Source organism: Oncorhynchus keta, chromosome 32 (assembly GCF_023373465.1).
Source record: "Oncorhynchus keta strain PuntledgeMale-10-30-2019 chromosome 32, Oket_V2, whole genome shotgun sequence".
Taxonomy (NCBI): domain Eukaryota; kingdom Metazoa; phylum Chordata; class Actinopteri; order Salmoniformes; family Salmonidae; genus Oncorhynchus; species Oncorhynchus keta.
In genome coordinates this window covers 6472274-6544362 of record NC_068452.1, presented here as the reverse complement: position 1 = coordinate 6544362, position 72089 = coordinate 6472274, and the positions used below count along the sequence as shown (strand labels likewise).

Sequence of the window (72089 nt, the reverse complement as noted above, 5' to 3'; positions counted from 1 at the left end):
TTTTAATAGTCGCCGTGGGTACAACATCACCGATGCACTTGCTAATAAACTCGCTCACCGAATCAGTGTATACATCAATGTTGTTGTTCGACGCTATCCGGAACAAATCCCAGTCCACGTGATCGAAGCAATCTGGAAAGCGTGGAATCAGATTAGTCAGACCAGCGTTGAACAGACCTGAGCACAGGCGTTTCCTTTTTTAGTGTCTGTCTATAGGCTGGGAGCAACAAATTGGAGTCATGGCCAGATTTGCTGAAAGGAGGGCGAGGAAGGGCTTTGTATGCGTCACGGAAGTTAGAGTAAGAATGATCCAGGGTTTTACCAGCCTGGCTCGCGCATTCGATATTCTGATAAAATTTAGGGAGCCAGATTCAGATTAGCCTTGGTAAAATCTCCAGCTACAATAAATGCCGCCTCGGGATATGTGGTTTCCAGTTTACATAGAGTCCAATGAAGTTCTTTCAGGGCAGTCAAGGTGGGGGGGGAGGGGGGGGGGGTAATTATCTTACGATAATGATCTTGGTAGATAATGCGGTTGGCATTTGATTGTAAGGAATTCCAGGTCAGGTGAACAAAAGGACTTCCTGTATGATGTATGATGTTATGATCACACCACGTCTCGTTAATCATAAGGCACACGCCCCCGCACTTCTTCTTACCAGAGAGATGTTTGTTTCTGTTGGCGCGATGCGTGAAGAAACCTGGTGGCTGTACTGACTCTGATGACGTATCCTGAGTGAGCCATGTTTCTGTGAAACAGGGAATGTTACAATCTCTGATGTCTCTCTGGAAGGCAACCCTTGCTCGGATTTCGTCTACTTTGTTGTCAAGAGACTGGACATTGGCGAGTAGTATACTCGGGAGAGGTGGGTGTGACGAGTGGCTCATTCTAGTTAGTCTAGTTAGTCCTTTCTAGCTATAGAAACTAGCCAAATGTTCCATGAGGTTTACAGCTACACAACAAACCATCCCTGTCCACGCAGGGAAAGATCCTACCCACCCTGGGGCTTTTATCAGTCTGCTCCAGAAGGTTGCTGTTCTGTTCTAATGTTCTAATCAGCAGGGCAGGAGTAATGGCAGACAGGAGGGGGTGCCCCGTGCCCGGAATAAAGCAGGGATCAAAGGAGGCACACTCCTCATCACTCACTCACTGGTGATTGGCCTCCACAGAGGGAGGGAGAGCGCTCTCAGCTACAGGCAGACAGACAGACACCCGGTCAGCCCCAAAACTTTAAGCAGAGAGTGAACAGTTCCACCACAACCACCCCTTCTCACACATAGCCCTGCTGATGATTAGAGTTGAATTGGAAAGGAGAGGAGAGGAGAGGCATGTAAATGCACCATGGTAATCAATGGAGCTGTGCTCTGGCTTTGCTTTAGTTTAGTCGGCAACTCTTGACTTTAGGGAACATCATTGTTTTGATCATTTTTAGTTTCACTCCAAAGTATACCTTTATTAAATGGATTCTGTGATGATTAAGTGTTATTGATATGATTGTTAAACACAGGGAATCTAAGGTAAATGTTGGTGGTGATGACGATAATGATGATGATGAAGCAGGGCTAGTGCTGCTGATCTCAGAACTGGCAATCTTCTTGGGACGATAGTAGTTCCATGTGATCTGGAGGGACAACCATTTCAATGGTCCATCCGTCAATCATCAAAACAACAGTCTTTAGAAGGACTTTTTCATTTACAAGTTCTCTACATAAAATGGTGTAGGGCTCCATCTAGTGGCTATTTTGTTTTAGAATTTACAGGAGACAGAAGTTCAATGAACAGTGATCTATTTTTGGCACGAGTTTCACTCACAATTGCTTACTTGATATGGATGTGCAATGTGATTGCTACATGATGCACTCAACAATAAGAAGTTCCCATACAGGAAAATATGGTTACTAATTGTTTATTTCATTTCATAGACCACATGACAAATGGATAAAATATACATAATGCAATAGGCTACCCTTGTGAACCTGCTACGCTTCTACGCATGATCTCTCTGAGTGCAGGAATAAAGACGGTGTTATATAACCGGGTATTCTAAATGCCTAACCAATGAAAATAGCTTTCTCTACATTTTTCTTGTGGTCAGAATGTGTAGCAAACATAGAAATTTGAATTACATTTTGGATTCCTGGGAACACTCCGACCTGTCAGCCCAAGAAGTAGCCTAGGCCATAACGTTCTAGAGATGACCCATGGTCACTGTTATATAACTGACCATGAATTGAGGTTCTCCTCTCATTAAAGAATAAGAGACTGATGTAACTGAGTGAAGATGAACTAGCTACTACTACTACTACTACTGTAGCTTGTGAAATGTAATGATATAGAAGTATGGCTATAGGGTTGTCAAGACTTGATGAATGAAACCACAAACGCAGCATATTGCTTCATCCATATGTCTTATTGGTTTAATACAGAAGAAAGGCATCATCCCAGAGCCAATAAGAAGAAAGGGTGTGGGGATGGGGTTGAGGGGTAAAAAATAAACAACAAAAAAAGCTTCTTAGCAAAGTGCAATTTCTCAAGCAAGAATTTTTCCTGGGAGTGGTCTGAGTAGGGAAGGGGAGAAAATCTGTTATTGGCAGAGAGGTTTGGAACTCTTTCTTATTGGTCTATGACCTAATCTACCACTTGGTGATGTAACCAGGCAGGCCAAAACAGTCTGAAATTTCAGCCAGCCTTTTCAAACAGCTCTTACACTAAAAGGGCATTATCATAATTTTCACAATTTCACAGTATTTTTCTAACCACATATGTGGAAATATGTACTGTCGTGTCTTTACTATGATTAAATGAGATGACATACTATTTTCAAATTGATTACCTAACGTTTAATTGTTTGATTCAATTAATCAGGCAATAACTAACTCATTGGGAATCCGGGGCACCACGGAAGCATTCGTTTATATAGAGTGGCTATCTTCCGAATCCACTCTGAAGATCTTTTATATCAATAGCAGTCAATCATTGATTATTCTTTATTATCCTTCTATCAGTCTCATCTGAATGTCGTAAAAATGATTCTTTAGTGAGCTAATCACCTTGTTCACCTTTGACTCAGAAACCTCCCTTATGATGAAGACAGGTTGAGCATCATTTACTAGCACTGAGCCCAAGAAACCAGTGGAGGGGTTCTGTCAGTATCCTGACAGAGTCAATAAAGTAGGAAATGAACGCTATTGCTATTTCGACTGCATCCTGTGTTAGATTGTTATTCACCATGATTTCTAGTCTTTTTGCAGTGTTACTATGGTCTTCCCCTGTTAACGTTTTTAGATTCTCCCAGATCAGTTTAGAATTTCCCTTTGCTTCACCAATTATGTAAATAAAAACATTTGCCTTGGCTTGTATGTTTTCTTTCATCACCTTATTTCTCAACATGGTAAACCTACGTCTGTCATGCTCTAATTTGGATCTTGGATTTTTAGAGCAGAATCTCGTTCTTTCATCAATTTCCAGATTTCAAAAGAGTGCTCTTTTGGCCAGGTTTGGATTTGATTTTCTTTAGGAAACCATTTATTGTAGTCTGCATTGTGGATAGAAAAACCTGACTATCAGCTTCCACGTCTGTATAGGACAAGAGATCATTCCAGTTCATTCCCTTAATTGCGTTTTCAAAATAGCTAAATTCACTCTTAGGTGTTCTTAGTTGATCCGGCTTTCTAACAGTAGAGAGGTTAAGCCTGTGGGGGGTGAGCCACGATCGACACCCAGAAAGGGCCACTTCGTTGCAATACAAAACACAGGGAATTTTGGTTTTTGATTCCATCGGGCCTTTAATCTTCTCTTCAATCTTCTTCTGAAGGCAGCAACACCCCACCTATTGCGCTGAGCATCTGAAAGAGAGCATAACGCATTATAATCACAAATTGGCTTGTGGCACAATGAACATAAACAGGCTAACTCTTTACCTAACAAATGACTTTGGTTTATCTCAATCAAATCTTCAAAGCAGTGATTTCTCTGCAGACTGCCGCTGGGCTGCCAGAGTCTGCCCATCTCCTTCTCCGCTTTCACCAGCTTTGTGGATAGCTCAGTGCCGGCCCCAGGCTCTTTTCGGAAATGCTGCTCTTCCTCCATTATTGCCATCTTGCCCTCCAGCTCAGCCTTGAGCTGCTCAAAGGAGATCCTCTTCGCCTGCCACTGCTCCACTTTGTTCACATTAGCCTGGATCTCCCTCCTCAGCTGGGTGCAGATCGTCGAGCCTGTTTCACTTTCAGCCAAGTTATTCTCCAGCTAACTCTTCTTCTCCTCAATTTTCCCTGGCTCACTCCTTAGCTCGTCGCAGGCGTTCTGCTCCTCTTTCAAAGCTCTGGCCAGCTGAGAGGCCCTGCTCTCCTCGCCCTGCAGCCTGGCCTCCATATCTGCCATCTCCTTCTCCAGCTGGGAGGCCCTGGTCTCAGACTCCTCGCTGATCTTAAGTCTGTCGTTCAGAGCCTTCTCTAGCTGGGAGGCCCTGCTCTCCTCGCCCTGCAGCCTGGCCTCCATATCTGCCATCTCCTTCTCCAGCTGGGAGGCCCTGGTCTCAGACTCCTCGCTGATCTTAAGTCTGTCTTTCAGAGCTTTCTCCAGCTGGGAGGTCCTGCTCTGGTCTCGCTTCAGTTGATGACATGTCTCTCCAGGGTCTCTCTCCATCCACAAGGCCCTGACTTCCACCTCATCCAACTTCCTCTGCCGCTCCTCAATGGGTCTCTGCTGCGTGGCCCCACTGAGCTAGCTCCTCTTCAGGATGGCCTTGACGCTCTGCAGCTCCCAAAAAACGTATTTGAACATTTCATGGTTGGTGTTCTGCTATAGATACGTTTCAACACAGATCCCAAAAATGATTGTACGCGATTGAGGAAAACAGTAAGTAATGAAAGATATGATGCAACACAGAGGATAAACATGTATTATAGCATACATACCTGTCTTATACAATCTATTGTATACCACCTTATAGAATTACATTTGAGTCATTTAGCAGCGCTCTTATCCAGAGCAAATTACATTTAGTGCATTCATCTTAAGATAGCTAGGTGGGACAACCACATATCACAAGCATAGTAAGTACACCTTTCCTCAATAAAGTAGGTATCAGCAAAGTCAGAGTTAGAAAGGGGGGGGGGGGGGGTTAATTGTAAGTGTTGGTTCAGGAAAGTTGTTATTATTTATCCAGTACAGTATATTCCTTTGACTCTTTATAACGTATTACTAAATGAACAAATCACAAAAGTTTTCATAATATTGACACCAGTGGAGGCTGCTGAGGGGAGAACGGCTCATAATAATTGCTGGAATGGAGTCAATGGAATGGTATCATATATATTGAAGCAATAATGCACGAGGCGGTGTGGTATACACCACGGCTAAGGGCTGTTCTTAAGCACGACGCAACGTGGAGTTGGCCATCCACCACAAACCTCCGAGGTGCCTTATTGCCATTATCAACTGGTTACCAATATAGTTAGAGCAGTAAAAATACATGTTTTGTCATACCCGTGGTATACGGTCTGACAAGCATTTCGCTACACTTGCATTGACATCTGCTAACCATGTGTATGTGACAAGTACAATTTGATTTGATATACAACAGCTGTCAGCCAATTAGCATTCAGTGCTCGAACCACCCAGTTATAAATATATATATATATATACTGTATATAAAATATATTGTAGAAACCTTTGAGACCAACCTTGAGCAGGACATACCCTCTTGGTAGGTGTTTGAATTTCAATCGGTTAGCATATCAGACATACATTTGTTGGTTAGGTCATACAGGGACATACCATCCATGAAGTGCATACTACACTGAATGTACAATACTGTACATTAGGAACACCTTCCTAATATTAAGTTGCACCCCCGTTTGCCCTCAAAACAGTCTCAATTTGTCGAGGGATGGGCTCTAAAAGGTGTCAAAAACGTTCCACAGGGATGCTGGTCTATGTTGACTCCAATATTTCCCACGGTTGTGTCTAGTTGGCTGGATGTCCTTTGGGTGGTGGAACATTCTTGATACACACGGGAAACTGTTGAGGGTATTAAAAACAGCATCGCAGTTCTTGACACACTCAAACCAGTGCGCCTGGCACCTACTACCATACCCGTTTCAAAGGCACTTACATCTTTTGTCTTGCCCATTCATCCTCTGAATGGCACACACGCAATCTATGTCTCAATTGTCACAAGGTTTCAAAATCCTACTTTAACCTGTCTCCTCCCCTTTGTCCACACTGATTGAAGAGGATTTGACAAGTGACATCACATCCAGTAAGGGATCTTAGCTTTCACCTGGATTCATCTGGTCAGTCTATCATGGAATGTTTCCTAATGTTTTCCAAATGAATTAAGTATTTTTTATTGGGCATGTAGTCCCTACAATACTGTAGATAATGTAAATATATATACATAAAGTTAGAATACACATTACTACGTTAGATTTTTTTTTGCCAACCTGGAGGATGATGGTATTACCAATGGTGTATTTAAAAAGGAGGTTCAGTGTTTTAAAACTTTATGTTAGATGGTCCAGGCAAGGTAATTAACAACAAATTCCTATTTACAATGACAGCCTGGCCAGTGACGACTGAGAAGTGCAGAGCGATGCATAAAATAACAAAACAACATTGAAATCACAGGACAAGACAGACAGAAGGACAGGGACATATGACAAAACACAAAAGTTACAGCACAAGGAGAACAGATATCACAACCCAACGGAACAGGAACACATGGCCACAACACAACACAACACAACACAACACAACACAACACAACACAACACAACACAATGGGACAGGAATACATGGCCACAACACCGGCCTACTAGTCTACTAGCTTTTCCTCCCCCTCCTTGTCTGTTTGTTAGTTACACCTGTTGTTAATTAGGTTTATTAGTTGGGCTTTATTAGCCAGCTGGCCCGCCTGCTGGGTGTGCGGGATTGTTTTATGTGCACTCATTATACACGCCTGTAAGTCACGGTTGTTCGTGTACGTGAGTTGTTTTTGGGACTGTTTAGTTCCCCTGTGTTTTTGGGGCATTTGTTTTGAGTGGCGTCTGTTTTCACCTGGTTGGTGAATAAAGACGTTGCGCTACTCTGAAACTCTCTGTCTACTGCGTCTGACTCCTTCCTCCGCTACACAGCGGAGGAAGCATTACAATGACACGTTTTCAGTGAAAGTGTCTATGAATGACATGATTCTGCAGAGTAACAAGTTAGTCAGTGAGAATGACCATGAATGACATGATTAGATAGATAGGTTGCTGTGTATCCAGGTGGAACCCAGACCCGGGGCGTTGAGTGACCAGCTGATGGAGTGGAGGCCACCGTGGAAATGCGGGACCGGGGAATGCAGGAACAGGCTTGGACTAAGCAGCTGGGCAGCAGGCAAATGCCGGGACCTCAGAGGGGACGGTCGTCATGTAGCCACAGGTAGCGGGTGTGAGGAGCTGCGATTCAGTTTGTTGACAATCACTAATTAGGATCAGAAATCGTATCTAATCCTAAAGAAGCTCCAACCAAATCCTGAAGCTGCTCCAATGGCCATGGTGTGACTGTGAAGCCTCCCTTTTCCTCCTCAGTCTGTTAAAGAACTTGTTTAAAGATGTGTTTTCTCCTCTCTAGAGATGGGACCCCTTAAAGGATGTCGCCTATAGGAAGTCCATGGAGTTTCCTCTTTGGCTACATTCTTCCGCGTCCAGGTTAAAGTATCGTCAGCCAAGTATTGGTTCATGATGAACATGATGATGATTACAGAGTATGCCGTGTACTTGTCTTGGATAATTTGCAGGTCCTCCCCGGTGGTTCAAAGTACTCCTGACATGAACCTGAACCACACCTCTCAAGAGATGAATGCTCCATCCAGCGATGATGTCCTACAGCCAAACCCCTCGGACTACAAACTTATCGATAGCCCTCCTGACAATGAACCACCACTCTGTGACAACATACAGGCCTTCCCTCATGGGAACCAAAAAAAAAAGCCACTTGAACTCGAAGACGTGAAGGACTCTTTAGACGGTGATACTGCTCCCCGACCGTTGCCTGCAGGTGTCCTCACAGATCACCGCCACGTCCACCGTTTACATGGAAGCTTCACTGAAGGTTGCAAACACCACCTATGTGAACCAGCTCCAGGTCGGCACACCCCTCGTCAACGAGCAGCGGTGTCAGTTGGTGCGGCGCCTGTGTGGACAAGCTACAGCCCTGTCAGATGGGTGAAAGAGTCCGAAGTACCGTACTCAGTGCTGCTGGGAAAACACCTTGAGGCAGATCCAGGAGGACTTGCGGAGGGAAGGTGCAAGCAGTTTGCTGTCAGCCCAGCCACCCTCCCCTTACCTTACCTTGCCCATGCACACACCTGGGGAGAAGAGAGAGAGAAGAAGGAGAACAAGGCCCGTAAACTCCTTTCCTACAGAAAACATACAGATATCCAACCATGTCCCCACAGATGATGAGAAGCCCATTTCACGGGACAAGGTTTGGAGTGAGGTATAGACCTCCACCCATGTCGAATGGCCAGGACAACACTACCGAAGCTACCAATACAACGGAGGATGAGGATGCCATTTCAACAAGGAACAAGGTTTTGGAGTGAGATACGACCCTTCCATTACTCCTGTCAGACCATCGCCATTCCACGCAGGCTATTGCTCTCGCCATTGCCATTAGGCAGTCCCCAAAAGTCAACGCCCCACTTCCCAATGACGCCAGCTCATTTGCCCCAAAGACTGAGGGGTGTTTCGGCCACCTTTTTCATAGGAGGAATGGGGACTCTGCTGGCTCTCCTAAAGGAGTCAACATGAGTGCAGGTGATTGTTTTAGTCAACACGAGGTTTAACTCTAATACTGTCAGCCACCGTGTTACACAGCTTTACACAGTCATTATCTTCATTTCTTGACCTTGTATTTGTTATGAAGAAGATGATGTTGTGTTTTTCTTCTCATGTAGTAATTGACTTTTCTTTCTCAATCATTTAACCCCAAAATCAGGAGGTCTCTGGGCATGGTCAGCAGCAGCATCTTCAAAGGCATCTTTGAAATGTTCAAGACAACTTATGAAACAGCTTCTTCAAAACTTAATAAACACAAGATGTATTCAGGATAATCCTACTCTCAGACATTTCTTCGGAATAGGTCAAGTTTGAAGTAGTATTTTCTTCTGATTTTACATGGCCATTGACTATTCCATGGGCCATGACTTATTTTGAATTATTTTGGTCAATTGTGTCTCACTCCTTGGGCTACATTTCCCTCTTCAATAAAAATGGTAGCCTTTTGCAAGAATTTCTCTCATTCTCAGAGGTGCCTAGTGAGTGTGCAGTGATGTCCTCTGCACTTGTCCAGGCGTGAGATCTCTGGGGTATTTTTAGTGCAAGGGGGAGGGGGGGGCCTCGGGGGGGCCTCCCCAAGACTGAGAAACTGAGACAACAGCTGCACAGTGATACAGAAGAAGAGGACCCGACATGTGGTCTCAAACCACAATTCAGTGCACATACACACCCACATCCTCGGATGGGGCCACAGTGTCTCCTGTCCCCTCCTGTCTCAGCCTCCAGTATTTATGCTGCAGTAGTTTGTGTCGGGGGGCTAGGGTCAGTTTGTTATATCTGGAGTACTTCTCTGTCCCTGATTCCTCTCCTTCTTTCTTTCTCTCCTGAGCCCAAGGACCATGCCCCAGGACTACCTGACATGATGACTCCTGTCCCCAGTCCATTCGGTGGCCTGTGTGAATCTAAGTGTGGCCATGTTCTCTAATGCCTTCTCTCCTTCATTTTCATTTCATCTCTCTCGGAGGACCATGCCCCAGGACTACCTGACATGATGACTCCTTGCTGTCCCCGGTCCACCTGACTGTGCTGCTGCTCCAGTTTCAACTGTTCTGCCTTGTTATTATTCGACCATGCTGGTCATTTATGAACATTTGAACATCTTGGCCATGTTCTGTTATAATCTCCACCCGGCACAGCCAGAAGAGGACTGGCCACCCCACATAGCCTGGTTCCTCTCTAGGTTTCTTCCTAGGTTTTGGCCTTTCTAGGGAGTTTTTCCTAGCCACCGTTCTTCTACACCTGCATTGCTTGCTGTTTGGGGTTTTAGGCTCGGTTTCTGTACAGCACTTTGAGATATCAGCTGATGTACGAAGGGCTATATAAATACATTTGATTTGATTTGATTTTACAAACATGTCTGCGTCCCAAATTATGACCTCTACCCTTTATAGTACACTACTTCTGACCAGAGCACTGGTCAAAAGTAGTGTCCTATAGAGGGAATAGGCCATATGAGATGCATAAACATTCAGATAGATGACACAGGGGGGTGATAATAAAAGTAGTCTGTGATGTTCTACTCCAGATCATGATTCAGCTTGCTCATGAGTGGAGAGCGTGGGGAAACAGAGAAGATGTCTTTTCTGTTGAGTTTTGATGTAGAGTCTTTGCCAGATAAGGTTAAGTAGGGAGTGTAAGTTATCCCATGCGAGTGTTTGTTCCTAAAATACTTAGGTGTTTTGGGTGTCAGGTTTATGGTCATGTTGCAGCAGTGTGTAGGAGGGAGAGTCCTAGATGTGAGAAGTGTGCAGGAGGGCATGGGACGAAGGAATGTGTAGTTTTGGTAGAGAAAGTTGTGTGTGTTAGTTGTGGGGGTGCCCACGTGGCTGAAGATCGGACGTGTCAGGTTGAGGTTGCTAGGGTCAGAGTAGTACATGAAGTGTTGTATGCTGCACATCGGACGTGTCAGGTTGAGGTTGCTAGGGTCAGAGTAGTACAGGAAGTGTTGTATGCTGAAGATCGGACGTGTCAGGTTGAGGTTGCTAGGGTCAGAGTAGTACAGGAAGTGTTGTGTGCTGAAGATCGGACGTGTCAGGTTGAGGTTGCTAGGGTCAGAGTAAGGGAATCAGTCAATTTAAATAAATGCATTAGGCCCTAATCTATTGATTTCACATGACTGGGCAGGGGTGCAGCCATGGGTGGGCTTGGGGAGCCAGGCCCAGCTAATCAGAATGAGTTTTTCCCACAAAAGGGCTTTATGATAAACATAAATACTCCGTTTCATCAGCTGTCTGGGTGACTGGTCTCAGACAATCCCACAGGTGAAGAAGCGGGTGAAGAAGCTGGATGACGAGGTCCAGGGCTGGAGTGGTTACACGTGAACTGCAGTTGTGAGGCCGGTTGGACATACTGCAAAATTCTCTAACATTATTAATATTAAATTCTCTGGCAACAGCTCTGGTAGACATTCCAATTGCACACTCCCTCAAAACTTGCGACATCTGTGGCATTGGGTTGTCATGACAAAAATGCACATTCTAGAGTGGCCTTTTATTGTCTGCAGCACAAGGTGTAATGATCACGCTGTTTAATCAGCTTCTTGATATGCCACACATGTCAAGTGGATGCTTTAACGTGGCAAAGGATAAATGCTCACTTACAGTGATGGAAACAAATTAGTGCACAACATTTGAGCGAAATAAGCTTTTTGTATGGAACATTTTTGATATATTTTATTTCAGTTCATGAAATGGGACCAACACTTTACATGTTGGGTTTATATATTTTTGTTCAGTATTGGTAGGTCGTGAATGGTCTCTCTCCAGTACAGTAGGTGGCAGTCTATGCAGCTTAAATTGGATGCGCTCCGCTAAAGCAATCCAAAAGAAGATGTATTTTTGTCCTCGTCTGAGGCGGCAAACGAGCAAAGTGGAGCTCCTTTTTTAAAAACTTTTGTTAAAACCTTACATGTTGCTATGTATTGACTAAAGGAGATGATTGGCATGGATGGAAATTACCGAAACGAATGGTAAGAAATATGTTCTTGCTAACCTGCCGGTCAAAAGCTAACGTTAGCTAGCTTTGCTTGTTAAACGTCCAAGCAGGCCAAACAAGTGACGGGGTCCAATTTGTAAAGAAAAAAAGGGGGTACTTGTTTCTGGTAACTGTATTTATAACATGTGTATCCGTTCCAAATGTCACCCTATTCCCTATTTTGACCAGGGCACTTAGGAAATAGGGTGCCATTTGTCACGGTGTAGCGGTAGCTAAATCTGGTTTTGGACAGGTGATGTAGTGTAGCCATCAATAGCCGTAGGCTGCAGCGTGTTAAAATCTGGTGACTCACGTACACACTTTAAACCACCTATACTCCTTTGAGACCCCTCTTTCAAAGATGCCAATCTCTTCTAGTCATGGTAGTGAAAATAATAGGCGACTTGGCATGTTTATACATGACCCAAAGCATTATCGGTCCCTTCCCTCAATTGTTTTGTGTTACTCTAAAATGCTGTAATGTATTTACTATTCAACTAGATTCGTTTTCACTAGCCAGCTATCTAACTTCAGTGGCAAAGGGGTACTATAGAAAATAGTGTAGGTTTAGCTAGTAGTCTACTGCCATAAAGATTTCCCTGTTGCTGGTAATGATACCTCTTGTCCAGTAGAGGGAGTGCATGCTCGGATAAGATCAATGCACATGAGGGACAGAGAATATTCTGTCTAATATATTAAACCAATGTTTATCATCTCAACAATAAACTGCTCTACTAAAACACTGATCTCCTACCTTTCCCCATCCTGTAGTGGTTCAGCATATCTCAACGAGTCTGGTGTCCTTGAAGTCAAGAGATGCATGCTGACAATAAAGGTGCAAACATTATTTGTGGTAGCAAGATCATGGATCCCTCACCTTTGCTTTTGAATGTGCATGCTTTTGATAATCTGGTCTTGGGCAGGTGCTGCATTTTGGCTGTATGCTGCAGCGTGCCTTTTTGGACCTAGACTATAACAGGGGGGGTCTGTGAAGCCTTCCCTAGCAGTTGCAGGTGTGAGCATGTATACAGCAGTTTGATGCTCTTGTATGATACTGCAGACAAACTCTGTTGATAAAATAAGTGTCCCTTCTATCTTTTTTTTGTGTTGAGATGATGCTGTAGATGTATTTACAATTCAATTAAGCTAGATTGGCTTTTGCCAACTGACTTCAGTGGGAAAGGGGTACTGTAGAAGAATATACAGGTTTAGTAGTCTAGTGCAGGGGTGTCACTCATTCCATGCCTTTTTTTATTTCCTTTTCAATGTGTGTGCAATAAAGACCTAAACAACCAGGTGACTGGAGTTTAAAACTAATCAATGAGCTGAATTGATCACGGGAGCAGAGCGAAAACCCGCAAGCGCTTGTCCCTCAGCGGAATGACTTTGACACGTGGTCTAGTGACAGATTTCCCTGTTGGTGATAACGTTGTCCAGTAGAGGGCACACTAGAGTAAGATCAATAAACTCATAAGGGACCGCTCAAATATTGTCTTATAAATTGAACTGTCTGACATATGAAACCAATGTTCATCAGATCAGCAAACTACTGTACTAAAAACGTATCTTCTGTTTCTCACCTGTAGTGGGTTGGCATCTCATCGTGTCCGATGTCCTTGATGAACTCACATGATGGGGCGTCTTGAGACCAGATACATGACGACAATGAAGGGGCAAAGCATAGAAATATATTGACAGATTCTATTTCTGTTAGAAATATATCCCTCTCACCTCTGCTGTAATTAGCCTACCTGGTAAGTAGGCCTTATTGGCTTGGCCTATAGTGCATCTGTCCCAAATGACTCCCTATTTGATGCAGTGCTTTTGACCTGGGCCCATATGGCTCTGGTCATAAGTGAACTACATAGGGAATGATGTGGTGTTCTGGACGTGCATGCTTTTGATAATCTGGTCTTGGGCAGGTGCTGCAGTGTAGCTGTCGTGGCTGTATGCTGCAGCGTGCCTTGTTGGACCTAGACTATAACAGGGGGGTCTGTGAAGCCTTCCCTGGCAGTTGCAGGTGTGAGCATGTATACAGCAGTTTGATGCTCTTGTATGATACTGCACACACGTCTTTAGAAAACAGATTTATCCCTTCCTTATATATTTTATGGTGGTTAAATGAGGTTGGTTTATTGTGCAACTCCTAGCTTTATTTCCTCATTGCATGTGTCATGCTGCGTAGGCTACGCCCACCATTTTCAACATCTTGTATGAAGATTTGTCAATTACATAAGGGATAATCAAGGGGCTATGTGTTCTGTGGAAGGCGACGTGCTAGCGGAGTGGAACTTACCTCCCAGGGAGTTGAATAATTTTCCAGCGAACACATAGAACCCCCGTGTTGGTTATCCGTTTTGTACCATGGCTATAATATGGCACATTTACCAGGAGATATGTGTTCCAAATCCACTGAATCTCGAGCGAAAAATGTGTAATGTTGTACTTGTTGACGAAATTCATGCTAATGTTTTCGTCCACATTGACTCCCCTTCACTCCCTGAAGGAGAGCTTTCCTTGTCCCAGAAAGCACCGCACGGCCCATTGACGACACATGGGCAACTTACACAATGGCCGTTAATACGATTCCAATGGAATTTCCCCTTATCCTCAAAAGTATCTCTGACCAACCCAGCAGTCCTATTTTGCTATTTTGAAAATTTTTTATTTTACAATGCCATGGTATAAAGTAGGGGGCATGAGAGCTACTAAAAAAATGAAGTGTAATTTATTTTTATGGCTTTCAAATGGGCCTGTTCTTTTTGTCAATATAACTGGTGAAATAATGGTTTATACACAACTAAGGGGGCCCCATAAAATGTATTCAGGATTTTTTTTTTTGGTTTAAATGTTACACTCAGTAGGCTTAATATAAATTATATATTGAAAAATGATGGTCGGGGGGACTAACAAATTAGAGTTGAATTCTCTATGCATTAATCAAGGGAATGTCTGCTGCAGCACAGTTTGCTAAACAAGGGCTACCCAATTGAGACAAATAATCATATTTTTTTCGGGTAAGCCTGCTAATGTTAATGTGGTGTTGATTGGATAGCAGCCGGGAGCTTTTTGTTTATGACCGTCTGCGATAGAACTCATTAAAAAGCATCTCTTTTCAGAATTGTTGGAGAAAAAAAGTTTCCAACGCCATCTGTTTGAACCCCCAGGTGGTGATGCCCCTCTGTGCTCCTCTTCAGCCCAGTGGGTTCTGACTCATCAGTTGATGCACTTCCTCTCTTGTGTTAGGTTTCGTACCAATTCCTGGTTCCAACACTTGTCCTGATGGAGTGACGGAGCAGAATCAAACTAACCGTTGATGTTTTGACTGATGTATATTCATAGAAATAGATTACATGTAATCTATAGTGGTGTATTGTCATCAGGAGAACCATTTGTCAAAGATTCAGTGAAGTATGATATTATCCACTTCCTCAAGGAGAAGGTAGCAAGCTATAAGCATGAGAATGCTCTTGCAGGGGGCTCTGTAACGCCCATATCACATTTGTATGAATGCATTTCTGGAATATACTGTTCTCTTAGTGGCGTAAACTAATGTGGCATAATGTCAGAACTAATTTAGCCTTACATTTGTCCATGATTATCAATAAAACTAGTAAACAAACTTGTACCAATGTCAATCTATTCCTTTTTAATACAGCAAACATTAAACCAAATGAAGACATTTTGCACCACCTACTGTAGTTTTAGCCCTGGTGGGTTTGATGGTAGACTTTGGTTTGGGGCTGAATGTTACTAGTTTGCCTTTGAAATGTGATTGCCTCCATTCTATCAGCACTCCCCATCTGTGCCAAATGTCTTGCATACTTAGTGTGTAATTCCATGGCCTGAAGAATAAGCTTCGTCCCAAGGCTGCTGCTTATGCCCAGAAAGCCTTGTTATTGATGGCACTGTTATGAAATATGACCTAAAAATCCCTACGTACTCAGAATGGAGAGGATAGAATGACATTGCCCCGTGTGGATCTTAGAGGATTATCTTAAAGTTGTTCTACTTATATTGAATATCCGAACTCTGCATGATTCCACGTCCATGTGAAATGTTTCCATATTGAGGCTGAACGCAAATGATTCATACCTCTTAATATCCCTGCTGGGATTTGGTCTTCTCAACTGGTTATTCAACAGGAAGCCCTGCCCTAGGGGAAGTGGGTAGTTGTGAGACTACACATGTAACACGCAACAGTTCACGCTGTGACATAATGTCCTAAATTGATCCAAGGGAATGTTGATAAAGACATTTTTTATTTTTTTAAATTTTATTTCACCTTTATTTAACCAGGTAGGCTAGTTGAGAACAAGTTCTTATTTGCAACTGCGACCTGGCCAAGATAAAGCATAGCAGTGTGAACAGACAACACAGAGTTACACATGGAGTAAACAATTAGCAAGTCAATAACACAGTAGAAAAAAAAATGGGCAGTCTATATACAATGTGTGCAAAAGGCATGAGGAGGTAGGTGAATAATACAATTTTGCAGATTAACACTGGAGTGATAAATGATCAAATGGTCATGTACAGGTAGAGATATTGGTGTGCAAAAGAGCAGAAAAGTAAATAAATAAAAACAGTATAAAAACGGTATGGGAATGAGGTAGGTGAAAATGGGTGAGCTATTTACCTATAGACTATGTACAGCTGCAGCGATCGGTTAGCTGCTCGGATAGCTGATGTTTGAAGTTGGTGAGGGAGATAAAAGTCTCCAACTTCAGCGATTTTTGCAATTCGTTCCAGTCACAGGCAGCAGAGTACTGGAACGAAAGGCGGCCAAATGAGGTGTTGGCTTTAGGGATGATCAGTGAGATACACCTGCTGGAGCGCGTGCTACGGATGGGTGTTGCCATCGTGACCAGTGAGCTGAGATAAGGCGGAGCTTTACCTAGCATGGACTTGTAGATGACCTGAGCCAGTGGGTCTGGCGACGAATATGTAGTGAGGGCCAGCCGACTAGAGCATACAAGTCACAGTGGTGGGTGGTATAAGGCGCTTTAGTGACAAAACGGATGGCACTGTGATAGACTGCATCCAGTTTGCTGAGTAGAGTGTTGGAAGCCATTTTGTAGATGACATCGCCGAAGTCGAGGATCGGTAGGATAGTCAGTTTTACTAGGGTAAGCATGGCAGCGTGAGTGAAGGAGGCTTTGTTGCGGAATAGAAAGCCGACTCTTGATTTGATTTTTGATTGGAGATGTTTGATGTGAGTCTGGAAGGAGAGTTTGCAGTCTAGCCAGACACCTAGGTACTTATAGATGTCCACATATTCAAGGTCGGAACCATCCAGGGTGGTGATGCTAGTCGGGCATGCGGGTGCAGGCAGCGATCGGTTGAAAAGCATGCATTTGGTTTTACTCGCGTTTAAGAGCAGTTGGAGGCCACGGAAGGAGTGCTGTATGGCATTGAAGCTCGTTTGGAGGTTTGATAGCACAGTGTCCAATGACGGGCCGAAAGTATATAGAATGGTGTCGTCTGCGTAGAGGTGGATCAGGGAATCGCCCGCAGCAAGAGCAACATCATTGATATATACAGAGAAAAGAGTCGGCCCGAGAATTGAACCCTGTGGCACCCCCATAGAGACTGCCAGAGGACCGGACAGCATGCCCTCCGATTTGACACACTGAACTCTGTCTGCAAAGTAATTGGTGAACCAGGCAAGGCAGTCATCCGAAAAACCGAGGCTGTTGAGTCTGCCGATAAGAATATGGTGATTGACAGAGTCGAAAGCCTTGGCGAGGTCGATGAAGACGGCTGCACAGTACTGTCTTTTATCGATGGCGGTTATGATATCGTTCAGTACCTTGAGTGTGGCTGAGGTGCACCTGTGACCGGCTCGGAAACCAGATTGCACAGTGGAGAAGGTACGGTGGGATTCGAGATGGTCAGTGACCTGTTTGTTGACTTGGCTTTCGAAGACCTTAGATAGGCAGGGCAGGATGGATATATTGCAACGGTGGAAGCAGATCTTATTACATGGCTAATGGGGTTAGTATTGAAAATGTCATTAACAGTTTATTAAAGTTTAAATTTAAATCATGCATTTTCAGGTTAGGTGGAAATCCTGAAACTATCTTATCAAATGGTTCATCCTTTGTATCCCATGACTCATTTTGCTGTACAGTACACTGGTGATTGAATTCCCAATGTTGACTCAATGCAGCCTATTACATATTCCTTATGCAATTGTATCTTATAACATAATCATTTTGGGGGACCCTTCAACTCATGCTTATGATGAACTGTACTGCCAACTCACTTATGCCACTTTAAATTAAAAAAAAAAAAATTAACACTGGCACATGCACATGGACTTTATCAGAATTAAGCTGAAATCCAGTAAATGGATTCTAGAGACTGAGTTGTGAAGTGCATGCCATGTCATGCTGTATTTTAAATGGATAAAGCCCTCTTATAAATTATGCAAGATTCAGGGATTTAGATTATATTTGAGTGTAGAATTAGGCAAATATCTTATGAATGTATTATGGATTTTAGGGGATCCGCACTGAGTAAATTACACTCATTTTGCAAACGGAAGTATGAGGAAAGAGCTCAGTTAACAAAGGTCACATGGTCCTATTTCCAATGTCATGAATTGATGCGTGGTCATGAGAACTTTTTTCAAATTTGCATGTGCCCAGTTCCCTGAGCAGTGAAGCTGACGTAGCTTTATCCTCTTCTCATCACGGTATAAAGGACATTTTACAATAATCTTGTGACCCCTGAGCTGGTAGCATACATGTCATTTTCAAGCACCATATGGCAGCTCCGGTCTCTAATATTCTGTCCCATCACTCAACTATTATTTCCCTGATAGGTCAACATAATATTTAGAAACTGATTTATATTCAGTGATTACATTAAAAAAAAGCATGTTTTTATTGTAACCGTATATGAAAAGGATGGAGAAGCAGTGGAATTGTTTTGTATGAGCGGAGCGGACCGCACCGCGGCACTGCTGAGCTCGGTCCGTACCAAATGGGAGGGGCGTAACTGTCAATGCGAAAACTCCAGCTTTCAAATAGTCATTCTCCGGTCCTCACGGCTCAAACCTTCAGCTGGCTGGTTTTTTTTAGCTCGCTAGCGGCATCTGGAATCTTCACTGTGTTAGCTATCTATGCGTTTTTAAAATGCTGCTGTTGTCGTTATCAGGTCGATGGCTAACTGGCTAGCATAACCGCTAGCTAACGTTCAGCACTGGTTCGTCACCGACCGGCGAAAAAGGAACCGAATAAGACTATGGATTAACAGTATAACGGTACTTGAGTGCCCTGCCCAGACTAAACAATACGAGCCAAATATATCGAAAGAAGCAGATAATTGCTAAAGATATCCCGTTAATTCACTGGTGAGTATCATTTATAGTTGTTCAGTTGTGCATGTGTGATTTCGTATTACCTGCAAGCCACATGCCTGCAGTGATTGTGTACTGTGATGACCTGCTAATGTAGCTCAAATGTAGGCTAAATAACCTGAACTATGCGTTTAATGACTTCACATGTTATAGGCTTCTATATGTTGTAGCTACAGTATATAGCGTGTGTGAGAGCGAGACTCACTCACTGAGCATCACTGAGTGCGTGTTCTGAATTTCTGAAGGGCTCAGCTATAAGTGTTTAGAGTGAGTGGCACTGGCACAGCTTGTTTGTACTGTATTACAGTGCTTCTGGACATCGCTATGGTATAATGGACAACAGTGAACAAAGAACCTGTGTTGTGGTTTGCTTTCTGAAATGTCACCTGTTCTTTTCTCCTTGATTTACATCTTTTGTTCAACAGGGAAGTATCATCTCTCTTTTGAAACATGACGGTAACACTTGTTCACCTGTTTTTTTTTTTTTTTTTTAAGTAGCCTAAATAACCCCTATAGTTGGCTAAATGTAAAGGCATAGCCTAGTTTCACTAGTAGAATATGAGCTTTTACAGACAGTAGAATAGATGTAGCCTTGTTGCCAGTCTTCTGCTCTCTTGCCAACTCCTATGAAATTGTCATGCCTAATAAAAAAAAATAAAAAAACACGGACTGACACCCAGGCTAGTGTGATGTTTTAGTTGAAAAGCCCCATATCCCTCAGAAGTATAGCTCTGGTTCCAGTGCGTTACGTGCGGCTTATACTTTCTTAAACGTTGGAGGCTCAAGCCGAACCTAACGCCCTGGTTGGATCAGACCTACCAGAAGTAGTGCTGTGTAGCAAGTGTTAACACCCCTATCACACAAGGTCCCTTCCTTGCGTACTCTGCCTGTCTTTACATGTCCTTGTCAGTACAGGTTTACAGCAACACTTACATTTCACAATGTGATTTTTGTTTTGAGATCTGGGTTGTGTTCAGTAGGCACAATGCGTAAGAAAATGGTCTGAAACAGGGAGGTAGTACAATCTGAACCTGTCCAATAAGAAGTGCTCGTTGTGGCCCTAATAAACACATCCCTGGCTTACCCAATAGCTGTTAGACAACAGGGCGATTCCACGCCAGGACAGTCTGGAAATATTTAACGTATCCATATTGGTCTGGCAATTCTCACAAACTTTGGGAGGAAGTATGTTTGACATGCTTTTGACATTTGTATCACAATCCATTTGAGAAAATCCTAATGAAAGTGGCAATTTTAGGCCCTTTTTTTAGACTATAGGGCCTACATTTCTCCATGACCAAAGACCCATAACCCGTACAAGATAACGTCTGTGTCCAAATATCCATACTAGCGTACTAAATAGTATGCGTAAAAGGGAGGGTTATAGTATGATATTTTGAAAATGTGTTGCGATTGAGTCCCACCATTAGTTTATTTTGGTACAGCGTGTCAATTTATCCGATTATCAGTTGTCAGACACGTGAGTCAAAGATGAGTGAATTATACTAGATTAGGGCTCGGTTATGTGCCGTATCACTGTAAATGCTGCACGGCCAATGCAGACGTTGGCTTGACCATGCAGGGCCTGAAGAATACACGTCTTTCTCCAGAATGTGGTCTCTCCTGACAATTTATGCACATTCATTGTTTCATAACGTCATTGTTTGATTGTTAGTGTCTATCAATTCCCCATTACATACAGTAGTAGTACATTTACTGTTAATTCCTATCATTTCTAAGCTACAATGTTTGTTTGGTTCCAGTCATTTCTGTTAATGCGTTCAATGTATTATTATTATTCCAGTCTTTGACTATTCTCATTGTCTGAGTGAACATGTTGTTTGCAGAGTGCATAACCTGTGGTACACTTGTGAGAGACAAGTTTTGGTTTATTTCATTCCATTTATGAGTTTTATCAATTTTTAGTTATTGTCTTTTGGTTGGAGCGCTCCTGTCAATGTTGAGTAAGGACGTGCACCTGATTCCACATAGAACTAGGCCTATAGGCTACATGGCCTGCGTGCAAATGTAGGCATATACAGTTGAAGTCGGAAGTTTAAATACACTTAGGTTGGAGTCAATAAAACTTGTTTTTCAACCACTCCACAAATTTCTTGTGAACAAACTATAGTTTTGGCAAGTCGGTTAGGACATCTACTTTGCATGACACAGGTTATTTTTTCCAACAATTATTTACAGACAGATTATTTCACTTATAATTCACTGTATCACACATCATTCCAGTGGGTCAGAAGTTTACATACACTAAGTTGACTGCCTTTAAACAGCTTGGAAAATTCCAGAAAATGATGTCATGGCTTTAGAAGTTTCTGAAGCTAATTGACATAATTTGAGTCAATTGGAGGGGTACCTGTGGATGTATTTCAATGCCTACCTTCAAACTCGGTGTCTCTTTGCTTGACATCATGGGAAAATCAAAAGAAATCAGCCAAGACCTCAGAAAAAGATTTGTAGCCTCCCACAAGTCTGGTTCATCCTTGGGAGCAATTTCCAAATGCCTGAAGGTACCACGTTCAACTGTACAAACAATAGTATACAAGTATTAACACCATTGGACCACGCAGCCGTCATACTGCTCAGGAAGGAGACGTGTTCTGTCACAAAGCCCTGACATCAATCCCATAAAACAATTGTGGGCAGAACTGAAAAGACGTATGCGAGCAAGGAGGCCTACAAACCTGACTCATTTACACCAGCTCTGTCTGGAGGAATGGGCCAAAATTCACCCAACTCATTGTGGGAAGCTTGTGGAAGGCCACCCGTAACGTTTGACCCAAGTTTTAAAAAAATTAAGGCAATGCTACCAAATACTAATTGAGTGTATGTAAACTTCTGACCAACTGGAAAAGTGATGAAAGAATTACAAGCTGAAATAAATAATTCTCTCTACTATTATTCTGACATTTCACATTCTTAAAATAAAGTGGTGATCCTAACTGGCCTAAGACAGGGAATTTTTACTAGGATTAAATGTCAGGCATTGTGAAAAACTGAGTTTAAATGTATTTGGCTAATGTGTATGTAAACTTCTGACTTCAACTGTAAATGTGCCCGTTTGGGGATCTGAACGTATTTCTGATTGGCATAACGCACCACTGCTAATGAGCTGTGGAGCTTCTCAAAGTCATGTTTTCTTCACATCAGACAGCAAGCAAATAAAGTCTGTTTTTACATTAATTGAGAATGATAGTAGTTCCTAAAAGTATATTTTTTAAAATCTTTCCAGTTTTCTCCCTTTCGACAACCACTTGGCGTGAAAGGGGGAAAATGTCATGCTCTAACCCAGTGGAAGCGTCATGAAATAGGCCTACTTAATGACTTCTTATCCGTTGTGCAAATAGCCTACAGCTGTGTCTGTCCTGAGTTCATTGGCACAGGAAACTCTGAAGGCCCAGAATAAGTTAATAGTTGATACGTTTCAAGTAGGGATGCACCTATATGACATTTTTGGCCGATATCCAATATTTTCCTTGCCAAAAGAAATTATACCGATATTTACAATTTTAGCTGCCTTTTTAAGCATTCTAGTACAGTTAAATAGTTAACACACATGGACACCGTGGTCTAAGACACTGCATCTCAGTGCAAGAGGCTTAACAACAGTCCCTGGTTTGAATCCAGGCTTTATCGCATCCGGCTGGGATTGGGAGTCCCATAGGGCGGTGCACAATTGGCCCAGTGTCGTCCGGGCTGTCATTGTAAAGAATAATTTGTTCTTAACGGACTTGCCTAGTTAAATAATGGTTACAAACACCACACTGAACAAAAAGTTATTTTGTTGTCATTTATGTATTCCCCCATTACCAGTAAAACATAATCAAAAGCTATTTCTTTCACTTACTTTCTGTGCTGTTTCGTTCATGTGTTCAGTCATTCCATTCTCAACCAGGATTTCATTATCTTGACTTTAATGGATTTCGCCTTTTGAGTTCTTGCTGAAATGTTCTTACTCTTTCAAATGACTGCCCAACTTGTTGACTGCTCGATCCACACTGCAGACATTGTGGGCTATGTTAGGAATGCTTTGTTGCACATATAGTGAAAAAATGTACATGGTGTCATGTACCTATATAGGTGTGCACAGTAGCTTTACATCAGTTTTTAACATCGGTGTTAAACTACACATCGGGCCGATACCAATGTGGCTATTTTAGGTAATATCGGCTGATTCCGATATGTCTACCAATTTTTTTTATATTGTGCATCCCTAGTTTCAAGTTCATTGCAGACGTTGTGATTTATAGTATATTTATTATTATCAGGATATTTTCTACCTGCAGGCTACAATGTTTTTATTTGTTGGCTTTATAGGCAATTTTTACATAGTTGGTAATGGAAATAGAAGTTACTTTTTAGGATTGTATTATTTTTCATTTAGATTTGGATATCATTTTGATTAACCACATGACAATGATTTTGATATTAACAGTTTCAAGAAAATATGCACATGAAAACTATAACTGGCACACAGATAGGTAGAAATGGTAAGATAAATTGGCATTCCGCATGAGAAAGGTTACACGTGGAGTCGGCAACCTATTACAGGCAACTTCAGGAGAGTAATGGCAGAATCTGCAAAAGTCAGTGGGAGAATGGTCGGGTTTAGTTTTTGTTTGTTATCTTGATCTCTGGCTCCCTCTTGAGTCATTTGTCTTATTTCATCAAACGGTGTGCTTAAGGCATCAGACAAGCTCAATGCATCAATAGTTAATTTTATTTAAAAACACAGGGTGTGTCTATATATGGAGGAAAAAAACATGTTTTAACATTTTGACCCCCCCCAACCTCCAAATTAGCATGCAGTGGTTTACATTTACATTACATTTAAGTAATTTGCAGACGCTCTTATCCAGAGCGACTTACAAATTGGTGCATTCACCTTATGACATCCAGTGGAACAGCCACTTTACAATAGTGCATCTAAATCTTTTAAGGGGGGGGGGGGTGAGAAGGATTACTTTATCCTATCCTAGGTATTCCTTAAAGAGGTGGGGTTTCGGGTGTCTCCGGAAGGTGGTGATTGACTCCGCTGTCCTGGCGTCGTGAGGGAGTGTGTTCCACCATTGGGGAGCCAGAGCAGCGAACAGTTTTCAGGGTCAATATCTGTTGGCTCTATCAGGACTATAGCCTAGTCCTACTGTATTTGCCGATGTCTGCACTGTGGTTACCACCACTAAGTTCTTGGAATGCCCTGCTGACCTTTTACATTACCGAGTATTTCATCAATTCTCAGCGGCAAACCACCCGTTCATGCGTTTACATAGGCTGTAGTGCCGTATTAATGACTTCCCAAGCATTCAGCTCTACCGCTAGCTCCACATAACATTTACATACACATCATTGTAGGTCTACCTGAATAGTTTATCAGTCATGTGGTAGTGACTAGTTGGCACTTGGCAGTACCTGACATTCCAGTATTTGGCCATGTCTATCTCAATTTCTGTTCGCTATTCAGTTCCTGAATGTGTGATATATGGTGCGAAACGTTGCCTTCATTGATCAGTTCAATGAGATGCGCTTCCTCACCCACGGCAGCGCAGAGTTTCTTCCTGCAGGCTATCACTGCAGACAAGCTGCCAAGTCCTCCGGGCTCCCCGCCAGCTGCTACACACACACAAACCTGGCTTACTTAATGACATGTCAGATGCTTCCAGCGGGGCCATCCAGAATGATACTGGCATTTTACCACCTCAAGCACTATTTTCTTTGTGTTTTACACTCCCAGTCTAATGTGGTCTGGCCCATTTTTGTCTTCTCTCACCAAGACAAATCTGTGATGAAGGTTATTATTAAGCTCTAATATCAGATTGTTTTCTCTTAGGTCGTTGGCACCACAGTCGTTCCCACCATGGTGCAGAAGTATCAGTCACCCATCAGGGTGTACAAGCATCCCTTTGAGCTGGTGATGGAGGTAAGTGATACTCTGCCCTAGACTCTTGACCTCCATTGACACGTCACATAGATATTAGAGGTATTGTAGTGGTTATGCAATGGTCCCCAAGACCACCTCTAGGAAGTGGTGGGTAACGACGTTAGGACTACCTTGTCCTTCATATGATTGACTTGAACTTGACAACATGGTTGTATGAGATGTAGCCTAGGTCTAACAAATACCCAGGCAGTAGCGGTTGGTAATGAATACAGTTATTCTAAAAGGTTTATTCTCATCAATCTACACACAATATCCCATAATGACAAAGGAAAAAAAATGTTTTTTTTAGAAATGTTTGCAAATGTATATACATTTTTTTAAAATATCACATTTACATACAGTTGAAGTCGGAAGTTTACATACACTTAGGTTGGAGTCATTAAAACTTGTTTTTAAACCACTCCACAAATTTCTTGTTCAACTATAGTTTTGGCAAGTTGGTTAGGACATCTACTTTGTGCATGACACAAGTAATTTTCCCAACAATTGTTTACAGACAAATTATTTCCCTTATAATTAATTCACTGTATCACAATTCCAGTGGGTCAGACGTTTACATACACTAAGTTGACTTGCCTTTTAAACAGCTTGGAAAATTCCAGAAAATGATGTAATGGCTTTAGAAGCTTCTGAGGCTACCTGTGGATGTATTTCAAGGCCTACCTTCAAATTTCTGTGCCTCTTTGCTTGACATCATGGGAAAATCAATAGAAATCAGCCAAGACTTGAGAATTTGTTTTTGTAGACTTTCACAAGTCTGGTTCATCCTTGAGGGCAATTTCCAAACTCCTAAAGGTACCACGTTCATCTGTACAAACAATGGTATGCAAGTATAAACACCATGGGACCATGCAGCCATCATACTGCTCAGGAAGGAGACTCATTCTTTCTCCTAGAGATGAACGTACTTTTGTGTGAAAAGTGCAAATCAATCCCAGAACAACAGCAAAGGACCTTGTGACGATGCTGGAGGAAACGGGTACAAAAGTATCTATATTCACAGTAAAACGAGTCCTATATCAGCATAACCTGAAAGGTCGCTCAGCAAGTAAGAAGCCACTGCTCCAAAACTGCCAGACTACGGTTTGCAACTGCACATGGGGACAAAGATCGTACTTTTTGGAGAAATGTTCTCTGGTCTGATGAAACAAAAATAGAACTGTCTGGCCATAATGATCATCGTTATGTTTTGAGGAAAAAGTGGGAGCCTAGCAATAAAAAGAATAGCATCCCAACTGTGAAGCACAGGGGTGGCAGCATCATGTTGTGGGGGTGCTTTGCTGCAGTAGGGACTGATGCACTTCACAAAATAGATGGCCTCATGAGGAAGGGAAATTGTGGATATATTGACGCAACATCTCAAGACATCAGTCAGGAAGTTAAAGCTTGGTCGCAAATGGGTCTTCCAAATGTACATTGACCCCAAGCACACTTCCAAAGTTGTGGCAAAATGGCTTAAGGACAACAAAGTCAAGGTATTGGAGTGGCCATTACAAATCCCTGACCACCTCCTATAGAACATTTGTGGGCAGAACTGAAAAAGTGTGTGCGAGCAAGGAGGCCTACAAACATGACTCGGTTACACCAGCTCTGTCAGGAGGAATGGGCCAAAAGGAAATACTCTCAATTAGTATTTGGTAGAATGTAAACTTCTGACCCACTGGGAATGTGATGACAGAAATAAAAGCTGGAATAAATCATTCCCAACAATTATTCTGACATTTTCACATTCTTAAAATAAAGTGGTCATCCTAACTGACCTAAGACTGGGAATTTTTACTATGATTAAATGTCAGGAATTTGTGAAACTGAGTTTAAATGTATTTGGATAAGGTGTATGTAAACTTCCGACTTCAACTGTAGGTCCCCTAGACCACCTTGAGGAAATGGTTGGTAAACCATATTAGGGCAACCTTGGCTTCATATTGAACGTGTGCCACATGATATGTGGTTGTGTTGCACTGTGGCGTACGATCTAGCTGCTTGGGTCTAACAAGCACCAGCAGTCATAATACTGTGATGGTCTTCAACTGGTCTTCTTGACTGGTCATTTGTGTACTGTACCAAGCAGACCACTCAAGAATTGTCCAGTCCAGGATGCACAAATCACTTCCAGTCCATAGTATGTAGACAACTCAGACCCCCACACCAGCTCAGGCCATTGTGAGAACCACTGACGGCTATGTCGCTACACCAACCCTTTTAATATCTGAATAGCAAACGATGGGAACTGTTATGTTGAACAGGAGTACCATTACTGAATTGGTTGCTGGTCTGTTTCCTCTGTTTAAAAATGCAGCACGTGTGCAGGCTTTTGGTGAGTGAGTGTCTCTTCTGGCTCCTACAGTATGCTAGAGTTGTACTCACTCACCCAGATCTGATGAGGATGTGTGCAGTGCAAAAACTGGAAGTATAGATGGAGCGTCTACCTCTCTCTGTCGTCTGTCTGCCCCTCTCTGTCGTCTGTCCATCTCTCTTTCACTCTCTCTCTCTGTTTCTCAATGAGTGTGTTTACATGCACGCAATAATGTGATTTATTGTGGATATTCAGGATTAATAGTTTTTACATGCTTTGCAAGATGGACGATTTTATTTCCCTAATAATCCTGTTTACATGGACACATCTGAAATCAGGATACCTGATGGCACTCTGATAAATGCAGAAAATCCCCAATCAAAATAAACATTCTACCACAGCGACCATGTTATTTTTGGGAAGCATATTTAATTCTGAACTACTTTGCATACATTCAGCTGTTCCAAACTCACCTCGCTCGCACTAAAGAGGGAGGCTCACTCTGCTGGTGCTAGTACACGCACAGATCAAATGCACAGCTGGAACGCCGATTTTTAAAACCAGGTGTTGTAATCGGTCTATGCTTACATGGATGTTGACCTTACGCCGATGTAAAATAAGCAGAGTAAGGTGTTTACGTGACTATTGCATAACCTGCCTATCTTAATCAGTTTAATATCAAAATATTACTGTGCATGTAAACGCACTCACTGTCCTTCTCTTTCGTTCTCTCTTTCGCTCCATCTTTGTCCCCCTCTTGGCACCACCCCCCCTATCTCTCCCTGCCTCTTTGCTCAGCCTCCAGAGCTAGAGGACAGGCCTGTCAGGCAGGGCTGTCACTGAGGGTTCACTAAATAAACGGTTCAGTGGCAGATGAGCAGTGGAAAAACACTGGCTTATTCAGCCTCTCCACAGTACAGTGGCTACAGGCCAGGAGGCGCATGTTCACTACATTAAACTGGGTTATGGTGGATTATTATCATCAGAATAACTCTCTGTTAACTTGTGTTTCTTCTTCATGACCGTGTTGCACAGAGCTAGGAGGAGGAGATGTTTTCATCATTTTCCTTAACCACCTCGTCTTGCTTTACTTAATAGGTGTTGTTACTCAATTTCCATTGGGAAATCAAAGTCGGCCAACTTCAAGACCTGTAACTATTTCTAGAAGATGTGCGATCAAAGCATTGTTTCAGTTCAATCCAATTTAACTGCACTTCAATTGAATGTGATTCAATGAACTATTTTGAGTTAAGCTATTGTAGCCATGCATTCAGGTTCTATTTGCTGCCTCAAATCAGCTTTCTCCACTAAAGCAAGGAAGAGAGGCAAATCTCCTCCCTGGTGAGTGGTGGGCAAACACTGGACAGGGGCCTATAAATAGTCTGTGAGTGGAGTCTGCTGGAGCACAACACCTGGGGGGGCAGGAGGGGAGGGGGACTGAACTGAAATAGCAGTAAAACCACATTGGGCTGCCTGAGGGTAGATGACCCTGCCTAAGGGACATCCGAGCTGGGATGAGCTGTCCTAAGGCTTCAGTTCGGCAAACCGAATGTTTTTGCTCGCGCGACCCTTTAAACGCCTTCACTTGAAAAACAAGCTGCAATAGTACTGTTTGTCCATCATGAGACGCTGTAGCCAGTATACACTTTCTAAAAAGTAGTCATGATTAATCTAACGCAAGAGATCTGTCATTCATTTTGACGTTTTTCCCGAGGAGATCTTAGCCGTGCAATTTTACATCTGACTAAGCTGTTTGGTGCCGTATTTCTCAAGGGAAAACAATTGCATGAAAACGATGAATCTCTCGTTGATTGAATAATCCCTACTGTTGACCAAACACCGACAAAGGGGCCAAGACTTCACTACCATCTTTGGCTTGCCTCGAAATGTTTGCGTGTGTGTGCACAAACAGCCCCCACCCCCCTCCAAAGAAACCTTGCAGAAGACCAAAACTAACAAAAGGTACAAAATGTTGTCATGATATAAGCCCGAACTGTCGAATGGGAAGCATGCGGACACCTTTTTGAGTCAGATGGGACGGGTTCTGTTAATCTGGGGCAGTAGCAGAGGGGGAGGAGAGAACCAACATAAGAAGCTGGGGAATCCAAGGCAGAGGGTTATTTGGCAGGCAAAATGGTTGAACAATGCAGATAGAAGTGGTTCACTGTGCGTCGTCATGGCCAATTGTTTTGTCCCTGTCCTGTCTTTTCTTGATTTGATATCTCTTTTGAACAAGTCGGCCTGAATCCTGAAGCCTAGTCGAAGAGCACTGGCTCACTATGCCACGTGTTCTCTAGCCTGTTATCTGTCCTTTTTTCTTTTACTGATGTGAGACTGGTACATGTACACTGACTGATCTGGCCCATTTCTAAAGCTAATGCGTTTGAAGAGGCAGTTTTGATATATTCTCTCTCCATGGGGAAATGACAAATTGGCAGACACTCAGGGTATTTTCTGGATCAAAAGGGGGCTGAGACGCTGGTCCCCCATCTGGGCCGCGTAGAGACATTTTTAGCATTTTTAAGACTATTTCCCGCAATTATACCGATTTCTCAATGGAGCTGAGAGATTGTTGCAGGTTTAAAGCAATTTCCTGTGACTCTTAAATATTCTGCCATGGAGCTGAGAGACCGAGGGGGAGGAAAAAAGTGTTTCTATGACGTGCCTTACTGAACAGAACATTGCCCTGGTGTTATTGATGCCCGAGTGTGATCACAAAGCCATGCAAGCGGTCTATTCCTGCTCTGCCCTCGGCCTAACGCCTTGACTGCACTATCGGAGTCTCCCTAGTAGTGAGGCAGCGTGTTCTACTTTGTGCCACACCTTCATGCAGCATAGCCGCGGTTGTGCGCCGCACGTGAATATACATGTTTTTGCAGGGTGCGTATGATTTGATATGTGGGTGTGTTGTAAACCGTGCTGTGTTGCCATCAGATTCTGTTTGGTATGACTAGGCCTGTTCTCCCCTTGCAGTTTGTCTTTCAATAGACTTGAACGTTTGGCAAACATGGCTTTTCATACTCTTTTTTATTTTATTTGATATTATGCTTTGAGGAATGTTGCATGTCTCACTTTCCTTCACTGTCACTTTTTTCTTCTATCTTTGAAAACTGTCAGTCTTCTGAAACGCACTCTTACCGTCTTTTGGAAGGAGAGAACTGAAGCGCTGCATTCCTCTTGACTGTCAATTACCTTTTTTAAACACATTCCTTCTAGAAGAAATACAGCCTCTTTCTTTGCTGTGCCTCAACCACCCACTCAAGGCAAGGACAGGATTGATGCAAAATGTTTCCACCTCTAGCAATGTTGCCATTGGGCTCAAAGGAATATATTAACAGCATCACAAAGTCCTTAGCCTGTTCTTGCCTTATAATAATAATAATAATAATATATGCCATTTAGCAGACGCTTTTATCCAAAGCGACTTACAGTCATGTGTGCATACATGTATGGGTGGTCCCGGGGATCGAACCCACTACCCTGGCGTTACAAGCGCCATGCTCTACCAACTGAGCTACAGAAGGCCTTGCAGCTGTCTGTTTTCCATAAGTATTAAAATAGTTCTATCCTGCTTTGACTTGAAGCAGGATTAAAGTAGGCCTACGTTGCATTAAAGCCACTTTTTAAAATGGAAAAACCATGTTTGATGTAGTTGATACCGTTCCTTCTCCAGCCTCCCAAATAAGGTGCCACCAACCTGTGCTGGACCCATGTATTAGGTGTCGATGATTAGGTCTATGTAGCATAGTGTTATACAATATGACTCCAGTTATAGTTTGCCTTTGCGCCCCTCCTAAGAAATAGCGGAAACGCTGAACGTTAATTCAAAAAAGATCAGACCGCTAACTTGAGTGATTTAGCACTTTGTCATTTTCCAAAATTACAATTTGTTTTTGAGGGTGAGTCAGGAAATAATTGCTCAGGGCTCCTGTGAAAGTGACTGATAAGGACAGAGAATTGCTGAGAAACACCGACCTCCAGCAGCCCAGCAATGGGAAACACAACTTCCTCTTTAACTAGGCTAGATGACGCATGACACTGTCAGCGGAGTCTCTCGGAAGGAAGTGTCCATCGGCTGCTACTGCAGCAGCTAACTAGTGTGCTTCAGTAATCTGGACACGTGCATATGCATGGGGTCGCACGCATACCGTCCAGCTTTCACTCGTGTAATATTTCTCTAGAGGAAGGGCTTTGGAAGGAAGTAAAACAACAATAGCTACAGAAACACAATAGTGGCCCATAGCCTCCCTTCAGCATACACTCCCGACTCCTACCTGCCTTCTCCGCAATAACAGGAAGTGTAGTTGATATTATTGTTGCTATTAGCACGCTGGGTTCACGGAGCCCATGAGCGTTTCACAAGCATTTCGGTACAATAGCATCTGCTAAATATGTGTATTTAACCAATAACATCTGATTTGAGATACTGTTCCCCATGGGAGGAGAGGGGATGTCGAGAGACTTGTTGTTCCATATTAGAAGACTCTTTGTCCTCCTCCTTGATGCAAACAACCACCATTTCCCCTAAGGACTATATGAGTTTGAAGGTTTGCGCTTTGGGGGAAGTTGTGTTCCCAAAGTAGGCGAGAGACGAACACTGTTTGTTGTTTCAGGTGAAGAGAGGCTCTGTGTTCTCATTAAAGCAACCAACCCCTTCCCTCCCTCCTCTCCCTCAGACTCCAATAGTGTCCAGATCAGATTTGATTAATTAGAGTAGCGTTGCTCACTATTTACCACACACCATACAAAGCGACTTAGGCTAGATCCACTAACAATGTATGTACTCTTATGTTTGTGATCCCTACAGGAATTGAACCCATGTCCTTTGGGGTACTAATGCCAAGCTCTTACCAACTGAGCCACAACAGACAGGGGGATACGCTAATCCACTAGATTAGGAAAAAGTACCACCGTGTCATCGGGTGAAGCATCAGTGTCCCATGCCAGCCTGCTACACATCTGGGCATGGTCAGAAAGGTGATTTTTAGCGTGGCCGTAAGCCTAGCCTGGCATGCCCATTATAAGTGGAGGGTTGTGCTAGGCTAATCCGCTAGGACAAAACGCCTGCTGTTGCAGCTGTACATCTGTGCACCTCTTTTTAGTCATATCCTCTTTGGATTGCAGCCTGGCCACCTCTGCACACTCTAGCAGATGGAGAGAGGCCATCTAAGGGTAATCTCCCTTAATATTTAATGGAAATGTCTGGGTTTTGCCATCAGCCAAGCAGCTGTGTGGCTACAGACTACAGACTACTATAGACTACTGATGCAATTTCCATGGCACTAGTGAATTAAGTAGAAAAATCACATGCAAAAATGTAAAAACATGTTTTCACTTTGTCGTCACGGGGTATTGTGTGAAGAAGGGTGAGTATTTTATTTTTTTAATCCAATTTGAATTCAGGCTGTAGTATGAATACTTTCTGAACCGACTGTAGCCCTATCCCTTCACTATGATTCTACACTGACAGAAAGTGCATTAGAGGCTTGGCTGTAGAAACCTCAAAACCTATAGAATTATGACGATATAATTTAAACTAGATTATTTTTAACAATTTTTTTTATGTATTTCACCATTCACCAAGTTCTCATTTACAACTGGGATCTGGCCGAGATAACGCAAAGCAGTGTCACACAGACAACAACACAGAGTTACACATGGAGTAAACAATAAACAAGCCAATAACACAATAAACAAGTCAATGACACCATAGAAAAAATCAAGTCTATATACAGTGTGTGCAAAAGGCATGAGGTAGGCAATAAATAGGCCATAGGAGTGAATAATTACAATTTAGCAGATTAACACTGGAGTGATAAATGAGCAGATGATAATGTGCAAGTAGAGATACTCGTGTGCAAAAGAGCAGAAAAGTAAATCAAATAAAAACAGTATGGGGATGAGGTAGGTAGATTGGGTGGGCTATTTACAGATGGACTATGTACAGCTGCAGCGATCGGTTAGCTGATCGTTGATAGTTAATGTTTAAAGTTGGTGAGGGAAATAAGTATCCAACTTCAGCAGTTTTTACAATTTGTTCCAGTCACTGGCAGCAGAGAACTGGAAGGAAAGGCGGCCAAATGAGGTGTTGGCTTTGGGGATGATCAGTGAGATATATATACCTGCTGGAACATGTGCTACGGTTGGGTGTTATCGTGACCAGTGAACTGAGATAAGGCGGAGCTTTACCTAGCATAGACTTATAGATGACCTGGAGCCAGTGGGTCTGGCGACAAATATGTAGCGAGGGCCACACGACTAGAGCATACAGGTTGCAGTGGTGGCTGGTATAAGGAGATTTGGTAACAAAATCAATGGCACTGTGATAGACTGCATCCAATTTGCTGAGTAGAGTATTGGAAGCGATTTTGTAGATGATCGGTGGGATAGTCAGTTTTACTAGGGTATGTTTGGCGGCGTGAGTGAGTGAAGGTGGCTTTGTTGCGAAATAGAAAGCAGATTCTCGATTTGATTTTGGATTGGAGATGTTTAATATGAGTCTGGAAGGAGAGTTTACAGTCTAACCAGACACCTAGGTATTTATAGTTGTCCACATTTTCTAGGTCTGAACCGTCCAGGGTGGTGATGCAAGTCGGGCGGGTGGGTGCGGGCAGCGAACGGTTGAAAAGCATGCATTTGGTTTTACTAGCATTTAAGAGCAGTTGGAGGCCACGGAAGGAGTGTTGTATGTCCACCTGACAAATTCCGACCCCTCTACCTCACAAAATGAGGATTGAATTTATACAGTATTATATGTGGAATCTTTAGGTAGAGGCCATGTCTAGGCCTATATATTGTGAAATATAAAGAACTTTTGTAGAGGGTTTAGATTTCACTCGAGGGTTGAGGGCACTCGACTCCCCTTGCGCCAAGGCAACACTGGGTGTTGGCTATATATGCAGTAACTGTGTATGTAACCAGCTCATTATGAGGATAACAAACTGCTCTTGGCAACCGCTGGACAGAGCTGATATCGGTCAACTGGTTCCAATTCCCTCTCCATCTTTCCTCTCTCTGTCCTTTCTCCCTGGACCTTCTCTCCTTTTCACCTTCTCTGTTTCTCTCTCCCCCACTGCATTGTGTCGTCAGCTGGCTGGTTAACCTCGCTCTTTCTTACCCCCCCCTTGTCACTTCTGTTTCTCACTCCTCTATTTCTCTCTCTCTCTCTCCACTTTTCTCACTTTCTCTCTGTGGGATATATGGCCTCAGTGTAAAGGTGTGCCAACAGTGCAGCAGGTCTGGCCTATGGGCAGCGTAATCAAATGGGCCTGCCACGCTTGGTTGTCCCTCTGAGCTTCTGTCCCTATAGTACTGTTTTCACTGTGTGTACTGCATTTTCAAAGCCTCATCGCATCCTTTCAGGGATGAACCTACAGCCAAGGAGAAGAAACATTGGAGATGATCACACAAACATTTTGTTATGAAATCAAGCAGATGATTGCAGATCCAAAGCACATCTCCCCAGGCCAATGGAAATATCATTTGAAACCTCACTACCTGTCCTTTCTCCTTTACTCACTACAGGTGGATCTGTTTTCCTCCAAGGCCCTATTTCTAAACTAGGTTGCTGACTTGGCCAGCTGTGCTCCGTCTCCGTTTGTCTCTGACCCAGTATAGAATAACAATTCAGTATGACGGGGCAGCCATCCCATCCCTCATCCTCATCCTGCCATGTCTTGACCCCATTCCTTCATCCCACTTCCTCCATCCCAGATCTAGGCTATTTCAGCTGTCGCAACATTCTCACCTGGGGTGCTATGGCTGATCTCTATCTCTAGATGTGTTGTTCTAATCTCCTAAGCCTGGGGATTGTCCATTTATTCTCTCAATGCATCCTGTCCAGCTTCGTCCTGTTTCAGGCTTTTGTCATTAGGATTTCAACATTCGTAGGCTACGTACAGCTGATTCATTCCTATGTTAACCTAGTGAGCTAATGGGAATTCAAGTGCACTTACTGCGCTAATGAGAATTTTTATGCAAGACTGAGCCATTTTTCGCGTTCTTTTGGGTTAGGCTAGATGTCTTTTTAATTTAGGTTTTGGGAAACATGAACTCTTAACATATTGCCTCCAGTATTTCCATTCTCTGTGATGTGAGTTGTTTATGCATTATGCAGAGAGTTGCCTTCTCCCCTGTGGCTGGCGTCATGCCAAAATCTTTTGCTTCAGAATTGTTCCTTCACACACTTTGTGAATGAGTCCGTCAGCGAGCAGCATCCGCCTGCGGAGTGTAATTCACTTCGTCGGACACAGTTCTGCGTCTGCCAGAGACTGGTTATAGCCCCTAGAGAAGCCCTCTGCTCTGTGAGGCAGCATTGATGAAAGACTGACTCTGGGCCTGCTATGTGCGAGTAAGCTGCATTAATAAGTGTGTCGGTTTCTACCAACTGGCTCGGGCCTGTGAGAATTATCCTGATCTGTTTCACTTATCACAGGACAAGGTTGAGATGCTGTGACGACAGCCCTCCCCCACTCCACCGCCTCGCTCTACCAGCAGTGACACACACACACACTAGGGATGGGTACTGAAACCCGGTATTAAGCTGGCCCTGGGGCTAAATTATGAAAGACCATAGTATCGATAAGCTCCGATGTTGTCTGTTCTGATTTCGGTACATGTCCTATTTATTGTTGCTAACCTAAACTTTATCTTGCCCATTTTATCTCACCAACCGTTTCTGATTTGCGAGAAGATTAAGACATTAGTCTTTGATGCATTTTTAGCTCTTCCCAATCCAGAAGAGTGAGATCTCTGGCGCGGAGCCTGTCTCTCTCACACGCTACAGCATACGCACACAAGAAAGACCCTGCTCTTAATTAGTGACGATGGCGGAGAGAACTAAACGCTCAAAAGTGTGGTTACACTTCGCCAGAGTCGACGCTGACAATGCTCGTTGCCACAAGTGCAACAAGACTTTTGCTTGTCAGGGCGGAAACACGAGCAATCTGTCCAAACATCTAAAGTGCATCCTGTACCAGGCAGAGAAAAGCACAGTTTGACTGCCAAGCTCGTGGGTCATTTCTCATTGTCCAATCTACGTTGGGTATGTATGCTAGCAGCATAGAGCCCACACAGTTAACTAGATTGAGAACATGGGTTCATGATTAAAAGGAACCATTAGCCAGCTAATTGTTTAGCTATGGGTGCGTTCAGATATTCAATCACCCATTTTTCAAGATTTTGCAACTTGTTTGTTAAAGTTGCAGCTACAATGAACCAACCCACTCCTCCCTCTAATACTGCTGGTCCAAGCCAAAGACAAGCCCACAGCCCCTTCACGCTGGCGGCTAGTGGGAGGATGACTGAGGAGAGGGTGAATGAGTGCCACCTTGCAAATCCAAGTTCATAGTGAAAGGCCTACACCCCTTTGCAACAGTGGAGTCCAAGGGCTTTAGGTAACAGAATGTCAGTCTATTGAGTTGTATTCCTGTTTAGGATATAGCAGTGTAAAAGGGTTGTATGTTAGTCCCATTACACAACAACAATTCAATAATGATAATTCAACACATGAAAACGATCAGCTGGCCATCACGTCAGACAGGTGGCCCAGCCACTGTCAGGACCACTATCTCACTGTTACAGTGCACTACACAAGCCAGGGGCAGTGTAAAACAGGTGGTCCTCCACACCAGGGCAGTGTAAAACAGGTGGTCCTCCACACCGGGGGCAGTGTAAAACAGGTGGTCCTCCACACCGGGGGCAGTGTAAAACAGGTGGTCCTCCACACCGGGGGCAGTGTAAAACAGGTGGTCCTCCACACCGGGGGCAGTGTAAAACAGGTGGTCCTCCACACCGGGGGCAGTGTAAAACAGGTGGTCCTCCACACCGGGGGCAGTGTAAAACAGGTGGTCCTCCACACCGGGGGCAGTGTAAAACAGGTGGTCCTCCACACCGGGGGCAGTGTAAAACAGGTGGTCCTCCACACCGGGGGCAGTGTAAAACAGGTGGTCCTCCACACCGGGGGCAGTGTAAAACAGGTGGTCCTCCACACCGGGGGCAGTGTAAAACAGGTGGTCCTCCACACCGGGGGCAGTGTAAAACAGGTGGTCCTCCACACCGGGGGCAGTGTAAAACAGGTGGTCCTCCACACCGGGGGCAGTGTAAAACAGGTGGTCGAAGTAGTGGCAGCGGAGATCTCAGACATTCTGGAAGAGTTCTGAGCTCTGAGACAGAGCCGAGCAAGATTGTAGCTGTGACTCTTGATAATGCTGGCAATATGGATGTTGCCATAAAGAGGCTACACATCCTAAAAAAAGGATGCTTTGCACACACATTGAATCTGGCAGCACAGAAAATCTACAACATTACTTCCATTTGATAAATGGGCAGCCCGAATCAGAGCAGTGGTCGTGTGGTTCAAGAGATCCTTGATGTCCAAAACAGTCTAGAAGGAAAAGCAGCAGCTCCTTGGTAAGAAAGCCAGTTCAATCTATTAAAGTATTATTTTGAAATTCCCACATTGAACAATAATAATTCAATATAGTGTGTGCGGTAATGAAATGTATGTTGTGTTTTTGTTGTTGTTTCAGTACTTCCTCAACACTCACTCATCCTTGATGTGAAGACCAGGTGGAACTCTATCTAATGAGAGATTCATGGAGCAGCATCCAGCCAGCCAAGCAGCAGCCTTGGACTCAGGACTGCAAAAAGCAATGAAGGACGAGGACTTCCATAAAGGCTGAGGAGTTTGTCCAGCTCATGAGAATCCTCTACACATCCACACTGTGTGTGTCATGTGATATGAATGCCACCTGTGGACAGATCAAACCCATCCTCCAAAAACTGGAAAAGCACTTCACTGTGAAGCATGAAGATACGTTTATGGCATCCATCAAAGAGAAGGTGTGGGAGAACCTCTCTGAGCGCTATCAGAATGAGGACATTCAAGCCTTCCTGCATGCGGCCACAGCAATGGACCCCGGATTTAAAGGGAGGCTGGTGAGTGATGCCACCTGGGACAGGCTGAGGAAGGCAACTGTTGAGGCCAATGTGACAGGAGCAACACCAGGGCTGTCAGAGGAGCCGGAGCAGACAGACACAGAGCAACAGGAGGAGGAGTCTGAAGGAGAGGAAATGGAGAAGACAGTCCTTCCATTGTACAAAACAAGGAGTGCCTTGGGAGAGCTGTTCTCAGAGGAGGACAGGGAGTTGAGGTTGACGATCCAACAGGACTCCTCGTCCCTCACCCTCATCGAGCGTGTTGACCTAGAGGTGGAGCTCTACAAAGGCCTGCCTCCCATCTCCATGGCTGAAGATCCTGTGATGTGGTGGTGGGAGAAGAGAGCTACTCTGTGCTCAAGCCTCCTCCACCCCTAGCGAGAGGGTATTTCCGACTGCAGGGAACACAATAAGTTAGGAGTGGTCCCGACTTCTGCCAGACAAGGAAATATGTTGATCTTTCTCCAGAATAACTGTTAAGAACTGTTAGTCCTTTTACAGTCTACCTGCATGCCCCACCCGTGTTGCTCTATACCACTGTATTGTCTTTTACAGTCTACCTGCATGCCCCACCCGTGTTGCTCTACACCACTGTATTGTCTTTTACAGTCTACCTGCATGCCCCACCCGTGTTGCTCTATACCACTGTATTGTCTTTTACAGTCTACCTGCATGCCCCACCAGTGTTGCTCTATACCACTGTATTGTCTTTTACAGTCTACCTGCATGCCCCACCAGTGTTGCTCTATACCACTGTATTGTCTTTTACAGTCTACCTGCATGCCCCACCCGTGTTGCTCTATACCACTGTATTGTCTTTTACAGTCTACCTGCATGCCCCACCCGTGTTGCTCTATACCACTGTATTGTCTTTTACAGTCTACCTGCATGCCCCACCCGTGTTGCTCTATACCACTGTATTGTCTTTTACAGTCTACCTGCATGCCCCACCCGTGTTGCTCTACACCACTGTATTGTCTTTTACAGTCTACCTGCATGCCCCACCCGTGTTGCTCTACACCACTGTATTGTCTTTTACAGTCTACCTGCATGCCCCACCCGTGTTGCTCTATACCACTGTATTGTCTTTTACAGTCTACCTGCATGCCCCACCCGTGTTGCTCTATACCACTGTATTGTCTTTTACAGTCTACCTGCATGCCCCACCCGTGTTGCTCTACACCACTGTATTGTCTTTTACAGTCTACCTGCATGCCCCACCTGTGTTGCTCTACACCACTGTATTGTCTTTTACAGTCTACCTGCATGCCCCACCACTGTGTTGCTCTATACCACTGTATTGTCTTTTACAGTCTACCTGCATGCCCCACCCGTGTTGCTCTATACCACTGTATTGTCTTTTACAGTCTACCTGCATGCCCCACCTGTGTTGCTCTACACCACTGTATTGTCTTTTACAGTCTACCTGCATGCCCCACCCGTGTTGCTCTATACCACTGTATTGTCTTTTACAGTCTACCTGCATGCCCCACCCGTGTTGCTCTACACCACTGTATTGTCTTTTACAGTCTACCTGCATGCCCCACCCGTGTTGCTCTATACCACTGTATTGTCTTTTACAGTCTACCTGCATGCCCCACCAGTGTTGCTCTATACCACTGTATTGTCTTTTACAGTCTACCTGCATGCCCCACCAGTGTTGCTCTATACCACTGTATTGTCTTTTACAGTCTACCTGCATGCCCCACCCGTGTTGCTCTATACTGTATTGTCTTTTAGTCACTGTATTGTCTTTTACAGTCTACCTGCATGCCCCACCCGTGTTGCTCTATACCACTGTATTGTCTTTTACAGTCTACCTGCATGCCCCACCCGTGTTGCTCTATACCACTGTATTGTCTTTTACAGTCTACCTGCATGCCCCACCCGTGTTGCTCTACACCACTGTATTTTGTTTTGCAGGAAAATATTGTTTATTTAATTTGTTATACATTTCTATCGTCACAACATTCGTCTATAATAGTAATTTGTTCAAAACATTGCTGTTTCTTTTGCTGTAAATAATTGCTTAATTTGTTTTACATTTCAGAAAATAAAGCAATGTTAATTCTGTTATTAATTTGTTTCTGTTTTTGTGTTTTTTTTTAATACAAAGAGGAACCAATAAGAATACCGATAAAGTGCAGTATCGGTAAGAGTAGTAATACCATTAAAATCTTAACGATACCCATCCCTACACACGTCACACAGTTGACCGTTAGCGTATTCTGCTGCACCAACATGGTGCAGTCTGTGACTCACTGCAGACATAGGGAGCCAGTGTGACGTTCATAGGAATATGATTGACCTACATATTCCCATACTGTTTGTGTGTGTGTGTGTGTGTGTGTGTACAGTTGTGGCCAAAAGGCTTGAGGATGACACACACATTGATTTCCACAAAGTTTGATGCTTCAGTGTCTAGATATTTTACTATGGAATACCGAAGTATAATTACAAGCATTTCATAAGGAGTGGCAGGGTAGCCTAGTGGTTAGAGCAGATTTGCAAGTTCAAATCCCTGAACTGACAAGGTACAAATCTGTCGTTCTGCCCCTGAACAGGCAGTTAACCTACTGTTCCTAGGCCGTCATTGGAAATAAAAATTTGTTCTTAACTGACTTGCCTCGTTAAAAAGGTAAATAAAAAAAAAATGATAAGTGTCAGGCTTTTATTGGCAATTACATGAAGTTGATGCAAAGAGTCAATATTTACAGTGTTGACCCTTCTTTTTCAAGACCTCTGCAGTCTGCCCTGGCATGCTGTCAATTAACTTCTGGGCCACACTGATGGCAGCCCATTCTTGCATAATCAATTTTTGTAGTTTGTAAGAATTTGTGGGTTTTTGTTTGTCCACCCACCTCTTGAGGATTGACCACAAGTTCTCAATGGGATTAATGTCTGGGGAGTTTCCTGGCCATGGACCAAAAATATTGATGTTTTGTTCCCCGAGCCACTTAGTTATCACTTTTGCCTTATGGCAAGGTGCTCCATCATGCTGGAAAAGGCATTGTTCGTCACCAAACTGTTCCTGGATGGTTGGGCGAAGTTGCTCTCGGAGAATGTGTTGGTACCATTCTTTATTCGTGACTGTGTTCTTCGGCAAAATTGTGAGTGAGCCCACTCCCTTGGCTGAGAAGCAACCCCACACATGAATGGTCTCAGGATGCTTTACTGTTGGCATGACACAAGACTGATGGTAGCGCTCACCTTGTCTTCTCCGTACAAGCTTTTTTCCAGATGCCCCAAACATTCGGAAAGGGGCTTCATCAGAGAAAATTACTTTACCCCAGTCCTCAGCAGTCAGTCCAATCCCTGTACCTTTTGCAGAATATCAGTCTGTCCCTGATGTTTTTCCTGGAGAGAAGTGGCTTCTTTGCTGCCCTTCTTGACACCAGGCCATCCTCCAAGTCTTCGCCTCACTGTGCGTGCAGATGCACTCACACCTGCCTACTGCCATTCCTGAGCAAGCTCTGTACTGGTGGTGCCCCAATCCCGCAGCTGAATCAACTTTAGGAGATGGTCCTGGCGCTTGCTGGACTTTCTTGGGCGCCCTGAAGCCGCCTTCACAACAATTGAAAGGCTCTCCTTGAAGTTCTTGATGATCTGATAAATGGTTGATTTAGGTGCAATCTTACTGGCAGCAATATCCTTGCCTGTGAAGCCCTTTTTGCGCAAAGCAATGATGACGGCACGTGTGTCCTTGCAGATAACCATAGTTGACAGAAGAAGAACAATGATTCCAGGCACCACCCTTCTTTTGAAGCTTCCAGTCTTATTAGAACTCAATCAGCATGACAGAGTGATCTCCAGCCTTGTCCTCGTCAACACTCACACCTGTGTTAACGAGGGAATCACTGACATGATGTCAGCTGGTCCTTTTGTGGCAGGGCTGAAATGCAGTGGAATTGTGTTCTGGTGATTCAGTTCATTTGCATGGCAAAGAGGGGCTTTGCAATTAATCTGATCACTCTTCATAACGTTCTGTATATGCAAATTGCCATCATACAAACTGAGCCAGCAGACTTTGAAAATGAATATTTGTGTCATTCTCAAAACGTATGGCCACGACTGTATACCAGTATGTAGGCTAGGCTATATGTACAGTGTGTGAGTCCCTCCCCCATACTGTGTAAGTGAATACGCAGGAACACACTCCTTCTGTGCAGTTAATTCTCTCTGACGCAGTAGACCACATCACTCGCGCCCTGCTCTCCCTCCGGTCTTCCTCGTTGCCCCACACTTCACGGCCCATAGCCTCCTGACACAGCAGCCTTTATTTCCAGGAAGCAATGATGCCATGCTCAATGCAGCCTCTGCACCATTCACTAATACAGTCAATGGAGATGCACCACAACTAGTGAGGATGGGAAGACATTATGAAAAGAGGACCAGTTTCCAATAGCTGTCAGTGAAGATGCCATATTGTTTCTTTTCAACTAGTTAATGGGGATGGGAAGATTCCCTCAGCCATCAATAAAGATGCCAGGGATATGTGTTTCCTGTAAGTCAATGGAGGTGCAGCGCTGGCCATACAGTGCCTTCGGAAACGATTCAGACCCCATGACTTTTTCCACATTTTGTTAGGTTACAGCCTTATTCTAAAATTGATTAAATAGTTTTCCCCCCTCAATCTACACACAGTACCCCATAATAACAATGCTTTTACATTTAAATTTTAAATGTGCTAATTTCTTTAAAATATAAAACATTATCACATTTACATAAGTTTTCAGACCCTTTACCCAGTACTTTAAGCACCCTTTGGAAGCAATTACAGCCTCAAGTCTTCTTGGGTATCGCGCTACAAGCTCGGCACACCTGTATTTGGGGAGTTTCTCGCATTCTTCTCTGCAGATCCTCTCATGCTCTGTCAGGTTGGAGGGGGAGCTTTGCTGCACATCTATTTTCAGGTCTCTTCAGAGATGTTTGACCGAGTTCAAGTCCAGGCTCTGGCTGGGCCACTCAAGGATATTCAGAGACTCCTATATTGTCTTCGCTGTGTGCTTAGGGTTGTTGTCCTGTTAGAAGGTGAACCTTCACCTCAGTCTGAGTTCCTGAGTGCTCTGGAGCAGGTTTTCATCAAGGATCTCTCAGTACTTTTTTCCGTTCATCTTTCCCTCGATCCTGACTAGTCTCCCAGTCCCTGCCGCTGAAAAACATCCTGGTGCTGCCACCACCATGCTTCACTGTAGGGATGGTGCCAGACAATTTCCTCCAGACTTGATGCTTGCCATTCAGACCAAAGAGTTATATCTTGGTTTCATCAGACCAGAGAATATGGTTTCCGATTTGGTCTCATAATCTTTAGGTGGCTTTTGTCAAACTCCAAGCGGGCTTTCATGTGCCTTTTTACTGAGGAGTGGCTTCCGTCTGGCCACTCTACCATAAAGTCCTTATTGGTGTAGTGCTGCGGAGATGGTTGTTCTTCTGGAAGGTTCTCCCATTTCCACAGAGGAACTCTGGAGCACTGTCAGAGTGACCATCAGGTTCTTGGTCACCTTGCTGACCAAGGCCCTTCTCCCCCGATTGCTCAGTTTGGCCGGGCGGCCAGCTCTAGGAAGAGTCTTGGTGGTTCCTAACTTCTTCCATTTAAGAATGATGGGGGCCAATGTGTTCTTGGGGAACTTCAATGCTGCAGAAATCTTTTGGTACACTTCCCCAGATTTTTGCCTCAACACAATCCTGTCTCTGAGCTCTACGGGCAATTCCTTCGACCTCATGGCTTTGTTTTTGCTCTGACATGCTGTCAACTGTGGGACATATATAGACAAGTGTGTACCACAGGTGGACTCCAATCAAGTTGTAGAAACATCTCAAGGATGATCAATGGAAACAGGATGCACCTGAGCTCAATTTCGAGTCTCATAGCAAATGATCTGAATACTTATATAAATAAGGTATTTCTTTTTTTTTTTTTTTTAATACATTTGCAAAACACATCTTTTCACTTTGTCATTATGGGGGTAGATTGCTGAGGATGTTTTATTAAAATCAATTTTAGAATAAGGCTGTAACAACCAAAGTGTATAAAAAGTCAAGGGGTCTGAATACTTTCTGAAGGCACTGTATATAGTCAAAGGGGTTAGGAAGACATTATTTCTCAAACTTCAATGTAGATGGCAGTGTTTCTTGTTTCCTGCCACAGTCAATGATGGTGCAGGTCAATGTGTCCATAGCCAGGCAATGAAGATTTGATACTTCCAGTATTTCCCATTACAATCAATGAACCTGCAGCACTGCTCATTCAAGATGTGTTCCATTTACAGTCACTGATATGATACTGTCTACTTATAAAAGTTGATGAAGATGGTAGTTTTAATATATTAGTTGATTAAGTAAGTTTCCCATTTCAGGAATTTCCAGTCAATAACATGCCATGTAGCCTAATACCAACAACCAGACTGGTATGTTTAATGCAGTAGTCAGCATCAGGAAATGCTGTGGTGGCAGACAAAATGTAGGCTATGAAACAACTATCAATTGGGACCGCCTCATTCTGCCCAGACACCTCTTTTTCTAGTAGCCCAACTCCGTTGGTTAAATATAAGGACTACTTTATGTTGCAGAGGTAGAACCATTTGTAGCATTACGGGGCAACACATTAGCTTTGTGTATGTCACGTTGGCAGTGGCCTCTCTAAATGCCAGCCTGGTCGTGGCACAGTGAGTGTGTACTTTTAGCTCAGCATGTCCTGTTTTGATGGCAAGAGTGTTTGACAGATGGGCTTCCTCTGCTCTCCTCGGTCCTCTCTCTCACTCACACACACCATCTCCTGCCGACTGCATTCCCAGAAAGGGGGCCAATGCCCACTATACCGTCCTTGGCAGAGCCAAGGATTCTGCCCTGACAATACCCTCTGTGTTGATGAGAGCTGTAGAGTGGGTGGTGGTGGGTACTAAGTAGCTGCCCTATACAGAGCTTAGGCTAGCTATGGAGCTATTCAAATAGTTCTAATAGTTTTCACCCCTACACACCTCCCCACGGAAACACAATCTTCTTGAGTGTGCTGTACAGTCCTGATGCTTGTTGCACCATACTGAATACTGCAGTTAAACTCTGTCGCTACTTAGCATTGTGATTATGAGTGTGGCATACAAGCAGGATATTAACAAGTAAAGTAGCCTTTTCACCTGAATGTCCAGAACAATAGGAACACCCCCTTTTGCCCTCCAGAACAGCCTCAATTCGTCAGGCCATGCTCAACAAGGTGTCAAAAGCGTTCCACTGGGATGTTGGCCCATGTTGACCCCAATGCTTCCCACTGTTGACCCCAATGCTTCCCACTGTTGACCCCAATGCTTCCCACTGTTGACCACAATGCTTCCCACTGTTGACCACAATGCTTCCCACTGTTGACCCCAATGCTTCCCACTGTTGACCCCAATGCTTCCCACTGTTGACCCCAATGCTTCCCACTGTTGACCCCAATGCTTCCCACTGTTGACCCCAATGCTTCCCACTGTTGACCCCAATGCTTCCCACTGTTGACCCCAATGCTTCCCACTGTTGACCCCAATGCTTCCCACTGTTGACCCCAATGCTTCCCACTGTTGACCCCAATGCTTCCCACTGTTGACCCCAATGCTTCCCACTGTTGACCCCAATGCTTCCCACTGTTGACCCCAATGCTTCCCACTGTTGACCCCAATGCTTCACACTGTTGACCCCCCCAATGACCCCTTCCCACAATGCTTCCCACTGTTGACCCCAATGCTTCCCACTGTTGACCCCAATGCTTCCCATTGTTGACCCCAATGCTTCACACTGTTGACCCCAATGCTTCCCACTGTTGACCCCAATGCTTCCCACTGTTGACCCCAATGCTTCTCACTGTTGACCCCAATGCTTCCCACCGTTGTCAAGTTGGCTGGATGTCTATTTGGTGGTGGACCATTCTTGATACACACATACAGGAAACTGTTGAGTGTGGAAAAACCCAGCACCGTTGCAGTTCTTGACACACTCAAACCGGTGCAACTACTACCATACCCCGTTCAAAGGCACTTAGATTTTTTCATACTCATTCACACTCAGAATGGCGAACACACACAATCCATGTCTTAAGAATATATATTTTTTAAATATTTCTTTTACGTGTCTCCTCCCCTTCATCTGCACTGATTTGAAGTGAATGTTGGTTTTCCTAATGATTTGTACTCTGTGTATAACATATAACAGGGAAGCCATTGCATCCTGATATGCCCCACTTTAAAAGCTGTATAACCTGTTAGCCTATGCTCTGGATTGAGCAGGAGTGACAGGCCTCTGTGTATTACCCAAGGACTCCCAACGGCGCGGTTCCACCTACTCCAGGCCACATGAACTATTCCCCATTCAACGCTCAGTCAATAGCTATTATCCTATTAAACAGGAGAGGTGAGGGACTGGGCAGGATAAGGAAACCAGTTTTGGTGAGCAGTGAAAATACTTTAAATGGAGGCCATGACACCTGGCAGGAGTTTGCCACTTAAAGGGGATGTAGGCTATTCTACACTGCCTACAGAAAGGACAAACCATAGAAATGTAATAGGAATACTCAAAGGGATCCTTAAAGTCCCTAGGGCTGTGTCTCAATAGCTTGTAATGGCTTCCTTCCTCATCTCCTTTCCTTGACCACTAAACCTAAAGGATGTGATGGTTTATGAAATCTATCCAGCCCTGTTCAGTACTCACAGGAACGGAGACAAGGAAAGGGAGTCACTCAGGAGTATTAAGACAAGTAGGATCAAGTAAAAAAATTAATAATAATTAACCTATTTTTGTGAGACTTACCAAGTCTGCACTTGCACAAAACCAATATTTTCTTAGCATTTCGACCATTCAGAACAGTCTGGAACACAGCGGTCTCTAGATTTTATCCCCGTCTCTCTCTCTCCCAGTGCTCCGCTGTGACCTACTTTTGACTTTATGGCTTTTCTGGCTAAACCCCCCCCCCCCCACACACACACACACATTACATTTGGTGCAGCCTGCACCAGGCAGTCGTGTGTGAGATCTTCATCTCTCTTGAATAGATGTGGAACTATGTGCCATATTTCAGCCTAAATGCCAGTGGGAGAGGTGCCCAAAGTATTGCCAGTTGGCTGCAGCCTGTGACACATGCCGCCACCCTACAGTCCTGCTTAAGAACATATTGAACCGTCATGGAACCCTGGGCCATGTTCAATAGTGGTGCACTATATAGGGAATAGGGTACCGTTTCAAACACACTCAATACGTCCATTGATCACTGCCATCATAGTCAGCAACACAGCAAGCCCCTGGCATCCAGGCCTGGCATTGGCAGTGCAGTACTTTCCAGAATAGTGCCGCAAGCTAACACAATAATGCTCCTTTTGTTCCTATGTTTACAAAGTGTGTGTGTGTGTGTGGGCCTTGCCCTGAATTCAATCCACTTTGTGCTGGAAAAAGAAGAGAAATGGAATAATGGCTATAGGGAAAGTTTAAAAAAGGAGGGAAAGTTTAAAAAAGGAGGGGGTTCTAATTTCAAATATTACTATGGCATGTCACCTGAAGACTTGTGTAGGTCTGTTGGACCAAAGAGCTCCGTATGTAACCGAACTCTCCAAATACCTCAATCTCTTTTGTACAAATAGCTTCATTCTAAGGTAAACGTCTCTCTCTTTCAAACAAGATAATAGTTTCGTCAACAGCAAAAAGAACGTTCCGGCCCTATCACGAACATCTAAATGCCTTTGTTTAGAGACAGGACGACATTCGCACCTAACTAGGAAGTCCACTGGAGTCCATTTCAATTGTGTTTGAGATGATGTCCCTTGCAACTGTGACCGTTTCTTTCAGTAACACCGGCACTGTGGTATCGGCACTGTAAACAGTGTGTTGATTTAAGCCGTGGGTCCCGACATTACTGTCTATTGATTTAACCATTAGGCTACGTCAGCACTATGCTACTGCATCCATGTTCCCTCCGTGTGTGTGTGTGTGTGTGTTTTAGGGAGAGTGTAGGACTAGATATCTGTGATCTCAGTTTGTATTAGGGCCTGTCTGCGTTGGCTATTTTTTTTAAAAGCTCTTAATCAGATCCTGTCATCTGATCTAGAGTCAGTTCTTAGTGTCGGCTAGATCTCTGCTGATTGCCAGGCAGGGTGAAGAACTGATCTCAGAGCAAACCTTAGCTTAATTAGAGCTGATGTAATTGTTGTGACGTGAGGATGATATGTATGTGTGTGTGCCGTGCAGACGGGCTGCTCCGCCCCAAGCAACAGGAGTCTCTACTCTACCCCACTTCTTTCACACACACACAGTGGGCATACATAGCGGAAACAGGTCTCATAAACACACTGTGGTCCAGTGGTCCATCGCAGGGCAAGTCAATTTCCTTGACCAACACACACATTCTCTCACACACACACACACACACAAACATTATTACTGCTAGCGACGAACGTTGCGGCAACACTGAGGCAGTCACACGCCCACACATCAGCTCCAGCAGCCTGGCTTTGGCCAGTGTCCTTCCATTTCTAAAGACCAGCCTCTTTCAAAGCCACACTCACACACCATCTAGTCTCCTCTAGTCTGGAAATATTCTTGAATAATATCATGTGGTTCCTTTTCCACCCGACTAATTTATTCCCACTGTTTTCACTTCCATTCCAACGTGTCCTCTGTTCCCCTTCCTGAAAACACTAAGAATTAGTTCCTCTTCCAGTCTTCCACCCTCAGTCTTACTATCCTTTCCTAAAGGAAGAAGGCCTTTCTATTTCCTGGAAAGGATTAGGTATTGTGTATTGTTTTGATATTTCCCTCATGCATGTCTGGAAAGTGATCCTATAAACATCCCAGCTAAATTCCTGGGAATGTTACTCACACACTTGGCCTGCCTATCCTTTAGTGTATCCTGTAGCTATGGAGACCTGAGCTCACACACACACACACACACACACACACACACACACACACACACACACATGCTTGTGTGCTTATTTGTACATTCTCATATAGCCAATTTAGTCAAATATTTTCTCCTTTCCTTTTTCTTGTTGACAGCTAGCCTAATCTGCTCCAGGGAAGGGTTGCGCTGGAGGCAATCCAATCGATATTTTTCTGTGCTGTGTTGGAGCTCCATCAGTTGGATCTGTTTGGATTAACTGCTGCATTTGACTGCCTGTAGCTCTGTTTGTATCAATCAGTCAGTTCAGTTATAGAACCCATTGGGAAAGGGGGATACCTAGTCAGTTGTCCAACTGAAATGTCTTCCGCATTTAACCCAGCCCCTCTGAATCAGAGAGGTGCGGGGGGGCCTGCCGTAATCGACATCCACATCTCCGGTGTGGGTTAACTCCCTTGCTCGGGGACAGAACGACAGTTTTTTTTTTTACCTTGTGAGCTCAGCAACCTTCCGGTTATCAAATCAAATTTTATTTGTCACATACACATGGTTAGCAGATGTTAATGCGAGTGTAGCGAAATGCTTGTGCTTCTAGTTCCGACAATGCAGTAATAACCAACAAGTAATCTAGCTAACAATTCCAAAACTACTACCTTATAGACACAAGTGTAAGGGGATAAAGAATATGTACATAAAGATATATGAATGAGTGATGGTACAGAGGGGCATAGGCAAGATACAGTAGATGGTATTGAGTGCAATATATACATATGAGATGAGTATGTAAACAAAGTGGCATAGTTAAAGTGGCTAGTGATACATGTATTACATAAAGATGCAGTAGATGATATAGAGTACAGTATATACATATACATATGAGATGAATAATGTAGGGTATGTAAACATATTAGGTAGCATTGTTTAAAGTGGCTAGTGATACATCATTTCCCATCAATTCCCATTATTAAAGTGGCTGGATTTGAGTCAGTGTGTTGGCAGCAGCCACTCAATGTTAGTGGTGGCTGTTTAACAGTCTGATGGCCTTGAGATAGAAGCTGTTTTTCAGTCTCTCGGTCCCAGCTTTGATGCACCTGTACTGACCTCGCCTTCTGGATGATAGCGGGGTGAACAGGCAGTGGCTCGGGTGGTTGTTGTCCTTGATGATCTTTATGGCCTTCCTGTGACATCGGGTGGTGTAGGTGTCCTGGAGGGCAGGTAGTTTGCCCCCGGTGATGCGTTGTGCAGACCTCACTACCCTCTGGAGAGCCTTACGGTTGTGGGCGGAGCAGTTGCCGTACCAGGCGGTGATACAGCCCGACAGGATGCTCTCGATTGTGCATCTGTAGAAGTTTGTAAGTGCTTTTGGTGACAAGCCGAATTTCTTCAGCCTCCTGAGGTTGAAGAGGCGCTGCTGCACCTTCTTCACGATGCTGTCTGTGTGGGTGGACCAATTCAGTTTGTCTGTGATGTGTACGCCGAGGAACTTAACTTACTACCCTCTCCAAAACTGTTCCATCAATGTGGTTAGGGGGGTGTTCCCTCTGCTGTTTCCTGAAGTCCACAATCATCTCCTTAGTTTTGTTGACGTTGAATGTGAGGTTATTTTCCTGACACCACACTCCGAGGGCCCTCACCTCCTCCCTGTAGGCCGTCTCGTTGTTGTTGGTAATCAAACCTACCACTGTTGTGTCGTCCGAAAACCTGATGATTGAGTTGGAGGCGTGCGTGGCCACGCAGTCGTGGGTGAACAGGGAGTACAGGAGAGGGCTCAGAACGCACCCTTGTGAGGCCGCAGTGTTGAGGATCAGCGGTGTGGAAATGTTGTTGCCTACCCTCACCACCTGGGGCGGCCCGTCAGGAAGTCCAGTACCCAGTTGCACAGGGCGGGGTCGAGACCCAGGGTCTCGAGCTTGATGACGAGCTTGGAGGGCACTATGGTGTTAAATGCCGAGCTGTAGTCGATGAACAGCATTCTCACATAGGTATTCCTCTTGTCCAGATGGGTTAGGGCAGTGTGCAGTGTGGTTGATCGTCTGTGGACCTATTTGGGCGGTAAGAAAATTGGAGTTGGTCTAGGGTGTCAGGTAGCACTTCATGATGACGGAAGTGAGTGCTACGGGGCGGTAGTCGTTTAGCTCAGTTACCTTAGCTTTCGTGGGAACAGGAACAATGGTGGCCCTCATGAAGCATGTGTGAACAACAGACTGGGATAGGGATTGATTGAATATGTCCGTAAACACACCAGCCAGCTGGTCTGCGCATGCTCTGAGGGTGCGGCAGGGGATGCCGTCTGGGCCTGCAGCCTTGCGAGGGTTAACACGTTTAAATGTTTTCCTCACGTCGGCTGCAGTGAAGGAGAGTCCGCATGTTTTAGTCGCGGGCCGTGTCAGTGGCACTGTATTGTCCTCAAAGCGGGCAAAAAAGTTATTTAGTCTGCCTGGGATCAAGACATCCTGGTCCGTGATGGGGCTGGTTTTCGTTTTGTAATCCGTGATTGACTGTAGACCCTGCCACATACCTCTTGTGTCTGAGCCGTTGAATTGAGATTCTACTTTGTCTCTATACTGACGCTTAGCTTGTTTGATTGCCTTGCGGAGGGAATAGTTACACTGTTTGTATTCGGTCATGTTTCCGGTCACCTTGCCCTGATTAAAAGCAGTGGTTCGGGCTTTCAGTTTTAGTTTCTGTCTGTAGGCAGGGATCAACAAAATTGAGTTGTGGTCAGCTTTTCCGAAAGGAGGGCGGGGCAGGGCCTTGTATGCGTCACGGAAGTTAGAATAGCAGTGATCCAAGGTTTTTCCAGCCCTGGTTGCGCAATCGATATGCTGATAAAATTTAGGGAGTCTTGTTTTTCAGATTAGCCTTGTTAAAATCCCCAGCTACAATGAATACAGCCTCCGGATAAATGGATTCCAGTTTGCAAAGAGTCAAATAAAGTTCGTTCAGAGCCATCGATGTGTCTGCTTGGGGGGGAATATATACGGCTGTGATTATAATCGAAGAGAATTCCCTTAGTAGATAATACGGTCGACATTTGATTGTGAATAATTCTAAATCGGGTGAACAGAAGGACTTGAGTACCTGTATGTTGTTATGATCACACCACGATACTGACCCAACGCTCTAACCACTAGAATCATGTGACAATGGGGCGGTGGCTCGCGTGACTGACTAGGCCTTTGTCCCAATTACTGTTTAATCTTTTGAACATCCTTAAATATTTCCAACTTCCTTGCCGTCACTATACACAACCTCTGATAGAAGTCACAGCAACATGTGGGGAAACCATCCAGCCATTAAACCGATCAGCATTAATGATGGATATGAAACAAGGAAGGAGACCATGTCAGAGTATTGGAACATGTCCTCGTCTACCTCTTGTCACCTGTCAACGCCGAGCGTGACACACTTCTTACGTGACTTTAAGACACCCTTATCTTGAATTGACTTTTTAATAGCACCATGATGCTTTGTCAATATTAGACAGCCTAAGGCCTAAATATTGACCCAGTCGCCATTGCGAGTTTTGGATGTTTGAGCATGTGCTCAGCTGTGACAAAACATCGAGTCATGCTTGCAAATGTGGTATTTGAGTTTTGGTGATGTCACTCGGGCCTTTTGATATGTAATACGTAGGTCATTTCCTGTTTGGAAGAGGCATCCCGGATTGATTTGACCTGTATCTCGAGGGCGTCTCAAACATCATGTGACACCTTCAACAAACTAGTACATTGTCTTTGGGTTACCGCTAAAAAGCACTACAAGGTACACTCTGCAACATGTTTAGAAGGCACTTGGTGGGTTATGTCATTTCTAGTTACCCATCGTTGTTTTTCCCTCACTGATCTGAAAGTCAGCTCTTCCCCCTGAGTCAGAACACTGAGTACTGGCTTGAGTGGTGTTGTGACTTGTGTGTCTCTGTTTAAATAGTCACTATCATGGCCTTTACAATTTCTGTTTTGCTTCCCTATTTGTTGTGGAGTTTGTTTTCCTTTGTCATGTGACCTTTGTTTAACATTGGGGGTATGTTGACTCTTATGTACATCTAACCTCCAAAATAAATCAAACACTTGAGTAAATGAGGGATACAAAGTAGGCTTATAATTAAAGTACTTGGTTCCACACAGGTGTGGAATTAAGCAATTAACATCCCATCATGATTAGTGTCATGTATAAAAAAATGCTGGGCAGGCCATTACTTTGGCAACCAGGGCTATGCCCCCATCCACAGAGTTTGAGCATGAAAATGATTGTAAAACGTATGCCATAGCCCTCTGTCACCAGATCTCAACCCAATTGAACACAGATTCGAATTGGAGTGGTGCCTGAGACGGGGTTTTCCATCAACAAAACACCAAATGATGGAATTTCTCGTGGAAGAATGGTGTCGAGTCCCTCCAATAGATTTCCAGACACTTGTAGAATCGATGCCAAGGTGCATTGAAGCTGTTCTGACTCGTGGTGCCCCCTCCCTATTAAGACACGATGTTGGGGTTTCCTTTATTTTGGCAGTTACATGTCTTTGGCCTTCCTTGTTTTTGGTCTGAAACGTCATGTTTGACATAAGGGTAAATCCATTTGGTTTCAATCACTTTTTGACTGCATCCCTTTTAATTAAAACAACTTTCCATGTGTGTTTTCCCATGGAAGAAGTGGTCATAAAATGACTTTTTGGACCTTAATGCCAACACATTTGGGAGATGAAGTTTTTTTGCATTTCATGTCGAGACAGCCACAAACAACATGGAAAAATGAAAAATGTTGAGTTTGATAGCTTTTAAAAGCTAACAGTGATATCAAACTATTTTATTATTTCATGAAATAGATGTATGGAAATATGAAATTGTAAACCTTTTCAACTGATTTGTGTAATATTTGTAAATTATATTATTTTGTAGCGTAGAACCCTACATAAACACAAAAAACCTTGGATGCAAAATAGTGTTTAACCTGGAACATATGCCAATATGTAAGAAACATGTTTTTTTTTCTCTCCAGAAATGATCAAATAGGTTGACAACCCTGTTTTGTGAGCTTTTAAATATCAATCTCAACTGTTTATCTTTCCCAGTGATGAAGACATGGATGTCTCATGGTATGATGGGGTATGCAAAATGCCTCAAATTTGATCACCTTTATCTCTTGGCATTCAGATCCATCACGTCACTTTCTGAGCACTTCTACAATGGGCAAATATGTACGGGGTGTTTTGTTCAAATCAAAAGGGGTGCTGTCAAAGTGATTTGAATTGAAATGGATTTACCAAGAAATGTTTGCTTTGTTTATGCAGTCTGTGGTGTGAATTGTTGTTATTGGGCATGATGATTGACGTTTGTTATATATATATGTATGTGTGTGTGTGTTTTATATAACAGTCTGTTTTTGTGTTGAGGTATGTTGTTGGGTGTGAAGAATTCTGTTTGTTGTATTTTGCCTGCCCCTTCATGTGATGTTTAGCGCCGTTGAGAGCATTTTGTTGATGTTGATGCAGTAGTCTGTCTGGATGGGCGAACACCAAACACCGTGTTTACTCCTGCCATAGTGCTGACTGTACGCCTCTGAGAGCCTCTGTTCTAGACCTTTGTTCTAGACCTGTGAGAAAAACAGAACTCAGCATGATTATAGTGGGGCCAGCTCAATGTCTGTGTCTCAAATGGCACCCTATTGCTTATATAGTGCACTATTTTAGCACTTTAGGGAATATATTGCCATTGGGGACGCAGGCAAACAGCCCTGGCTGTTTTATTAGGCAGTCTGGTACCATGCTGACTGGAGATACAAAGAACGGGGGGTGCAGGTATTGCCAATTTCCAAAGCCCCTACTTAGCCTGGTTTGCTCATGGCCTCACACCCCGGCCTGAATACCGGTCCCATTTTTAGCAGGGTAAGCTCTAGCCCTTATTACAGTTATATGACAAGGCCCATGTCTAGGCTTCCGGGGTGTTTCTCAACCTCCAGTCTGTGGCCCCAAAAAGGAAAAGCCATAGCTTGCGAGTCCCTGGTATGAAAAGGATTGGAAAACACTGGTTTTAGAGGACCTGAGCTGAACCCAATGCCTTTTCAGAGGTCGGGGACATCTTGCTCCAGTATAACTGATGAACACATCCAACCTCGCTCTCTTACTTAGCTTTTACATGTATGTTTCCAGTCTGAGCCATCTTGACTAAGTGGTTGATTTGTGCCCAGTGGTGGCCTCACATTGCCCGAACGACCACTTCCCTCATTTTTCTCTCTCCTTCCTCTCTTCTCTCGGTCGCTCGCTCTCTCCAGACTGCAGAATCCAACTGGGCCAGGATAAGAGTCTGCCCATTCAGCACAAAATGAAATAAAATAATGGTATCTAGAGCAGCCAAGAAGAAGTAGACCAAATGAGTTCCTTTATTACAACACAGGGCACAGACTTGGCCTAGAATTAGCAAAGATGCTGTCATCGTGTACAAGTCCCTTGACTGTTCTGAGCGCGGTGTCACTTTGTCTCCCACACCTCTCCAAACTGATCGGGGACCTGTCCATACATGTATTTTCATGTCCCCTGGCTGCTTACATAACCCTGCCAATCTGGTCCAGGATCAGTAATAAAACATTATGAAAGCAATGCCAGGTTCATTGTGGGCCAAAGACCTTACGTTGTGTAACAGCTGCCTTCAGCAGCAGAATACATTGAGGGCTGTGTCTGAAATGATACCCTAATCCCTACATCGTGCACTACTTTTGACTAGGGTGCCATTTTGGTTGCAACCTAGGTGGTGTTGTGGTTTATGAGCAGAATTCTACTGATATATATTGTGCCTTGGGGTGCCTTTTTACTAGGCTTTTCTTATAACTGGGCTTGTTATTACTAGGCCTATTATTTTGCATCCCAAGATAATGAAACGATGCATTGTGTATTGCTGGCGCGTGTGCCAGCTGCTGAGACAATTGGATACGAGTCGACGTTAGTGAGGGGATGTGTGGGTCGCGGAGTAGACCTGAATGGTGTTTTGTCTCTGTCCTAACCCCTCGTGGTCCTTCTGTAGCTCAGTTGGTAGAGCATGGCGCTTGTAACGCCAGGGTAGTGGGTTCGATTCCCGGGACCACCCATACGTAGAATGTATGCACACATGACTGTAAGTCGCTTTGGATAAAAGCGTCTGCTAAATGGCATATATTGTCAACCTTTATCACTTTCTTTCTCTTGCTCACTTTTTTTTGAGATATGAGAACAGCTGACAATGTTGATTTTGGGAACTAGGCTATTTCATTAAATGTCACTGTTGGAGATACAAATGCTAGAATATCTTGTCTGATATGTCTCACTCTCTCTCAATTCAATCAACTTTATTAACATGGACGGTAAAGGAGTTTGCGTTGCCAAAACACACGAGTCCCACACTTAAAAACCCTTTCTCTTTCCGTCTCTCTCGCAGGCCTACGAGAGGCGATTCCCCACGTGTCACCTGATTCCCATGTTTGTGGACAGCGAGGTGTTGGAGGAAACTGAGAGCGAGGACGGATCCGTACACAATGTCCAGCGCCGCTGCAAACTGGACGTGGACGCCCCTCGTCTCCTCAAGCGGGTACGGCTAACCTGTCGCTAACTTCCCTCTTGAGTCTGGTCGGTCAACCAATCAAATGTATTCATAAAGCATTGTCAGTTGACGTGAGTCTTGTACTTTTTAAAGTCCTTTTGTACCTCAGGGGTTGTCACAAAGTGCTTTACAGTAACACAGCCTAGACCCCAAAGGCCAAGCAAAAGCAGAAGCCGTTTGAGTAATGTTTTAAGTTTCCGCTCAATGTTTCAAGATTTCTATGAAATATGACCTAGAATTACTTAAAATTAGTGAAATAGTTTTCGTTCCAATTTTTTTAATTTGATTAAATATGTTTAAAAAGTATATTTTCTGTGTTGGAATGGTGTTGGCTTACCCCAACCACAGAGTGGTGTTGACATATACCGGTCATTCAAAATATTGATGTGAGTAGATCGCTGATTGGCCAGCTCATCCTCCTCAGGAAGATGACATGTTCTACGAGGAAATAGCAAGCATTTTTTTAAACTGTCTATTTGAGATACAAGTTTGATATTTGAGCGTTTTTCTCCAATTTATGCTTTGGCCACGAATTCGAGTATAGGACGAGTCAGCAACATTATTTGGATACGAGTTAACAGAATATTCATTTTAAGTGAGATTTTCAGGGGACAGTTTAAATGAAGTAGCATTTGAAACATCTGTAGCTTGTATTCTAAGCGAAGCTGACATGACGGGGGGGAAAAACCAAATCAAAAGACCGTAACACCCAAATCAGGCATCGGCCATTTTGTAATCGGTGTATCCGTTTTTCCTTTTTGACCATTTTAGTTTTGCTGCAACTGGTTTCATCAGTGTCCTTTTGTGCGCAGATTGCGGGGGTGGACTATGTGTACTTCAGCCAGGAGAACACTCTGAACAAGAGAGAGAGGACGCTCCACATCGAGTCCCACAACGAGACCTTCTCCAACAGAGTCATCATCCACGAACTCTGCAGCTACTCGGTGTGTTACACACACACACACGCGCATGCACACACACGTGCCATACACACACACATTAAATTGTAGCTTTGGTTAGAATGGTTACATAAGCTACCTGTCCATTCGCTAACACACATTCAAGCCTTGGCTTTAATTTGTCAAATGCGTGCGCACACACACACTCAATCACACACACACACACACACACACACAAATCCCTGTTAAACCACTTTGAAGCCAGCTGTCGACAGCACACCTATGCATTGGACGGATCAAGCGGTATTCCAACCAGCTCCTGATATGTAGCTACAGTACACACACGTCACTTCAGTCTTAGTTTTATATCACCTTATCTCACACGACACTTACACACAGCCCTGTAAAAGCAAGTTGTCGACAGCACACTTATGTCTGAACCCCCTCCCTCCAATGCACTCACAATGCTTCTCTCCAAATAGACAGAGAAAGCTGTGTTCCAACCAGCCTCTCATATGCTGCTTCCTTCCCACTGAATAATTCAGACCTCCCATTGTTACCGGCAGCACTCCGCCTCAACACACTCACACACTATTCTGGAGTCAGTTCTTTCACACCTCCCAGACCTATTGCGGTGTGTTGCCCCACTCCCTCCTCTGACCTCAGTGCTACTCTCACCAGGCTCCCGTGGTGAATGAATGTGCTCTGAGTTAATGAGGTCAAGCACATTGCATTAGCGTCTAACGAGGCTAGCGGGCCTATTTTAGGTCCGCTATGCAGCTTTGTGAAGAACAGTTACAGTTAGCCTGCGGGTGCTAACGAGGCTCGGCAGCTCAATTAGACGGAGCTAAAGTTGGCTAAAGCTGACATATTTTGGTAGCCAGAGATAGCCAGGTATCCAGCGCCAGAGCTAGCCGAAGAGCTACATCGTAAAATAATCTCTGTCAGTCGTTGTGTCACGGAGGGATCACTGTATGACTTGCCTCGGTTTGCCTAGCGGTGTCTGACAATCAACACTCTCACTCCCAGTCCTATCTAAACACTCCACTCACTGACATCTGACACTCTCACTCCCAGTCCTATCTAACACACTCCACTCACTGACATCTGACACTCTCACTCCCAGTCTTTTCTAGCACACTCCACTCACTGACATCTGACACTCTCACTCCCAGTCCTATCTAACACTCTCCACTCACTAACATCTGACACTCTCACTCCCAGTCCTATCTAACACACTCCACTCACTGACATCTGACACTCTCACTCCCAGTCCTATCTAACACTCTCCACTCACTGACATCTGACACTCCCAGTCCCCAGTCCTATCTAACACTCTCCACTCACTAACATCTGACACTCTCACTCCCAGTCCTATATCCACTCACTGACATCTGACACTCTCACTCCCAGTCCTATCTAACACTCTCCACTCTATCTGACACTCCCAGTCCTATCTAACACACTCCACTCACTGACATCTGACACTCTCACTCCCAGTCCTATCTAACACACTCCACTCACTGACATCTGACACTCCCAGTCCTATCTAACACACTCCACTCACTGACATCTGACACTCCCAGTCCTATCTAACACACTCCACTCACTGACATCTGACACTCCCAGTCCTATCTAACACACTCTACTCACTGACATCTGACACTCCCAGTCCTATCTAACACACTCCACTCAGACATCTGACAAAATCTATTTTGATACAATCTCAGGCTGTGTGAATGTGTTGTCTGTGCTTGATACCGTCACCAAATTCCCCCCTACTATCAATATTTGTTGGCATATAACGGCACAACCTGTCAGTATTGGTATAATGCCAGTGGGTAGTGTCATCGGTACGCACTCCCACACACAGCTGAGGATGTGTGGCTTGTAGTGTGCGTCACCGCTCGGCACAGAGTCATATTGCCATGTGTGGTTGCCACGGTAACACTTGTAACTTCACTTTCGTGTGTGTGTGTGTGTGCAGGCCCACCCTGAGAATGAGGACTGGACGTGTTTCGAGCAGTCGGCCAGCCTGGACATCAAGTCGTTCTTCGGCTTCGAGAGCACAGTGGAGAAGATAGCCATGAAGCAGTACGCCAGCAGTATCAAGAAGGTGTGTGTGAGCGCCGGATCTGATCAGGGTCATATTCATTAGACACTGACAGTAAGTAAACAGACTGAAAGGTAGCGGGACGACCTGAACCTTGTCAAATAAGAAATGTTGGCTTTCGTTTATCGTTGGTACGTTGCATCCTACTGAATACAACCCAGATGTATCATATTTAGAGAATTCACCAGACGGCAAACATTCCCCTCATGCAAAAAATGATGAATCCAACTAGGCTCCATTTCAACTCAATAAGTGAATTGGCATTCAATTTTTTTTTTTATGACCTAATTGTATTGTGAATTTAATTCATCTCCTGCATTGAGTGAAATGAAAAGGAACTGACCCAACCATGGAATCCAGTGTTAATACAGCAGACATGCCATTGGGCCGTGAGTGGTGAGGTCTAGTGTGAAGTGGCTCTTATTATGTAATGTAAGCCAATTTGCCGAGCCAGTGTAAACAAAGATAAGCTCCAAGTCCCTATTTAGCCTCCTTCCATATTAGTAACTCTAACTCTCTCCTTTTCCTCACTCTGTCACTCTTTCTCTCCTCCCCCCATACTCCCACCCCACCCCTCTCCATCTCTCCATGTCTCTCTCCCTCCCTCTCTCGTCTTCAGGGTAAGGAGATCATAGAGTTCTACCTAAACCAGCTGGAGGAAGAGGGGATAAGCCACGTGCCCCGCTGGACTCCCTCCCTGGATGCTCCCCCCTCCTCCTCCGTCACCACCAAACCTGTCTGTGCCACTCCGAAGCTCCTCCAGCTGGAGCTGCCTGTCACGCCCGCCGTCTCAATCCCCGTGTCCACGGATGCCAATGACCGCGAGCTTGCCGATGCCACCCAAAGTGAAGCCACCAGCAACGATGCCACGAACCAACCTGACGACCAGATGGAGAATCTAACGGGCACGCCCGATGGTTAGTACTGATGGATAATTGAGAAACTGTTCATAAGTTTCAATACGTTAGGAAAATGGGAAACAAGATTTTTTTAGTGGCGTTTAGCTGTGTGATTTGATTTTGAATGAGATTGAATTGACTGACTTGAGAATTCCCCAAATTGTCTGTGTGTGTTGTAGACAAGTTGGATGCAGACTACATCAAGCGCTACTTGGGAGACCTGACTCCTCTGCAGGAGAGCTGTCTGATCAGACTACGACAGTGGCTGCAGGAGAGCCACAAGGGCAAGGTGAGACACACACACACCCTTACAGTTTTCAATACACACATACTAAAGCATATTCTATCTTTTGAAATCATACTCTGCTACTTGAGACACAAACAGAGGCATGTGTGACATGCTCACACGCGCACGCTCTTACCCTGCCACCTCTGACCCCCCCCTTGGAGACCCTTACCCTTACTCCCGCCTCTCCCTCCTCGCCACCTTTCCAGATCCCTAAGGACGAGCACATCCTTCGTTTCCTGCGGGCCAGGGACTTTAACATGGAGAAGGCCAGGGAGATCCTGTGTCAGTCCTTAACATGGAGGAAACAGCACCAGGTGGACTATCTGTTAGAGACGTGGACCTCACCACAGGTCCTCAGTGACTACTACACTGGAGGGTGGCACCACCATGATAAAGGTATGGAGACGGAGAGAAAGAGATGCTCAGGCAGGCGCACGCACGCACGCACACACACATGCACATACATGCACACAATTAGTCGCTAATAATTGTCATGGAGTCTTGATTTGATGTAGAGGGGTAGTCTGATGATGATCACAAAATACAGTTGTCGCTCAGATCTAGACACACGGCACAAACCCTCCTGTACTCATATTATTTACGCATGGTTTAATAAAACTGTTATCTGTGTGTGTCCTGTTTCTTTGTAAGTTGTTAACAGAAGTGACTTCCCAAAATGTCACTTTTTTATTTCACTGTAATAGAAAAATAAGTCCCTGTCTAAGCCACAACTTCCTGTCATACACCATATTCGTCCAATGAAGGAATACAACTTAGAATTGACTGCATTGCAGTTCACCAGTCCCAGTTTTAAAAACGTTGTTACTGCATATTTTCCCTGGGTATTTGCATGCCCTGGTTTATTGCACGTCCCAAGGCATTGCCCTCATCACACAATGAACTGTATAAGAGCCGAGTTTGAGGAGTGGAATAGCCTATCACCTGTTAGGCAGCGTGAGAGCAACTCCTCAAAAAGCTGGTACTGGAGTCTAACGTGCTTTTTGAAATCCAGTCATTGCACAACCAAATAACAATTCAAAAAAGAGCTGTTTTTATTTCTCAACTCGTAATTAAAGTGCGCCTCCCATTCGCCGTTGAAGTGCATCGGCTAAAGTCAACGTTAGGCAGGCTGTCAGCAGGTCACCCACCACTTTACAATGTGAGCTTGAGGCAGTATAATTGTTTGATACTTGACAGTTTTACTTCACTTGAAATAATGAGGCATGTCTTACCTTGCTTCAAAGTAGCATAGCCAAAATTTCAGCAGACTTCCCCATACTATTTAACCAGCATGATTTTTATAAAGACTTCCCCATACCTTTTAACCAGCATGATTTTTATAAAGACTTCCCCATACCTTTTAACCAGCATGATTTTTATAAAGACTTCCCCATACCTTTTAACCAGCATGATTTTTATAAAGACTTCCCCATACCTTTTAACCAGCATGATTTTTATAAAGACTTCCCCATACCTTTTAACCAGCATGATTTTTATAAAGACTTCCCCATACCTTTTAACCAGCATGATTTTTATAAAGACTTCCCCATACCTTTTAACCAGCATGATTTTTATAAAGACTTCCCCATACCTTTTAACCAGCATGATTTTTATAAAGACTTCCCATACCTTTTAACCAGCATGATTTTTATAAAGACTTCCCCATAAGATAAATAGATAAATGCCATTTAGCAGACGCTTTTTCCAAAGCGACTTACAGTCGTGTGCATACATTCTACGTATGGGTGGTCCCGGGATCGAACCCACTACCCTGGCGTTACAAGCGCCATGCTCTACCAACTGAGCTACAGAAGGACCACCCATACCTTTTAACCAGCATGATTTTTATAAAGAATTCCCCATACCTTTTAACCAGCATGATTTTTATAAAAGACTTCCCCATACCTTTTAACCAGCATGATTTTTATAAAGACTTCCCCATACCTTTTAACCAGCATGATTTTTATAAAGACTTCCCCATACCTTTTAACCAGCATGATTTTTATAAAGACTTCCCCATACCTTTTAACCAGCATGATTTTTATAAAGACTTCCCCATACCTTTGAACCAGCATTTCTCACCTGTTCTATTGGTTTTCATATTAACTTTATTTCATTGTCCAGAAGCCAAAGGCACAATCCTGGTCATATTAGCAACTCATCCTAGTTGTTGCTATTGGATTCCACATCTTTCTACGTTTCTAGCAGAGATTTTAATCTCTGTCACATATGGAGCCATTGTCACTGGGTGCACCGTTTTAGAGCTGTGTTTTCCCACTAATTGCTTTTTGGCAAGTGTTTTGAATGTTTTTATATTAGCTGCTTCATTACAGGAGTTGCATGTTCAATAGGGTTGCTATCGTTGTGTGTTTCTCGTAATGAAACATATCGATTCCTTATATGGGTTAGGGTTAGATATTTTCCTGTTTAGAATTTTTTTTTACCGTTTCTTGACTGGTTAATCAGGGTTGGTTAGTCGGAAGCAAAATTTGACCGAAATGTGCATCCCTAGATGACACAAATATACTTATGTCTGTGTGACTTCCAGAGGGTCGTCCTCTCTATATCCTGCGCCTGGGACAGATGGACACCAAGGGGCTGGTCCGAGCCCTGGGGGAGGAGTCTCTACTCAGACACGTGAGTGGGCCTCTTCTACTGTTAATCACAGATGTGGTAACTAAAGTGTGTGTGTTTCTGTGTGTGTGTAAGCATGCCGACATTGTGTGTTTTTTAACCCTTCAGGTTCTATCTATAAACGAGGAAGGCCTCAGGCGCTGTGAGGAGAACACCAAAGTCTTCGGCCGACCAATCAGGTACACACCCCGTTGCTATTTGGTAGCAGCTCCACCACTCCCTCTGATAGGTCAAGTGGAGTTTAAGCCATATTGCATACACCCATCCAGGCCTCTCAGATCTACAGGACACAAGTTCTGTGGGAGAAGGGGGACTCAACAAGTAATGAGCCCTATGGGGCCTCTGAAGCTGTTGCTAAGCTAATGTGAATCATGGGAATTTGCCTTGGTGCAGTGGGGTTATTAACGCAGGGACTGCGGAGTGTGGGGCATGCTCTTTAAAGTTCTCTAGGCAAGATGGAAAGAATGTGGAGGGTTCCTCTGAAAGGTGTGGGTGAGAGCGAGAAGAAGGAAAAAGGAAACCGCACACTGCTCTTGGTAGTATCGCTGATATTTAACAAGCTTGAGTATTGGCATTCGTCAGAGGTTTTTTGAAAGGTGTGGGTGAGAGAGACGGGGAAATTGGGCGAGTGACCGAGAAATTGGGCGAGTGAGAGGAGGAATGGAAAAGAGAGGGACGGGGAAAAAGAGAGCGAGAATGTGAGAATAGAGGTGTTGTCTGGCAGCCGTCAGGCTTATCAGATGGACGTGACTATGGAGCGAAGCCATGCAGGACTGTTTCTCGGGTGTGCTAGGGTGGAAAGCCACGGAGCTTCCCTCGCGCAAGACCGAGGCAGCGAGAGAGTCCCGGATTGAGAGAGGGGGAGGAATATGTCTCCGATTTTTGACGTCTGGGTCGAATTTGGAAATGTAACGTGTGTTGTACTTTAAAATCTGTGCATAGTACTTCAAATGTTCTCCAACCTCTCTCTCTCTCGCTCTCCCCTCTAGTTGTTGGACGTGTCTGGTAGACCTCGAAGGGCTAAACATGCGCCACCTGTGGCGACCGGGGGTTAAGGCCCTTCTGAGAATCATTGAGGTGGTGGAGGCCAACTACCCAGAGACCCTGGGACGCCTGCTCATACTGAGGGCTCCTCGAGTCTTCCCTGTGCTCTGGACCCTGGTGAGACACGATGAAATGCTATGGCTGGAGACTCCTCTAAACGGCACCCTATTCCCTATATGGTGCTTACGGGGCACTAGATGAGATGCCATTAGGCATGATGTGTTTAGGCGGGAGCAGTAGGGTGTTGACTCGTCCCACCGTCTCTGTCCTGTGTTCAGGTGAGCCCGTTCATCGACGAGAACACCCGTAAGAAGTTCCTGATCTACGCTGGAAATGACTACCAGGGCCCCGGCGGCCTGCTGGACTACATAGACAAGGAGGTCATCCCTGACTTCCTGGGAGGAGAGTGTATGGTGAGTGTGTGTGGTGTCATCACCCAACATAGTCACATTGTCGTGTGGTTGCCATGATCACGTTTGTAATCCCTTTCTTTTTCACGGCTGTGCGGCGCATATACACGATATTATCTGTGTGGAGCAGAATGACATGTACTTTCTGGTGTGGCCTAATTCTGTGTGCAGTGTGAAGTCCCAGAGGGAGGCCTGGTTCCCAAGTCTCTGTACCGTACTGCAGAGGAGCTGGAGAACGAAGACATCAGCCTGTGGACAGAGACTATCTACCAGAGTGCCAGCGTCTTCAAGGGAGCGCCCCACGAGGTGAGCCCCCAACACAGTGCACCTCGGCTGGGGCGGAGCAGAGAGGACTCGAGGAGAGCGGGGGCGACTGTGGCCTTGGCTGGAGCTTTTGAAGTAGTTTGTGGGGGGAATAAGTTGCTTGACCGACACTGCCACCCACTGGAGAAGTCCTGAAAGTGCATTCAAACTGATCTTCAGACATTTAGCCACTGTTCTGTTACCAATTGAACATGAATGTTGCTTTGAGGGGAATCTGCACCCATTTGTTATTTTTGTTTCTGTTACATAAAAGTAGATGGATGATATAAATCTGTTTATAAAAGGAGCCGTGTGGTAACTAGTCGGTAGAAATCTGCTGTCTTTCCTCCTCCTGTCATCTGTCCTTTTCTCTCATTCTTTTTCTTTCTTTTATTTCTACTTTTCTCTCCCCTCTCTCCTTCAATAATATATAATAACCCTCCTCTCTTCATCTCCCTGCTTTCCCCTGCCAGGTGGTGCTCGAGATCATCGACGCCGCCTCCGTGATCACCTGGGACTTTGACGTGTGTAAGGGTGACGTGGTCTTCCACCTCTACCACTCCAAGCGCGCCCCACAACCCCCCCGCAAGGACCCCCTAGTGGGGCAACACAGCAGCATCACCACCCCCGGGGGGAACAACGTCCAGCTCATAGACAAGTCCTGGACCTTAGGCCTGGACTACAGCATGGTGGAGTCACCACTCACCTGCAAGGAGGGCGAGAGCGTGCAGGTCAGCACTGGAGCAGCACACTAGTTCTTCATAGTATTGAGAAAGACATCAGGCATGCAGGTGGCTCTTTTTGTCAGTGCCTGAGAGAATCTCTTGACTGAATTAATGAATTAAGATTGACTCATTCAAATATACAGGTTTGCGTATTACACCCATGTTGAAACCAGTTCATTCAATACTTAATGTTAAGAACGTTCAGATTGACAATGATTTAAAACCTCTCATCTAATGCATTTCCCCCTCTCGCCGTCCCTCTTCCCAGGGTTCCCACGTGACCAGGTGGCCCGGGTTCTACATCCTGCAGTGGAGGTTCCACACCATGCCGGGCAGCGCCTCCACCAACCTGCCCCGCGTGGACGACGTCCTCGCCTCCCTGCAGGTCTCCTCACACAAGTGCAAAGTCATGTACTACACAGAGGTCATTGGCTCCGAGGACTTCAGGTTAGTGTGTGTGTGAGCTGATATCAAATGGGTCATCAAACTGTCATCTTTTTAAATCATACTGTATTTTGTGTTATTATTGTATTGTATCATCACTTTCTTCCATTTGATATTTTTTTGTATACAACATTGACATTAATGTAACCATTATTATGAAGTGCCAAGTGTAGGCTTCCCCTCCTAAAGAGAGAGTTGTCCGTTTTACCCTTCACTCTTTCTTTTCAATGCGCTCCTGTCCTCTTATCGCTCACCAACACCTCTTCCACTCCTTCTGTCTCTTCCTGTGAAGAACGGCTTGCTTTGACGTTCAAAGTTTGTAAGTGGACTTGTGCTCCCTTAGCTTTGCATTGCGTTTGGTTGCTTACGAGAACTCCCATTAAACAGTTAGCGACAGCTCTGTAAGACGCTAAGCATCCTGACCCTTCGCGTATGGCTTTATTTGAGCATTACCTCACCAGCAATGCTAGGCTTTCTCTTTTTGTGCTTTAGCTAGAGAAAGGCCACTCGCACTCACTCACTAAGCTAGTCTCTCCCTTGCTTGCATGAATGACTAACAGACACATGCTTTTTTAAAGTTTGAGTTGCCTTCCTCCTTTGCCACAAAGGGCTACCTGTATTTCAGGGTTCCCCTACTGGTGGCTCGCGGGTGGGTTTATTTATTTACATTGTTGGACATAACAGAATGATTTAAAGTGATTTTTAATTTAGGAAATCTGTTCCCAAGTATTCCCATGCATCATGGAGGCACGTGACGTCATACAAATCAAAGTCATTGTAAAATGATTCGGGATTTAATCCAAATATGATTTCTGTTTGGGCTTCTTGCGGTCAATTTGCAGTCTACAAATGATTTGTAATTATGTTCCGGCCCCCCGACCATCGGCCCACAGCTGAATGTAGCTGACGATCCCTGCCGTGTTTTTCTGCCTCTGCAAATTGGTTGATAAGGATAAGAAGTCTTTAATTCATGCCCCTCGAAACTAATCACTGAAGCATGAGAGGCCATGTTTTAGTCACCGTGGGTTAGAGGAACCTATTTGGAGCAGTATGCTAAATGAGTGTCACACAGTGGATTCACCTCCGTTTGGTTTGACTTGCTGCATGATCTACACTATTCGGCACTAGACTTGACAAAGCAGGAGCTGGAGATGGGCGTCATTAATACCAGACCAGGGATGAAATACTATTTGAAATCATTTCCTATGTGACAAAACATTATTATTATTAGTTTTATGCTTAAGCTGTGCTTGAGTGAGCTTTCCTTTTGCAATATAACCAATAAACGAGTCCCACAAGTGCAAACCCCTCCCACCTATCACAACTAATGCAAACACTCAAAGAAATTGAAACATTTCAAATAGTTTTTGCACCCAGGTCTGTTTTAAGCCCATTTAGTATGTAGTTCTAAAACCTGTTAGGCCAACAATAAGAAAACATTTAAATAAATGAATCTAACTTTTTTTTTTTACTCAGGGGCTCTATGACCAGTTTGGAGTCGAGCCACAGTGGTTTCTCCCAGCTCAGCCACGCCACCTCTAACCACTCCCAGTCCAGCTCCATGATCTCCAGGTAGAGGACTACATCTCCTGCCAAGGACTACAATTCTTCCTCTTCTGAACTACCAAGTCCCAGCTCCTCCAGCCTTCACAATCCACACTTTCCGCCCTAACCACCTCAAACCTGTACTACTATTAGTCAGTCACAATGTGGATCTGAAGCATGCTTGCACAACAGAGGAGAAAGAACATGTCGGGAGTTGAAAAACTGAGAACAAAGACTTGTGATTTAAAGGGCTCCGTCTTTTTTCTTGCAGCAGGCCATGTATATTTCTTCCCAGCTTTCTGCTGGGCTGCTGAACAGAACGTTGGCAGAACGTTTTTTCTGCTTGCTGAGACTTTGGTAGGTGTGGGAAGTGACGCACCCATGGATGCCGGATCAAGCAATTGTCACACTCATCTAAGGAGCTGTGAGACCGGATTAAAAACCGGATGCGCCGTTACGTATATGCATTAGAACACTTTACACATATGCACACCTCCAAGGTGTTGGTGATACGGGGATGCGCTGTCACATAAGAACATGGACACTTTATAGGTTGAAGAAACGGGATGCGCTGTTACATAAGAACATGGACACTTTATAGGTTGAAGAAACGGGATGCGCTGTTACCTGCAGACAAACATGCTCAAATATCAGAAGACGCACAAACGCATACTGTATCGACACAAACCATAATCACACCTGCAATGGCATGAAAAACTACAGTGTTTGCCATATCACCAGTGGGGTTTGTCTCTACTCTGTAAATTGTTTATAGGTCCAGATTGGGGTAAAGCCGTAGCGAGGTATCGTTTAGAAGCAATAAGCAATAAGAGTTCGAATTTATACTATTGACATAATTACATTTCTATTTATCATAAAAATGTGTGTATGGAGGTTTGTCCTCATGGGTGCAATGTTTAGGTGACCTTCCAGTTCCTGGGTGACTAGATGGATGGACAGACGGGCACATTTTTAATTTAGCTAAACTTTCATTTGGAGAAATAGCCAGAAGAAATTGCCAGAGGTTATTTTGGAAATTGGAATTCACAAATGGAATTTGAATTAACACATTTTGAATGTGTTTGCAAATTAATCTACAACTATTAGTATCTTTTTGGCACGAGACACTTAACCAATTCTTGAATTTCAATTACTCGGACTTGAATTTGAGTGGATTCCGCCCCAAAATGAGTGTTTCCCGTCTCTCCCCGACTGCAGGATTGAACCTGACCCGTAGCTAGGCGCGTGGAGTGCTTTTGCTAGCCAAGGGAATGTCCCGAACTGTCAGGGTCACAGGTTGAATAGGTCAAATTGTTGCTATTCTTTTTAAAGGTGTGGATATAGAGGGAGGAAGTTAATGTTTTTTTGTGGTGAAAGCTTAGTCATTTGCTACTGCTTCATTCATAGAAATGTATTGATGCGCACATGTACTTGGGCTTGTGCTGGTTGGGTTGTGTTTTCAGTGAGAGTGAAGTGTGTTACTGCATGCTCATATGGGGATATGGTTGATTGATTGATTTTAGTTCAGGAGTTACCATAGTAACTACTCATGAACCATTTGTTAGGACCATTTTAGCCTTTGTAACCAACCATGTATATAAGAAATATATCTGCTTGGTTAGGGGACACCCCCTTTGCCTCGACTGAGCGAAATTGACGATGTTTCCATTGTAATGCAACGTACCCATGCAAATAATGCTCTGTACAGCCACCTTGTGCTTCTAAAGCACCAAAGACCAGCCAACAAAAAAAAACTGTCCGTTCCATCTTCTAGTTTCAATGTTGTTGTTTTTTTGTCAAGCTAGTTTGGAGTGTTTTAGGGGCTGTTTTGTGAGCTTCAAGCTCACAGAAGAGACATTGAACTTTTCTACAGATCAGACTATAGGCCTGTTTCAAAGGATTGGCAAGCTTTTTGCCTTGCATTGCAAGCTGAGGCTCTCTCAAGACAAGCCCATCCAGCCTGGTCAGTACCACCATGCTGCTGCTTGACGTCAGAGGGCCAAAGACATGTTTGTTGATGGGCGTCGGCTCTCGCTCCCAAGGATTATCGGCCAATCAGGACCAGTCTGTTTTTAACAGCTTTTTGAGATGCTACTTTTTTTTAACGATGATAACGAAAACCCAAGGTCAAAGTGAACAGTCTATAATGTACAGTGTGTGTCTAACTGGAATAACAAAGTGCTCAGAACGAGGGCTGTTCAGAATGAACTCATTTATTAAGTTAAAGTGATTGAATGGAATAATGAATAACTGTAAATGTCTAAGGGTGTCACCCAGGTCAGGTCTGAGGATGTGTAGTTGTACGTAACCTGTTTTTTTTCTGTACTAATTCTAACCTTGAATTATGTCTCGAGATAGTTTCCTACTTTCCAGCTCTTTATCAAAGGAAACTCAATGTCCACAATGTGTAACGTGCTCAACGGTTCACCGAGCTGTAGAGAAAGGTTCCAGCCCTGAATAGGTCTTTGTTCCCTCTCACAGTCCTGTCGTGGTCCAATGTTCGTTTTTCTTCAGCCGAGTTGGAACAGTGCTTTAGAAGTGTCTCACTGTCTTGTTTTAAACCAGAGACCGATTTCTTCCGTTACCTTTCAGTTTCATCAGCTGACCTCAACATGGGGTCACTGCCACGACTGAAATGTGTCTGCTATGTAACCTGTTTTGCTCTACTTCTGTCAACCGTCACTTCTACTTATCTCATTTACATATGAGGGCTATTTCTGTCTTGTTTGTCTGTGTCACCAACCATATCCTGATTTCTCCATTTCTCTCATCTAGCCTCCCTTCCTATAAGACAATGATAATATTGCATATCTTTATTTCCATCGAAATTCATGTTTAAAGAAAGAACTTTGAATTAATATAAAATAGCACCTTTACAATTTTTCAAACCATTAAACTTGAATTATGAGAATTTAAAGTTGTCTTGTTTGTGAAACATATCTTTCTACGTTTGAGCCGGCTTCAACCTGCAATGCACGCAGCAATCTTAGTTTAAACTCTACTTGACTGTGTCAATGTGGATACATTTAGTTATCTGTATGTAGGTGACTTGAGCTAACTCAGACAAAATGATAATCAGAAAGAGTTGAACATTGAATGGATGAACAGATGGATGGGATTACGTGAAAGCCAGGGTGAAAAGGTGGGTTTTCAGACGGGAATGGAAGATGGTCACTGAATTACAGGCAGATAGTATTCGCTGGGGACCAGTTTGAAGCCTAAAATCTCATTTGAAAGTGCTTTCTTGGTAACAAAAAAAGTCAATTACTGTATGGTATTGAGGAGCTGTCCAAGGTACTACTGGCTAATGCCCACTAGGTGGCAATCATAAAATATAGAACATGATTTGCACAAACAAATCAAAATTGTATTTGTCACATGAACCGAATTACAACCGATGTAGTAGACCTTACAGTGACATGCTTACAACAACCAACAATGCAGTTTTTAAAAAATAATTAAAAAATAAAGAGCATCAGTAAAAGAACAATAGCGAGGCTGTATACAGGGGGTAGCAGTACAGAGTCAATGTGTGGGTGTACAGGTTAGTCGAGGTTATATGTACATGTAGAGTTAAAGTAACTATGCATAGATAAGAAAGTAGCTGCACTGTAAAATAGGGGCTTGGGTAGCCATTTGATTACCTGTTCAGGAGTCTTATGGCTTGGGGGTAGAAGCTGTTCAGAAGCCTTTTGGACCTAGACTTGGTGCTCAGGTACCGCTTGCCATGCGCTAGCAGAGAGTCTATGACTGGGGTGGCTGGAGTATGACACTTTATAGGGCCTTACTCTGACACTGCCTGGTATAGAGGTCCTGGTTGAGAGGAAGCTTGGCCCCAGTGATGTACTGGACCGTACGCACTACCCTCTGTAGTGCCTTGCAATCGGAGGACGAGCAGCTGCCATACCAGGCAGTGATGCAACCAGTCAGAATGCGGGTCCACAAACTAAAGACAAGTTAGGATTTGAACTGCAGATTTTGTACAATGCATATTTTATGAGTCTGTCTC

General features: G+C 44.1%; 2 protein-coding genes across 45 annotated transcripts; one reads left to right on the top strand and one right to left on the bottom strand.

Moving 5' to 3' along the window:
* The first annotated feature begins 11422 nt into the window (after positions 1-11422).
* Positions 11423-70997, top strand: LOC118364942 (SEC14-like protein 1). Of its 6 annotated transcripts, none has more exons than XM_052490569.1 (19): positions 11423-11794; positions 12571-12634; positions 13386-13553; positions 25008-25097; positions 56614-56763; positions 57588-57719; positions 59662-59790; positions 60407-60704; positions 60866-60975; positions 61137-61371; positions 63524-63612; positions 63718-63788; positions 64599-64770; positions 64932-65066; positions 65235-65369; positions 65840-66097; positions 66360-66538; positions 66828-66854; positions 68012-70997. In XM_052490569.1, the coding sequence occupies exons 4-19, from the start codon at positions 25035-25037 to the stop codon at positions 68109-68111; spliced, it is 2283 nt and encodes a 760-aa protein (XP_052346529.1). In that variant the 5' UTR covers positions 11423-11794; positions 12571-12634; positions 13386-13553; positions 25008-25034; the 3' UTR covers positions 68112-70997. The 6 variants fall into 6 exon arrangements, with proteins under 6 accessions (XP_052346529.1, XP_052346531.1, XP_052346533.1 ...); XM_052490573.1 differs by having other exon boundaries at positions 11425-11794; positions 61182-61371; XM_052490571.1 differs by lacking the exon at positions 12571-12634.
* LOC127914459 (uncharacterized) lies at positions 37949-40426 on the bottom strand. 39 transcript variants are annotated; one of them, XR_008088462.1, is made up of 5 exons: positions 40119-40426; positions 39684-40048; positions 39453-39573; positions 39291-39344; positions 37949-39074 (listed from the first exon to the last, which is right to left on the bottom strand). XR_008088462.1 is itself a non-coding variant. In XM_052490601.1 (5 exons), the coding sequence occupies exons 1-5, from the start codon at positions 40230-40232 to the stop codon at positions 38829-38831; spliced, it is 954 nt and encodes a 317-aa protein (XP_052346561.1). In that variant the 5' UTR covers positions 40233-40426; the 3' UTR covers positions 37949-38828. The 39 variants fall into 39 exon arrangements, 28 of the variants coding, with proteins under 28 accessions (XP_052346561.1, XP_052346552.1, XP_052346540.1 ...); XM_052490601.1 differs by having other exon boundaries at positions 37949-39128; XM_052490592.1 differs by having other exon boundaries at positions 37949-39506; positions 39671-39778; positions 39833-39886; positions 39941-40048.
* Positions 70998-72089: the final 1092 nt, after the last annotated feature.

Bases quoted from the DNA above. Each gene is read 5' to 3' on its own strand.
- LOC127914459 (XM_052490575.1), bottom strand. From the start codon at position 40,232: ATGCAGGTAGACTGTAAAAGACAATACAGTGGTATAGAGCAACACGGG. The intron at 40,049-40,118 runs GTAGACTGTAAA...TGGGGCATGCAG, and splicing joins AACACGGGTGGGGCATGCAG to GTAGACTGTAAAAGACAATA. The intron at 39,574-39,683 runs GTGGGGCATGCA...AGAGCAACACAG, and splicing joins AGTGGTATAGAGCAACACGG to GTGGGGCATGCAGGTAGACT.
- LOC118364942 (XM_052490571.1), top strand. From the start codon at position 25,035: ATGGTGCAGAAGTATCAGTCACCCATCAGGGTGTACAAGCATCCCTTT. The intron at 59,791-60,406 runs GTGTGTGTGAGC...TCTCGTCTTCAG, and splicing joins ACGCCAGCAGTATCAAGAAG to GGTAAGGAGATCATAGAGTT. The intron at 66,539-66,827 runs GTTAGTGTGTGT...CTTCCTGTGAAG, and splicing joins ATTGGCTCCGAGGACTTCAG to AACGGCTTGCTTTGACGTTC.